The 61,830-nt window shown below is 51.1% G+C and overlaps 1 protein-coding gene across 1 annotated transcript; it reads left to right on the forward strand.

Annotated features, from left to right (window-relative positions):
• Positions 1 to 18,147: 18,147 nt before the first annotated feature.
• On the forward strand, positions 18,148 to 48,013 carry ALKBH5 (alkB homolog 5, RNA demethylase). The gene is made up of 4 exons (XM_060260864.1): positions 18,148 to 19,284; positions 41,261 to 41,341; positions 43,119 to 43,274; positions 47,401 to 48,013. Exons 1-4 carry the CDS (start codon positions 18,557 to 18,559, stop codon positions 47,582 to 47,584), a joined length of 1,149 nt encoding a protein of 382 aa, XP_060116847.1. The 5' UTR covers positions 18,148 to 18,556; the 3' UTR covers positions 47,585 to 48,013.
• The last annotated feature ends 13,817 nt before the right edge of the window (positions 48,014 to 61,830 follow it).

Raw genomic sequence — 61,830 nt, forward strand, 5'->3', positions numbered from 1 at the left:
GTCTCCTGGCTCCACCCCCAAAGTCCCCAGATATTTCTTGAATTGGACTTGGCAACCCTAGCCCCACATCTCTTCCAGCAATAAGAAGACATGTTAGGAACAGTTCTAAACTGTTCCAGGATGACTCCACGAAACATTGTGACAGGGAGTGACAAAAGGTTTTCTTTAAAAGAGCAGAGACAAGCAAATGTCGTCCTTAACATCAGGCATTCTCTGGCTGCTGACAAGGAGATTATTAGTCTGCCTGTAAATTGAAGTGGAGGAGGAATAAGCAGGAAAAGGAGATTGGCAGGGTTCAATTCAGGCCTCCAGTGTCAAGCATGCGATTTTCAAAAGGACAAGTCAAGTGGATACAAAACTACGTTAATCGTTAAATCGAGATGCTCTCTTGGTTCAGGACCTTGAGAGTGATACCAAAGTTACATTGATATGCTTCTTTTAAGACATACGTCAAAGGATTCTCACGGGAGGGGGTAAAGAGTGCCAGCTAGCGCATAAACTATCATAAATGTCTACTTTCCCACTATGTTATCAACATTTCGTCCTTGCTTTCCCAGATGGCCTACACTCCCATGCAGGAATGTATGGGAAGGTGTTACTTCTTCTCCTCTCACTACAAGTTTCGTTTCTCACTATTCTACTATCCCAAGCAATAAAGCAAGAGGGGGGAAGGGAAAGAATAACAGAACCAAGTCACACTGACTCTCCATGACGTTTCACAGACCAGTTTCAAAGAGAGCCATAAAACCATAGATCACCATTGAATTTTACTGTGCTTAACATCCAGGAAGATCCTAAAAAGTCACTTATTTCTGGCGTTTCCGTTTTTAAGGGCAAGGCACCAGCGGAAGCCAGGCAAGAGAGGGACAGTGGTTTCTTCCCCAGCATAGCTTTCTTCACTTAGAAATGTTTTCTCCCTTGAAATAAATTTTGTTTCTATACAGCAGGAGTGGCCAAACTGTAGTTTGGGAGCCACATGTGGCTCTTTCACACATATTTTGTGGCTTTTGAAGCCCCCCACTCTGTTGGCTGACTTGGAAAAGGCATTCCTCTCTTTAAATCACTTCGCCAAGCCAAGCCAGCTAGCAGCTTGGAGAATACATTTGAAGTTAAAGGTGCTTTCTTTCCACCTCTCTCTCTCTCTCCATCTTCCTTCCTTCTTTCCTTCTCTCAAATATCTGACGTTCATGTCTTGTGGCTCTCATACGTCTGACATTTATTCTATGTGGCCACCCTTGCTATCATCTCCAGACCACAGAGATCCGTTCTTCTGGAGAAAAGGGCAGATTCGGAGTGTGCTTTTCTCTTCACGCGTTTACTCCAACAATAGCCGACCATTGAAAAGATGTCAGCAATTGTTGGAGTAAATGTGATAAGAATTTAATATCAGCGTGAAGCGTAAAGCAAACTAGTGGCACAAAACTGTAGCTCGGACAGTGCTGGATTAAACCCTGTGGAGGCCCCTAGGCAGTGGAAATTTTGGGGGGCCCCTTGGAAATTAGCTCAGAGTGCCTGCCGCACCTCTCATGGCCCCTGCTGCAGCCTGCAGGCACCTTCTGAAAGTCCCTTTTGAAAAAGCTGCGGGGGAGAGGCAGAGAGAGGCAAACTTGGCGACAACGCCAGCAGCAGCCACACCAGGCAAGTCGGGCAAAGAGCGGCTCAGTTGCCGGCTGCGCGTGCAAGCTGGGAGGGCTGCAAGCAGAGGCAAACTGGGGGAAAATGCCTTCCAGGGGCCCAAAGGCGTGGGGGCCCATAGGCCAGCGCCTAATTGGCCTAATGGTTAATCCGGCTCTGAGCTGGGATAAAGCAGGAATGCGAAACAGGAATACAGACCGCTTATGCCTGTAAGCTGACGTTGGTACTTGAGAATGCGTTTTGAGTACCCTCCGCATACAATTGTGCAAATCCGGATGCGTCTAAGAAATTTCGCTACCAGTAAAGAAATTGGATTGTCTCTATTTTTGGAGAAGGCATTCTTTATTGCACTTTATTGAATTTCAAGAGGTGGGTAAGAGGTACTTTGTACACGGGGCCTTTGCTCTCCTTCCAGTCTCCTATCCGTGTGACTTTTTTCTGTTGCTTAGCCTCCAGATGGGGCCTGGAGATCTCCCACTTTGGCAACTGATCACCAGCTGGCAGAGATCAGCTCCCCTGGAGAAAATGGCCGCTTGGAAGGGTATTGGACCCTGCTGAAGCCCCTCCCCAAACCCCGCCCTCTCCTGGCTCCGCCCCCAAAGTCTCCAGGTATTTTCCAACACAGACCTAGCAACTCTTATCAAGGAGACAGAACAGTTCCTTGGGGTGTGAGCCCAAAACCCTGTAATTTTTTTTTGTTACTTTTGACACAGGTTAGTATGCAACATTTATGACCCCCTTTTTTCTCTCCAGTAAGAAGAAGAAGAAGATATTGGATTTATATCCCACCCTCCACTCCAAAGAGTCTCAGAGCGGCTCACAATCTCCTTTCCCTTCCTCCCCCACAACAGACACCCTGTGAGGTGGGTGGGGCTGAGAGGGCTCTCACAGCAGCTGCCCTTTCAAGGACAACCTCTGCCAGAGCTATGGCTGACCCAAGGCCATGCCAGCAGGTGCAAGTGGAGGAGTGGGGAATCAAACCCGGTTCTCCCAGATAAGAGTCCGCACGCTTAACCACTACACCAAACTGGCTCTCCGGCCCCCAAAGCAGCCTGTGAGATTCTTCCTTTCTCCATTTTGCTGTCACAACATCCCTGTAAGGTAGGACAAAGTTGAAATGCAGTGGAAGCTTTAAGACCAACGAAGTTTAATTCTAAGAGAGCCAGTTTGGTGTAGTGGTTAAGTGCACGGACTCTTATCTGGGAGAACCAGGTTTGATTCCTCACTCCTCCACTTGCAGCTGCTGGAATGGCCTTGGGTCAGTCATAGCTCTGGCAAAGTTGTCCTTGAAAGGGCAGCTGCTGTGAAAACCCTCTCAGCCCCACCCACCTCACAGGGTGTTTGTTGTGGGGGCAGAAGATATAGGAGATTGTAAGCCGCTCTGTGAGGAGGACCTAAAGAACCTCTTATTGAGGGTGAAAGAGGAGAGCACAAAAGTAGGCTTGAAACTCAACATCAAAAAAACTAAGATCTTGACATCCGGCCCCATCACACCATGGCAAATAGAAGGGGAAGACATGTAAGTAGTGATAGACTTCACATTTCTGAGACCCAAGATCACTGCAGATGGTGACTGTAGCCATGAAATTAAAAGATGTTTGCTCCTTGGGAGGACAGCTATGGCGAACCTGGGCAGTATAATAAAAAGTAGAGACATCAGCCTGCCAACAAAAATCTGTATAGGCAAAACGATGGTATTCCCAGTAGTAATGTATGGCTATGAGAGCTGGACCATAAGGAAGGCCGAGCGCAGAAGAATAGATGCTTTTGAGCTGTGGTGCTGGAGAAGAATCTTGAGAGTCCCTTGAACTGCAAGAAGATCAAATCAGTCAGTCCAAAGGGAAATCAACCCAGACTGTTCCCTGAAAGGTCAGATGCTGAAGCTGAAGTTCAAATACTTTGGCCACCCAAATGAGAAGGGAGCACTCACTGAAGATCTTGATGCTGGGAAAGACAGAAGGCAAAAGAAGAAGGGGACGGCAAAAGATAAGATGGCTGGACAGCGTTACTGATGTAACGAACACAAATTTGAGCAGACTTCAGAGGATGGTGGAAGACAGGAGGACCTGGCGTGACTTTGTCCATGGAGTCGCAAAGAGGCGGTCTCGACTGTTGGACTGAACAACAAGCAGCTCTGAGTCTCTGATTCAGAGAGAAGAGCGGGGTATAAGTCTGCAATCTTCTTCTTCTAATTATAAGCTTTCGCTTGCAAGCCCACTTCATCAGATGTACATGAAAGCTTATACCCAGAATTAAAACTGGACTAATACTTTGTTTCATTGCATCAGACCAACACAGCTACCCCTCCTGCATCTACCTGTAAGGCAGGTTAGGCTGAGAGTGTGGGACACCCAGTGAGCTTCCATGGCAGCATGAAGATTCCAACCTAGACCTCCCAGGTCCTAGTCTAATGCTCTAACCACCTGAGGTGCCACTCTCCAGGTGAGACCTGGGGCTCCCCTGGAATTACAGCTCATCTCCAGACTACAGAAATCACCTCCCCTGGAGAAAATTTGATGCTTTGGAAAGGGGACTCTATGGCTTTGGACCCAGCTGATGTCTCTGACCTCCCCAGGCTACGTCCCCAAATCTCCCAAGAGTTTCCCAACCTGGATAAGGCAACCTTACCATATAACCAGGGAGAACCTGACAACCTTATAACCACCACAGCTCTCTATTTGCCTTAAGTGCACAGTTTGTAAATCTAATGTAATGGTTAAGGTGTGCAATTCTAATGTTGTGATGAGGGCTGCCAGCTCCAGCTTGGGGAATCCGTGAAGACTTGTGGATGGAGCCTAGGGAGGAAACACAACAAAGTAGGCCGGAGGTTGCCAAATCCAATTCAAGAAATATCTGGGGACTCGGGGGGTGGAGCCAGGAGACTTTGGGGGCGGAGCCAGGAACAAGGTTGTGACAAGCATAACTGAATTCCAAAGGGAGTTCTGGCCACCACATTTAAAGGGACCGCACACCTTTTAAATGCCTTCCCTCCATTGAAAAGAATGAAGGATAGGGGCACCTTCTTTGGGGGCTCATAGAATTGGACCCCCTAGTCCAATCTTTTTGAAACTTCGGGGGTGTTCTGAAGAGAGGCGCCGGATGCTATGCTGAAAATCTGATGCCTCTATCTCAAAAAAAAACCCAGTTTCCCCCCACCCCAAATATGCAAGGCTAAATTTTCCATTATACCCTATGGGACTCGGTCTTCCTACGCAATAATGGAGTGCCCAGCATATATTTCCCTCCCCCCACTTTCTGATGACCCTGAAGCGGGGGGAGGGCCTCCAAACCAGGGGAATCCCCTGCCCCCACCTGGAGATTGGCAACCCTAGGCCAGAGCCCTCCTTCCTCTGCAGCCATTTCCTCCAGGGGAACAGATCTCTGTAGACTGAGGAAACGAGCTGGCCTGTAGGCTCCACCAGTTGATTGGCAATCAACACCGTACATCGCATAAAACCCCAGAGTGCATTTTCATGTTCAGAATGGTTTTGTGGGTTTTATCCCATGATGCATCAGTGTTGACCATGGTTATGTCAAGAGGGCTCACAGGAACTACCTTCCAGGGACCAAACTTCTCTTCTTTACATTAACTTTCACTTATAAATTAAAACAAACTACAGGTGGGAAGCCATTTATGACGACTAAAAGGCGACGGGCATTTAAGCCCCCGGTCAGGCACCTGAATAGCCACCCTTCTAACCTTCCGGAAAGGCTTATTTCGCTTCCTCTAATCAGCGTCAAGCGTTTTCATTTAGGCCCGCCTTCTGCGGACGGTCCGGCCAATCCACGCTAAGGTGGGCGGGGAGCGTAGGGTGGGTGGGAGCCCAGTTTCTTTTAGCCACGCCTTTTTTCCGTTTGTCAGTTGGCGACGTCCCACAAGGGTAAAGGAGAGACGTCTGCATAAGCTCCGCCCCCGCGCTCGCAAGACGTCGCCGTTGCGATCAACAGCGTGGTTGTGTTGACGGAGCTTCAGAGGAACTTCGCTTCGCTCGCACGCACGCGTCGGCTGGCTGGAGCATGCGCAGTGAGCCTCCCCCAGCCTCATAAAGAGTGCCATGCGTACTTCTCACTTCCGATATCTAGTTCAATGTCGCCATATGCGGGGCAAGGCACTAAGTAGTGAGTTGACTGTCGTATTTTTGCCCCACCCCCTTCAACTCTTGGTCCTTTATTTTTTAATTGTTTGCCGTGTCTTCTGTCATTGCTTTTAGAGTTTTTGTGCCTTATTATCTCTTTGCTCTGGCTTTCTTTTAGTCATCATCATAATCATCATTATTAGAACAAATTAGGAGTCATTTTGCACCTTTAAGACCAACAAAGTTTTATTCAGAATGAACAAAGCAGGAGTCAAGGCACTCCTTTAAGACCAACAAAGTTTTATTCAGAATGAACAAAGCAGGAGTCAAGGCATCCCTTTAAGACCAACAAAGTTTTATTCAGAATGAACAAAGCAGGAGTCAAGGAACTCCTTTAAGACCAACAAAGTTTTATTCAGAATGAACAAAGCAGGAGTCAAGGCACTCCTTTAAGACCAACAAAGTTTTATTCAGAATGAACAAAGCAGGAGTCAAGGCACTCCTTTAAGACCAACAAAGTTTTAATCAGAATGAACAAAGCAGGAGTCAAGTACCCCATATATATTAGACAAGTGGAGTCTATATATAATAGACAAGCTGAGGTTTTTCACACCTATTTGCCTGGACCCTTTTTAGTTGGAGATGCCGGGGCCTGAACCTGGGACCTTCTGCTTCCCAAGCAGATGCTCTACCACTGAGCCACCGTCCCTCCCCAAGGAACCCTTTAAGACCAACAAAGTTTTAATCAGAATGAACAAAGCAGGAGTCAAGTGACACCTTTAGGACCAACCATTTTTTTTTAATTTAGAATGTAAGCTTTCGTGTGCTCTTAAGCACACTTCATCAGATGAGGAATCAGTTACAGTGAGCAGAGCTGCATGTAGCTGGTAGGCGGTGGTTTAGAATGCAAAACGGTACAAAGTTAAAATCCAGTGACAGAATAGTAAAATTAACAAACTGAGCAAACCTTTGATCTGGGTAGCAGGAGCGTGAGAAACCAATAAAACAATAACACGTCAAAATGTGAGCATGTCTGTTCATATTGATAATAGTGTTGCTTATAACAATAGAGTGATTAACAGACATGCTCACATTTTGTTGCGAGGATATAATAGACAAGGGGAGAATGTACCCCACTTTGTGTTCTCCAAACATATGAAGCTGCCTTATACTGAATCAGACCTTTTGGTCCATCAAAGTCAGTCTTGTCTTCTCAGACTGGCAGCGGCTCTCCAGGGTCTCAAGCTGAGGCTTTTCACACCTCTTTGCCTGGACCCTTTTTTGGAGATGCCGGGGATTGAACCTGGGACCTTCTGCTTCCCAAGCAGATGCTCTACCACTGAGCCACCGGTGCCTCTACCCCATAAAACAGCCCCCCCCCAGCCCCAGATACCCATGGATCAATTCTCCATGGTTTTCTATGGGAATAAATCTCCATAGGGATTAAGAGTTCCCAGCAGACATTTCCCTCCCCTCCCCCCGCTTTCTGACCCTGAAGCAGAGGGGAGGGTCTCCAAACTGGGGGATCCCCTGCCCCCACCTGGGGATTGGCAACCCTAATATGTAATGAGGTAAAAAAACAATACCCCTGTTCAGGGATATCCCCGATATTCCTGAGGAGGTGTTTGTTCCAAGTTTCATAATAATTTGTAATTCAGCAGTTTCTCTCTCCATTCTGTTCTTGAAGTTCCTTCGCAGTAAAACAGCTACTTTGAGGACACCCATTGAATGCTTTGGAAAGTTAAAGTGTTCCCCCACAGGTTTCTCCGTTCTGTCATTCCTGATGTCAGATTTGTGTCCATTTCTCCTTTGGCGGAGGGTTTGTCCTGTTTGCCCTATGTAGAGAACTGGAGGGCATTTAATGGCATATATAATGTTGGAAGATGAGCAAGTGAATGAGTCTGAGACGGTGTAGTTAATGCTGTTATGGCCAGCGATTGTGTTGTCTGGGTGTATGTGGCAGCAAAGTTGGCACTTACTGCAAGCTCTGGTACCAGCGTCCATGCTCAGATGAGATGTTGTATTGTTGTGGGTGAGGAGTTGCTTGAGATTAGGGGGCTGTCTGTGTGCAAGAAAAGGTTTACCCCCCCCCCCCCGTACTTTTGAAAGAGAGCTGTCACTATTCAATAGAGGTTGTAAGTTGTTGATGATAACGTTGAACTGTTTTCAGTTGAGAGTTGTGTGTGACCCCTAGCGGTGTTCTGTTATTGACTGTTTGGGGTTTATCTCCTAACAGGTTTCCTCTGGGTATCATTCTGGCTTTGTTAATCTGTTTCCTGATTTCATCAGGTCGGTGCTTTAGTTCTAAAAAGGGTTTGTTGTAGATCCCTCTACCCTTTAACCTTCCAAAGTATTCAGTGGGTGACCTCAAAGTAGCTGTTTTACTGCAAAGGAACTTCAAGAACAGAATGGAGAAATGGCTGAATTACAAATTATTATGAAACTTGGAACAAACACCTCCCCAGGACTGAACAGGGATATTGGTTTTTTATCTCATTACAGATGCTAAACCCACTCTCAGAACTTCAATAACAGAATGGAGAGGGGAATTGCTGAATTACAAACTATTATGAAACTTGGAGCAAACACCTTCCCAGAACTGAACAGAGATGTTATTTTTTTTTAATCTCATTACATATGCCAAACCCACTTTCACCAAGTAGCGTGATGTAGCCACAGTATTCAAATGCATTTCTCTTTTAGGATAGTGTATCAGAATAATGCTTTTGTATTGACATACTCAAACTAGGGATATTGGCCGTTTATCTCATTACATACATCAAACCCATCTTCTACTATATTTTAATGTATTTTTCCTAATGGCAAACTAGAATGATGTATATATTTATATTACATGTTAAAAGGTAATTTAGTCGAGCAGGAAAAACTAATGGGAAAGAAAAGTCTTCTTTTTGACCCAGGTTTATTAGCAATAGAATAATTAACAGGCATGCTCACATTCTGACAGGTTACTGTTTTATGGTTTCCCACGCTAATGCAACCCAGATCAAAGGTTTTCTGCATTTGTTAATTTTACTGTTCTGCTATTGGTTTTTAACTTTGTACCACGTTGCATTCCAAACCCACCAGCTATGTGTGGTTCTGCTTACTATACCTCATTCGTCGCCTGAAGAAGCGTGCATGCACACGAAAGCTCACGTTCTGAATAAAACGAAGTTGGTCTTAAAGGTGCACTTGACTCCTATTTTATTGCACTTTTTGTTATTAATATTTATATCATAAAGCTCTGGCGGTTTGCCTTGGGGGGAAAGCCTGGATAGAAACCCTCGCCAAAGACACTCCGCTTTCGACGGGGAGCCGGACGTGCCTACGCGCTTTCCCGGCGCCTGCTCCGCTTCCCTGCGTCGGAGGGGGAAGAAGAGCAGAGCGTCGCGATGACGTCGCAGAGCGTCGCCGTCGCCGCGCGCCCGCCCTTCCTCCGAGGGCCGCGGGCGGGCGGGCGCGCCTGCGCACTTGGCGGCGGTCCAGGGCGGGCGCCTGCGCAGTCGGCGTCGGCTGGCGCTCTGAGGCGGAGGCTGCCCCTGAAGTTATTTATAATGTCGGGCCGGCCGCTGGTGACGTAGCGAGGAGTTCGGGCAGCGGCGGCAGGAACGGCGCCCCTCAGCCCCGGCACCTCTTCCCCCCCCGCCTCCTCTCGGGCCTGCGACGCCGCGGAGGGAGCCCGGCCGGCGGTGAGTGCGGAGAGAGGGTCCGGGCGCCGCTGCCCCGAAGGAAGAGGGTCGGGGGCGGGAGGCCTCCGCTTGGGCGGCTGGGAGGAAAGAGGGGCGGGGGCTCCCTGCCCTTCTCAGCCCGGGGGAAAAGGTTGGGGGGCGGACAGCCTCCTGCAGCTTGGGGGAAGAGGTTCGGGGGCTGATGCTCTTTCTGTCTGGGCTGCTGGGAGGAAAGAGGTTCAGGGGCTGATGCTCCTTCTTCAGCCTGGGCTGCTGGGAGGAAAGAGGTTCGGGGGCACCCTGCCCTTCTCAGCCTGGGGAAGAAGGTTTGGGGGCAGACAGCCTCCTGCAGCTTGGGGGAAGAGGTTCGGGGGCTGATGCCCTTCTTCTGCCTGGGCTGCTGAAGGGAAAGAGGTTCGGGGGCTCCCTGCCCTTCTCAGCCTGGGGAAGAAGGTTCGGGGACAGACAGCCTCTTACAGCTTGGGGAAAGAGGTTCGGGGGCTGATGTTCCTTCTTCAGCCTGGGCTGCTGAAGGGAAAGAGGTTCAGGGGCAGCTTGCCTTTCCCAGCCTGGGGGAAAAGGTTTGGGGGCAGACAGCCTCCTGCAGCTTGGGGGAAGAGGTTCGGGGGCTGATGCTCCTTCTTCAGCCTGGGCTGCTGAAGGGAAAGAGGTTCAGGGGCAGCTTGACGTTCCCAGCCTGGGGAAGAAGGTTAAGGGGCAGGCAGCCTCCTATCTCATGGGGAAAGAAGTTCGGGGGCTGATGCCCTTCTTCTGCCTGGGCTGCTGAAGGGAAAGAGGTTCAGGGGCAGCTTGCCTTTCCCAGCCTGGGGAAGAATGTTAAGGGGCAGACAGCCTCCTATCTCATGGGGAAAGAGGTTCGGGGGCTGATGCCCTTCTTCTTTCTGGGCTGCTGAAGGGAAAGAGGTTCAGGGGCAGCTTGCCTTTCCCAGCCTGGGGAAGAAGGTTAAGGGGCAGACAGCCTCCAACAGCTTGGGGAAAGAGGTTCGGGGGCTGATGCCCTTCTTCTTTCTGGGCTGCTGAAGCGAAAGAGGTTCAGGGGCAGCTTGCCTTTCCCAGCCTGGGGAAGAAGGTTGGGGGGCAGACAGCCTCCTGCAGCTTGGGGGAAGAGGTTCGGGGGCTGATGCTCCTTCTTCTGTCTGGGCTGCTGAAGGGAAAGAGGTTCAGGGGCAGCTTGCCTTTCCCAGCCTGGGGAAGAAGGTTGGGGGGCAGACAGCCTCCTGCAGCTTGGGGGAAGAGGTTCGGGGGCTGATGCGCCTTCTTCAGCCTGGGCTGCTGAAGGGAAAGAGGTTCAGGGGCAGCTTGCCTTTCCCAGCCTGGGGAAGAAGGTTGGGGGGCAGACAGCCTCCTGCAGCTTGGGGGAAGAGGTTCGGGGGCTGATGCTCCTTCTTCAGCCTGGGCTGCTGAAGGGAAAGAGGTTCAGGGGCAGCTTGCCTTTCCCAGCCTGGGGAAGAAGGTTGGGGGGCAGACAGCCTCCTGCAGCTTGGGGGAAGAGGTTCGGGGGCTGATGCTCCTTCTTCTGTCTGGGCTGCTGAAGGGAAAGAGGTTCAGGGGCAGCTTGCCTTTCCCAGCCTGGGGAAGAAGGTTGGGGGGCAGACAGCCTCCTGCAGCTTGGGGGAAGAGGTTCGGGGGCTGATGCTCCTTCTTCAGCCTGGGCTGCTGAAGGGAAAGAGGTTCAGGGGCAGCTTGCCTTTCCCAGCCTGGGGAAGAAGGTTGGGGGGCAGACAGCCTCCTGCAGCTTGGGGGAAGAGGTTCGGGGGCTGATGCTCCTTCTTCTGTCTGGGCTGCTGAAGGGAAAGAGGTTCAGGGGCAGCTTGCCTTTCCCAGCCTGGGGAAGAAGGTTGGGGGGCAGACAGCCTCCTGCAGCTTGGGGGAAGAGGTTCGGGGGCTGATGCTCCTTCTTCAGCCTGGGCTGCTGAAGGGAAAGAGGTTCAGGGGCAGCTTGCCTTTCCCAGCCTGGGGAAGAAGGTTGGGGGGCAGACAGCCTCCTGCAGCTTGGGGGAAGAGGTTCGGGGGCTGATGCTCCTTCTTCAGCCTGGGCTGCTGAAGGGAAAGAGGTTCAGGGGCAGCTTGCCTTTCCCAGCCTGGGGAAGAAGGTTGGGGGGCAGACAGCCTCCTGCAGCTTGGGGGAAGAGGTTCGGGGGCTGATGCTCCTTCTTCTGTCTGGGCTGCTGAAGGGAAAGAGGTTCAGGGGCAGCTTGCCTTTCCCAGCCTGGGGAAGAAGGTTGGGGGGCAGACAGCCTCCTGCAGCTTGGGGGAAGAGGTTCGGGGGCTGATGCGCCTTCTTCAGCCTGGGCTGCTGAAGGGAAAGAGGTTCAGGGGCAGCTTGCCTTTCCCAGCCTGGGGAAGAAGGTTGGGGGGCAGACAGCCTCCTGCAGCTTGGGGGAAGAGGTTCGGGGGCTGATGCTCCTTCTTCAGCCTGGGCTGCTGAAGGGAAAGAGGTTCAGGGGCAGCTTGCCTTTCCCAGCCTGGGGAAGAAGGTTGGGGGGCAGACAGCCTCCTGCAGCTTGGGGGAAGAGGTTCGGGGGCTGATGCTCCTTCTTCTGTCTGGGCTGCTGAAGGGAAAGAGGTTCAGGGGCAGCTTGCCTTTCCCAGCCTGGGGAAGAAGGTTGGGGGGCAGACAGCCTCCTGCAGCTTGGGGGAAGAGGTTCGGGGGCTGATGCGCCTTCTTCAGCCTGGGCTGCTGAAGGGAAAGAGGTTCAGGGGCAGCTTGACGTTCCCAGCCTGGGGAAGGCGTTGGGGGGCAGACAGCCTCCTGCAGCTTGGGGGAAGAGGTTCGGGGGCTGATGCTCCTTCTTCAGCCTGGGCTGCTGAAGGGAAAGAGGTTCAGGGGCAGCTTGACGTTCCCAGCCTGGGGAAGAAGGTTAAGGGGCAGGCAGCCTCCTATCTCATGGGGAAAGAGGTTCGGGGGCTGATGCCCTTCTTCTTTCTGGGCTGCTGAAGCGAAAGAGGTTCAGGGGCAGCTTGCCTTTCCCAGCCTGGGGAAGAATGTTAAGGGGCAGACAGCCTCCTATCTCATGGGGAAAGAGGTTCGGGGGCTGATGCCCTTCTTCTTTCTGGGCTGCTGAAGGGAAAGAGGTTCAGGGGCAGCTTGCCTTTCCCAGCCTGGGGAAGAAGGTTAAGGGGCAGACAGCCTCCAACAGCTTGGGGAAAGAGGTTCGGGGCTGATGCCCTTCTTCTTTCAGGGCTGCTGAAGCGAAAGAGGTTCAGGGGCAGCTTGCCTTTCCCAGCCTGGGGAAGAATGTTAAGGGGCAGACAGCCTCCTATCTCATGGGGAAAGAGGTTCGGGGGCTGATGCCCTTCTTCTTTCTGGGTTGCTGAAGCGGAAGAGGTTCAGGGGCAGCTTGCCTTTCCCAGCCTGGGGAAGAAGGTTAAGGGGCAGGCAGCTTCCTCCAGCTTTGGGAAAGAGGTTCGGGGGCTGATGCCCTTCTTCTTTCTGGGCTGCTGAAGCGAAAGAGGTTCAGGGGCAGCTTGCCTTTCCCAGCCTGGGGAAGAAGGTTAAGGGGCAGACAGCCTCCTATCTCATGGGGAAAGAGGTTCGGGGGCTGATGCCCTTCTTCTTTCTGGGCTGCTGAAGAGAAAGAGGTTCAGGGTCAGCTTGCCTTTCCCAGCCTGGGGAAGAAGGTTTGGGGCAGGCAGCTTCCTCCAGCTTTGGGAAAGAGGTTCAAGGGCTGATGCCCTTCTTCTGTCTGGGCTGCTGAGGGGAAGGAGGTTTGGGGGCAGACAGCCTCCTACAGTGTGGGGGAAGAGGTTCGGGGGCTGATGCTCCTTCTTCAGCCTGGGCTGCTGAAGGGAAAGAGGTTCAGGGGCAGCTTGCCATTCTCAGCCTGGGGAAGAAGGTTTGGGGCAGACAGCCTCCTCCAGCTTGGGGAAAGAGGTTCAGGGGCTGATGCCCTTCTTCTGTCTGGGCTGCTGAGGGGAAGGAGGTTTGGGGCACCCTGCCTTTCTCAGCCTGCAGAAGAAGGTTGGGAGGCGGACAGCCTCCTACAGCTTGGGGGAAGAGGTTTGGGGGCAGATGCTCTTCTTCAGCTTGGTCTGCTGAGGGGAAAGAGGTTCAGGGGCACCCTCCCTTCCCCAGCATGGAGAATAAGGCTAGGGGGCAGGCAGCCTCCTACAGTTTGGGGAAAGAGGTTTGAAGACAGATGCTCCTTCTTCAGCCTGGGCTGCTGAAGAGAAAGAGGTTCAGGGGCATCTTGCCATTCCCAGCCTGGGGAATAAGATTTGGGGGCAGACAGCCTCCTCCAGCTTGGGGAAGAGGTTCAGGGGCTGATGCCTTTCTTCAGCCTGGGCTGCTGAAGGGAAAGAAGTTTGGGGGTGCTTCTCTAGGTCTGGGGAAGGAGGTTTAGGGGCGGATGCTCTTCTTCAGCCTGGGCTGCTGAAGGGAAGAAGGTTCATGGGTGCTTTTCCTGGCCTGGGGAAAAAGGTTTTGGGCGGAGAGCCTCCTACAGCTTGGGGGGAAAAGGTTCAGGGGCAGATGTTCTTCTTCAGCCTAGGCTGCAGAGGGAAAAGAGGTTTGGGGGCACCCTGCCCTTCTCAGCCTGGGGAAGAAGGTTTGGGGCGGACAGCCTCCTACAGCTTGGGGAAAGACGTTCAGGGGATGATGCCCTTCTTCAGCCTGGGCTGCTGAAGGGAAGGAGGTTTGGGGGCACCCTGTCCTTCTCAGCCTGGGATAGATGGTTTGGGGGCAGGTGCCCTTCCTGAAGAAAAGGTTTGGGGACAGACTGCATCCCTGTGCCTGGTCTGCTGAGGAGAAAGAGGTTTGGGGGCGCACTGCTTCTCCAGGTTAGAGGGAAAAGGTTCGGAATCAGACGCATTTCCTGAGGGAAAGGTTTGGGGGTTGACAGCCTCCCACAGCTTTTGAGAAGAGGTTCAGGGTCAGAGGCCCTTTTTTAGCCTGGGCTGTTGAAGGGAAAGAGGTTTGGGGACATACTGTTTCCTTCAGCCTGGATTAAAAGATCTGGGGGTGGATTCCCATCCTGAGGAATCGGTTTGGGGGCAGACTGCGCTCCTCTCCTGCAGCAAGAGGTATGGGGGCACCATCCTCTTTCTCTTGGGTCCCTTCAATAAGCCCTTCCTGAAGCGGAGGAAAAAGAGTTTATTTCACCTATAACATTTTTAAGGAAACATTTTTGCTCTTAAAGAGCCCCGCGTGGTGTGTGTGAGAGGTAAGAGTCTCCTCTGTTTTATTCTTCCAACAGCCTTGCAAGGTAGACCAGGCAGAGAGAGGGACTGGCTCCCAGCTGCACAGTTAAGGCTCGCGGCTCTTCTCTGCTTCGTTTTACCCTCACAACGGCCTTGCACAGTAGGACAGGTCGATGGGCCTGAGGCCAGCCAGGAAGCTTTGTGCTCAGTGTTCTTTTTATTTTATTTTCACGACAGCCCTGCGAGGACGTCTGTGAGGACCTCCTAACCTTAACCCTAACCCACCCCAACTTGGAAGGGTCTTGCTTCGTTTTATCCTCACAATAACCCTGTGAGGTAGGTTAAGGTGAGCCACAGTGATAGACCCAGGTGCCCCCCCCCCTTTTTAAAAATGCTTGTCATTATCATATACATATGAAGCTGCCTTATACTGAATCGGGTAATTTTGTCTGTGAAGGACAGCATTTCCTACTTGGGACTGGCAGCGGCTCTCCGGGGTCCTAGGTTGGGCCCTTTCCCCTTCCTGCCTGCCTGTTCCTTTTTTCCTGGAGATGCTTGGGGTTGAATCTGGGACCTTCCGTCCACCTCAGAGATGCTTTAATTTCAGCTGTTCTTCCAACAGCCTCGTGAGGTAGGCTAGGGTGAGATGAAGCGCCGGCCTCCCCTGGAAGGTCTGCGATGTGAGGATGAAATAAGGTACAGGAACAACTTCCCTGTTGAAGTAGGTGAGGACAAGAAGGACTGATAGTCCTAAAGCCAGCCAGGAATCCTTCCCCGTTTTAGCCTAGGTTAGGCTGAGAGTTGTGGGGAGGGAGGGGGGGTTGGACCCCAGGCTACCCAGTTTGGTGTCGTGGTTAAGTGTGCGGACTTTTATCTGGGAGAACCGGGTTTGATTCCCCACCCCTCCACTCGCAGCTGCTGGAATGGCCTTGGGTCAGCCAAAGCTCTCTTATATGGGAGAACTGGGTTTGATTCCCCACTCCTCCACTCGCAGCTGCTGGAATGGCCTTGGGTTACTCATAGCTATCACAGAAGAAGAAGAACTGCAGATTTATACCCCGCCCTTCTCTCTGAGTCAGAGACTCAGCAGCTTACAATCTCCTATATCTTCTCTCCCCACAACAGACCCCCTGTGAGGTGGGGGCAGGGCTGAGAGGGCTCTCACAGCAGCTGCCCTTTCAAGGACAACTCTTTCAAGAGCCATGGCTCTTGGGGAGGGACGGTGGCTCAGTGGTAGAGCATCTGCTTGGGGAGCAGAAGGTCCCAGGTTCAATCCCTGGCATCTCCAAAAAAGGGTACAGGCAAATAGGTGTGAAAAACCTCATCTTGAGACCCTGGAGAGCCACTGCCAGTCTGAGAAGACAATACTGACTTCGATGGACCAAGGGTCTGATTCAGTATAAGGCAGCTTCATATGTTAATGGCTAACCCAAGGCCATTCCAGCAGGTGCAATTGGAGAAGTGGGGAATCAAACCCGGTTCTCCCAAATAAGAGCCCATACGCTTAACCGCTACACCAGACTGGCTCTCCAAGGAGTTGTCCTTGAAAGGGCAGCTGCTGTGAGAGCACTCTCAGCCCCACCCACCTCACAGGGTGTCTGTTGTGGGGGGAGAAGATATAGGAGATTGTAAGCCGCTCTGAGCCTCTGATTCAGAGAGAAGGGCGGGGTATAAATCTGCAGTCGTCTTCTTCTTCAGTAAGGTATGTGTCGGAGCAGGGGGCTGAACCTTTGCTTTCCATGCTCCAAGTGACACTACACAACTTTGGGGTTTCTCTTTGTGCTCCCTTCCTTCGTGACGCATGTGTGGGGTGTGAGTAGACAGTTTCTCCTCTTTTTTAGGTATGGCAGGGGGGATTTGATCCTTGGGGGGGGGGGCAGAAGAGTGGGCTTGTATATTGCATCCCCCCCTACAATTAGCGTGAGTAGGTTCTTCTTCTCCTTCTTGAAAATAAATGGCTGGGACTTCCCACCAGGAACAAGCGGTATGCGTGGAGTAGGATTGACGGCCTTTTGTTATCCCTGAAGCAGGAACTTTGCTTTTGCGGGGTTTTTTTTGTTATGCTTCCTTTTATCCATTTCTCGCCAGACTGGGAGGGAAGAACCCGGAGTTCTCCTTGAGAGGGTAGCTACAGGGCTGAAGACGGCAAGGTTCTTATTCCGACACACATTCTGCAAAGCTAGCCCCGAGGGCCTCTGTTCGTTCCTGTTCCGGAGAAGTTGGGCAGTTCTCTGCCGCTGTCCTGTTTCTTTTCTTCCTTTCTCAAGTGATTTTTTTTTAAAAAAGACATTTACTCTGCTTTCAGTTAGCAGGGTGCTTCTCTTCTTTGTTTCCCAACTGGGGGGCGGTTGAGAGCGGATTGTTAAATGGGAACTCGTCTGGAAGTTGACGGAAGGGAGGAGGGGAGATTTCTTCTGTGGCACAGCCTGGATTGTAGGAGAGAAATTGGTTGGGTAGAGGGCTTCAGAGGGTAGCCGTGTCGGCCTGCATTGCTTTCAAGAGTTCAAGCTAGCAGCCAGGGTAACTGAGAGGAACCTCTACATTCAGAGGCACTAAACCTCAATCCTAGAGCCGGGAGGCAACATCAGGGGAAGGCCTCAGCCTCTCTGCCCTGTGGTTGGCCCTCCAGAGGAACTGGTTGGCCATTCTGAGCCCTGTGAACTCAGGGAAGGGCAGTGTATAAACTGAAATTATATTTAAATAAATAAAATAGGATGCTAGACTAGATGACCCTGGGAACATACGAACAAGTGAAGCTGCCTTATACTGAATCAGACCCTCGGTCCATCCAAGTCAGTATTGTCTACTCAGACTGGCAGCGGCTCTCCAGGGTCTCAAGCTGAGGTTTTTCACGCCTGCTTGCCTGGACCCTTTTTAGTTGGAGATGCCGGGGATTGAACCTGGGGCCTTCTGCTTACCAAGCAGATGCTCGACCACTGAGCCACCGTCCCTCCCCCAACTCTATAATTCTATGGACCACTGGTCAAAATCCAGCATTCTTCTTACATTCTTTTTAGGAGAAGGCCTTGGCCTCTGTGCCCTGTTGCTGGACCTCCAGAGAAACTGTTTGGCCACTGTGTGAGAGAGGAGGCTGGACTAGGTGGACCCTCACTGGTCTAATCCAGCAGGGCTGTTCTGAGGTTCTTCTCAGGGGAAGGCCTCAGCCTCTCTGCCCTGTTGTTGGCCCTCCAGAGGAACTGGTTGGCCACTGTGTGAGACAGGATGCTGGACTAGGTGGACCCTCACTGGTCTAATCCATCAGCACTTTTCTTATATTCTTAAAGTTTTCTTCATCAAATATTGGGGGGGGGGCCTTCTAGTGTCCTGGCCCCACTAGTGGACCTCCTGATGCCACATGGTTTCTCTGTGTGACAGAGTGTTGGACTGGATGGGCCATTGGCCTGATCCAACATGACTTCTCTTATGTTCTTACGAAGGGAGAGGGTTATGGATGCTTAGTTACACAAGGTGGGTCAGTTTCATCCCCACAATTGGGCTTTCTGTTAATCGAAGGGAGGGGGTCATATCAAGGTCTGAGTTTCAGCTTCATCCCTTCTCCAAGTTGATCCGCTTCATCCAACGTTGTAACTCTTTTTGCAGGTGAAATGCACTTTGTCGTCCTTGTATACGTCCGGGGAGTGAATTTGGAGCCGCCGCGTATCGAGACCACGGGCTAAGCCGTCTGCTTCTCAGGCACCTGGAAGACACCTGTAATATTTTCCGTGGGTCTCCCGAAGGCCTAAAACCCCTTGCCCCTACTCCAGGGGTGGGGGGTGAGGCATATCTCAGAAGAGTGGAGCATTTTACCCGTCGGGAAAGGCAGCTGCATTGGCTTTTTCCCAGCCCTGGGAAGTTCAGGTCTAGGATTTCCTCTGTTTCTTATTTCCACCTCGGAGACGATTTCGCCGGGACAGACAATGCCATGAACGGCAGCGGCGCTTCTTGCTCACCAGCCGAACGCCCCGTGCGCCGTGGAGTTCGGTAGAGGAGGCCAAGGCAACCCGCAACCTCGCCATGGCTGGGAGCGGTTACACTGACCTGCGAGAGAAGCTGAAATCGATGATGCCTTACCGGGACAACTACAAAAGCGGCAGCCAGCGGGACCTCGCTGAGCCCCCCTACGGCGCCACCGGCGGCTCCGCCAAGCGCAAGTACCGCAAGGACTCTGACTCAGAGCCCAGCGACTGCGAGGAGCGCCGGCGGGAGGAGGAGGAGGCCCAGAAAGTGAAGAGCGGCATTCGGCAGTTCCGCCTCTTCAGCCCCGAGGAGTGCGCCAAGATCGAAGCCCGCATCGACGAGGTGGTCTCCCGGGCCGAGAAGGGGCTTTACAAAGAGCACACGGTGGACAGGGCCCCTCTCCGGAACAAGTACTTCTTCGGGGAGGGCTACACGTACGGGTCTCAGCTGCAGCGGCGGGGACCCGGCCAGGAGCGGCTGTACCCCCGAGGGGAGGTGGACGTCATCCCCGAGTGGGTTCACGACCTCGTCATCCAGCGGCTGGTGGAGCACCAGGTCATCCCCGAGGGCTTTGTGAATAGCGCCGTGATCAATGACTACCAGCCGGGGGGCTGCATCGTCTCCCACGTGGACCCCATCCACATCTTCGAGCGGCCCATCGTCTCCGTGTCTTTCTTCAGCGACTCGGCCCTCTGCTTCGGCTGCAAGTTCCAGTTTAAGCCCATCCGGGTCTCCGAGCCGGTCTTCTTCCTGCCCGTGAGGAGAGGGAGCGTCACCGTGCTCAGGTAACCGAGCTACCTTTGCGGCTCTGACCCTTTGCGGGTGTTTCAAGAGGAACAGGCGGGCTGTGTGATTCCCTCTGGCAAATGCCTGATTTTGGGTAGTCTTTGCGGCTAGGTTCATGTCCAGTAGCAGCTAAAGAAACCAGCAAGATTTTCATGGTATAATCTTTCCTTTTTTCCCTTTTATTTGTTAACTCTTGGGTGTTGAACTCATTTGTTATGAGGGACAGATCTGATATAAATGAGACCTTGTTGGGCTGGGCCGGGCCATGTGTGTGCCTGTTTAAGAGCCCCGTGGCACAGAGTGGTAAAGCTGCAGTACCTCAGTCAGAGCTCTCTGCTCATGACCTGAGTTCGATCCCGACGGAAGCTGGGCTCAGGTAGTCGGCTCCAGGTTGACTCAGCCTTTCGTTCCTCCAAGGTCGGTCAAATGAGTACCCAGCTGAGGGGAAAGTGGAGATGACTGGGGAAGGCAATGGCAAACCACCCCGTAAAAAGTCTGCCTTGAGAACTTTGTGAAAACAACGTCACCCCAGAGTCAGAAACGACTGGTGCCTGCACGGGGACTACCTTTACCTTTTTATTTAAGATTAGGTAGCAGAGATATAAATTTTATGAAGAACACAGACAAAAATATATTTTTTTAAAAAACCTAAAACATGCTTAAAATGTTAGCAGTGGTCTTAAAGATGCTTTCTTTGTATCTCTTCCATGGGATCCAGGAAACTGGGGGAAGGAAGCTCTGGCTCTTTCCTTCCTTCCCTAGGAGGCTGGGAGGGAGGAGCCACAGCCAAGAGAGGCTTGGTGCAGTAACTCTGCTGTGTGATTGAGAGAACCTGGCAAAGCAAGCTATTCCTTCCCCCTTCCTCCCCAAGGGAGGAGCCTCAGCCAATGGAGAAAAGAGAGGCTTTGCTCTGTAGCTCCTGTGCAATTGAGCAAGCCTTGCAAAGCAAGCTGTGATGCAGAAGGAAGTGGATGACAGCCAGTTTCTCGGGGGCCTGATAGGAGCCCTCCAGGGACCTCATTCGGCCCCCAAAGTGCATGATTGACACCCGTGTATTAGCTTCTTTGACCAATGGTCTTAAGCTCAAGATAAAACAAGACAGTAAATACAATATAATCTTTCAAGAGTTAACGCTCTCTTCATCCATGTTAGCGTTTATCCTCAGGTCTCCCAAATAGCATTGACTCGTGCAATGAGTTTGGAGATCTTTTAGGAACCGGTTGCTTTCATGGTCCACACCGCCTTATGCAACTACAGAAGTACTTCCCAGCTGACCAGTCCAGCTGCTTTCCCAAACAGAATTCTGGGAACTCCTGGAGTGCCTCGGAACCTAATCAGGGCACCTCCGCCAGGAGACATGTAATTATAGCTAGCTTTCCCTCAAAAGGCAGCGCCAATCTTCTGCGCGGTTGAAGCGGGATCTGGAATCCCTTCTAGATTTCGTTCCAGCAGGAGCCAAGACGCAGGTGCGTCAGAATCCTCAGCCGCGCTCACAGGTTTCCCAGCAGATAAGGTTTCACGTAGGAAGGCTTCCCCAGGGGCAGGAAGTTTCAAAACCAGAGTAGTGGGGTTGAAACGGCCCATAAACAAGAACAATAAGTTTAGAGTTCAGCTTGCCGTGAACGAAAGTTCTGCATGTTTCATGGACGGGAACTCTCTGTAGCTTTATGAACCATACAGGTCCTTGCCAGTTTGGTGTAGCCGTTAAGTGTGCGGACTCTTATGTGGGAGAACCGGGTTTGATTCTCCGCTCCTCCGCTTGCAGCTGCTGGAATGTGCTTTGGGTCAGCCATAGCTCTCGTAGGAGTTGTCCTTGAAAGGGCAGTCTCTGGGAGAGCTCTCTCAGCCCCACCTACCTCACAAGGTATCTGTTGCGGGGGGGGGGGGAGGAAGATAAAGGAGGTTGTAGGCCGCTCTGAGACTCTGATTCAGAGAGAAGGGCAGAGTATAAATCTGTAGTCGTCATCTTCTCCTCCTCCTCCTTTTCCTGCTCCTTGGTAGAACTGCTGTGGAACCAAATAAGCATGCAGATTTGGTTAACCCTTGACAAAAATTTATAGTTTTAATTGATTAAATATAATAAAGGAATAGCAGCCTGCATAGGGGTCGGGGAAGTCTGTTCTCAAAGCCTTAAACCAGGGGGTGTCAAACATGTGGCCCGGGGGCTGAATCAAGCCCCCAGAGGGCTCCTATCAAACCCCCGAGCAACTGGCTCTTGTCTGCTTCCTTCTCCCTCTCTCTTGCTTCCTTCTGCATCACAGCTTGCTTTGCAAGGCTTGCTCAATTGCACAGGAGCTACAGAACAAAACCTCTCCTTTCTCCATTGATCAAGGCCCCTCTCCCTCCTGGTCCTCCGGGGAGGAAGGAAAGAGCCAGAGCTTCCTTTGCCCAGTTCCCAGGATCCCATGGAAGAGATGCAAAGAAAGCTGCTTTTAAGACCGACAAGTGCTAATGTTTTAAGCATGATTTAAGGGGTTTTTTTTAAAAAAAACTTTAATTTTGTATATCTGTGTCCTTTATAAAGTTTAAATGATGATGATATTGGATTTATATCCCGCCCTCTGTTCCGAATCTCAGAGTGGCTCACAATCTCCTTTATCTTCCTCTCCCACAACAGACACCCAGTGAGGTGAGTGGGGATGAGAGGGCTCTCCCAGCAGCTGCCCTTTCAAGGACAACCTCTGCCAGAGCTCTGGCTGACCCAAGGCCATTGCAGCAGGTGCAAGTGGAGGAGTGGGGAATCTAACCCGGTTCTCCCAGATAAGAGATCTGTGGCTGACCCAAGGACATTCTAGCAGCTGCAAGTGGAGGAGTGGGGAATCAAACCAGGTTCTCCCAGATAAGAGAGCTCTGGCTGACCCAAGGCCATTCCAGCAGCTGCAAGTGGAGGAGTGGGGAATCAAACCCTGTTCTCCCAGATAAGAGAGCTATGGCTGACCCAAGGCCATTCCAGCAGCTGCAAGTGCAGGAGTGGGGAATCAAACCCGGTTCTCCCAGATAAAAGAGCTATGGCTGACCCAAGGCCATTCTAGCAGCTGCAAGTGGAGGAGTGGGGAATCAAACCAGGTTCTCCCAGATAAGAGACCTCTGGGTGACCCAAGGCCATTCCAGCAGCTGCAAGTGGAGGAGTGGGGAATCAAACCCTGTTCTCCCAGATAAGAGAGCTCTGGCTGACCCAAGGCCATTCCAGCAGCTGCAAGTGGAGGAGTGGGGAATCGAACCCGGTTCTCCCAGATAAGAGAGCTATGGCTGACGCCAGGCCATCCCAGCAGGTGCAAGTGGAGGAGGGGGGAATCAAACCCGGTTCTCCCAGATAAGAGAGCTCTGGCTGACCCAAGGCCATTCCAGCAGCTGCAAGTGGAGGAGTGGGGAATCAAACCAGGTTCTCCCAGATAAGAGAGCTCTGGCTGACCCAAGGCCATTCCAGCAGCTGCAAGTGGAGGAGTGGGGAATCAAACCCTGTTCTCCCAAATAAGAGAGCTCTGGCTGACCCAAGGCCATTCCAGCAGCTACAAGTGGAGGAGTGGGGAATCAAACCTGGTTCTCCCAGATAAGAGAGCTCTGGCTGACCCAAGGCCATTCTAGCAGCTGCAAGTGGAGGAGTGGGGAATCAAACCAGGTTCTCCCAGATAAGAGAGCTCTGGCTGACCCAAGGCCATTCCAGCAGCTGCAAGTGGAGGAGTGGGGAATCAAACCCTGTTCTCCCAGATAAGAGAGCTATGGCTGACCCAAGGCCATTCCAGCAGCTGCAAGTGGAGGAGTGGGGAATCGAACCTGGTTCTCCCAGATAAGAGAGCTATGGCTGACGCCAGGCCATCCCAGCAGGTGCAAGTGGAGGAGTGGGGAATCAAACCCGATTCTCCCAGATAAGAGAGCTCTTGCTGGCCCAAGGCCATTCCAGCAGCTGCAAGTGGAGGAGTGGGGAATCAAACCAGGTTCTCCCAGATAAGAGAGCTCTGGCTGACCCAAGGCCATTCCAGCAGCTGCAAGTGGAGGAGTGGGGAATCAAACCCTGTTCTCCCAGATAAGAGAGCTCTGGCTGACCCAAGGCCATTCCAGCAGCTGCAAGTGGAGGAGTGGGGAATCGAACCCGGTTCTCCCAGATAAGAGAGCTCTGGCTGACACAAGGCCATTCCAGCAGCTGCAAGTGGAGGAATGGGGAATCAAACCCTGTTCTCCCAGATAAGAGAGCTCTGGCTGACCCAAGGCCATTCCAGCAGCTGCAAGTGGAGGAGTGGGGAATCGAACCCGGTTCTCCCAGATAAGAGAGCTCTGGCTGACCCAAGGCCATTCCAGCAGCTGCAAGTGGAGGAGTGGGGAATCAAACCCGGTTCTCCCAGATAAGAGAGCTCTGGCTGACCCAAGGCCATTCCAGCAGCTGCAAGTGGAGGAGTGGGGAATCGAACCCGGTTCTCCCAGATAAGAGAGCTATGGCTGACGCCAGGCCATCCCAGCAGGTGCAAGTGGAGGATGGGGGAATCAAACCCGGTTCTCCCAGATAAGAGAGCTCTGGCTGACCCAAGGCCATTCCAGCAGGTGCGAGTGGAGGAGTGGGGAATCAAACCTGGTTCTCCCAGATAAGAGAGCTCTGGCTGACCCAAGGCCATTCCAGCAGGTGCGAGTGGAGGAGTGGGGAATCAAACCTGGTTCTCCCAGATAAGAGAGCTATGGCTGACGCAAGGCCATTCCAGCAGCTGCAAGTGGAGGAGTGGGGAATCAAACCCGGTTCTCCCAAATAAGAGTCTGCACACTTCACCACTGCACGAAACTGGCTCTCTGCTATCTAATCTTAAATAGGAGCACTCGTGGCCTGGCTCGACACAGCCCGGCCTGACAAGGTCTCATTAATGTCCGATTCGGCCCTCATAACAAATGAGTTCGACACCCCTGCCTTAAACCGTTTGGGCTTTTTTTTTTACTCCACCAGGTGACCTGTGAGGTTTCTCATGCGCCCAGGTGTGGAGGCCTCTTTTCGCAAGCTGTGGGCGGCGGGTGGCTTATTTTTTCTGTTTTCGACTTGATGTGCGGCATCTTTTAGAACATTTTTTTCTTTTAAGCCCTCTCCGGTAATGCCTTAGGGTGGAATATTCCATGAGTTCTTGGCACACTGAGTAATTTGGAAAGACCTCTGGAAGGTAGCTCCCATGAGCACCAAGGCTAAAGCTGGCGTTCTGGAATGCAACGTACTACAGTTTTCTGAAAGCCCCCCCTCCCCTTTCTCCCAGTTTTGGAGCACCTGTTTCTCCCCCCCACCAAACTCAAATTATAAAGGCGCACCCACATTGCTAGCGGCTACTCGTGCTTCTGGGGCCACACCCTTTTCCAGGAGCCCCGGGTCTGAAAGGGCATGAGATGTGGGCTCAGGGTAAGCTCATGACTGGGCCATATTTATAGTCTCTTAAGCCAAAATCCGGTTCTCAGCCAGGATGAGTCAAACGTCCCTGAGGTGTTCGGCGTTGCCGTGGCAAAGGGGAGGGCGAGCAACTTGTCTCCCCCCCCCCCCCCGGCCGGAGGAGCGAACGCCTCTGCCAGTCCGAAAGGCCGTTTGAGGGTAACGCGATCCCCGGCTTCAGTGTGTAAGGCGATCACCCCGCCAGCCCTGGAAGGCATCTCTCTCTCTCTTTCGTTCTCGGGGCTGGTGCAGCTGCACACCAGAGTACGAGCGCATGAATAATAAAGCACAGCGAGAGCTAAAACGTTACCGCCAAAGTTCCTTACGTGCGTTACGTTACTCCACCAGGTGACCTGTGAGGTTTCTCATGCGCCCAGGTGTGGAGGCCTCTTTCTCTTCGCATTTGTTATGAGGGCTGAATCTGACATAAATGAGACCTTGTCGGGCCGGGGCACGTCAGAGTGGGCCAAGCCGTGTTGGGCTGAGCCAGATGTGTACCTATTTAAGATTAGGTAGCAGAGATAAATATTGTACAGAACACAGACTAACATAAATATATATATTTTTAAAAAACAAGCTTAAAATGTTGGCAATCATTGGTCTTAAAGATGCTTTCTTTGTATTTCTCCCGTGGGATCCAGGGAACTGGGCAAAGGAAGCTCTGGCTCTTTCCTTCCTTCCCCAGGGGACTGCAGAGGGGAGGAGCCTCAGCCAGTAGAAGGAAGAGAGGCTTGGCTCAGTAGCTCTGCTGTGCAATTGAGAGAGCCTGGCAAAGCAAGCTGTTCCTCGCCCCTTCTTCCCCAAGGGAGGAGCTTCAGCCAATGGAGAAAACAGAAGTTTTGAGCACTGCTGTGCAATTGAGAGAGCCTGGCAAAGCAAGCTGTTCCTCGCCCCTTCTTCCCCAAGGGAGGTGCTTCAGCCAATGGAGAAAACAGAAGTTTTGCTCTGTAGCTCCTGTGCAATTGAGCAAGCCTTACAAAGCAAGCTGTTATGCAGAAGGAAGCAAGAGAGAGGGAGAAGGGAGCAAGATATAGGGAGAAGGAAGCGGATGGCAGAAAGAAAGCTCAGGGGCCTGATAGGAGCCCTCCGGGGGCCTGATTCGGCCCTCAAACTGCATGCTTGACACCCCTGAACTAAATGCTTCCGCAGACACAAGGGTGCCGAGAGAACTCCCGGGGAGCCGCTGCTCTTGAAATGAAATCACGTCTGACGCGTTGTGCTAGCAAAGTGGGTTGAGTCTGGCTGATAAGAGAAAACTGCGGCTGCCCCAAACCCACATGCAATGTTTGCCTTACACAAACCAGGTTACTCCCATCATGCAGCGGCGTGTATGAGCCATAGGGGGCGGGCAGAGCTTAGCTGGCACGGAGCCCGTTCTGTGGCCCAGGGTCATTTCTGCCTCGTAACGCGGACAGCCGCTCACTAGGCTCCGTTGTTTCCCCTCCTCCAACTCCCCTGACTTTCCCGGTACAGTTGACTGTAGGGACACGACATCACCAGTTCTGGAGAGGGAGAGCTGCTCGGTTCAAGTCTTGGAGAGCCTTAGAGGCCAACGAAGTTTCCAGGATGTGAGCTAAAGTTCCCAGAGCAGATATCTGAGGAAGGGAGCTATGCCTCTTAGTAGCCCATACCCAGAAAAATCTCAATTTCAGGGCTCCTTTTTTTGGAACAAGAACTCCTCTGCACACACCCTGATGTAGCCAATCCTCTTGGAGCTTAGAGTAGGCCCAGTACAAAGAGCCCTGTAAGAAGAAGAAGGTATTGGATGTATATCCTGCCCTATACTCTGAATCTCAGAGTGGTCACAATCTCCTTTACCTCTCCCCCAGAACAGACACCCTGTGAGTTAGGTGAGGCTGAGAGGGCTCTCACAGAAGCTGCCCTTTCAAAGGCAACTCTTGCAAGAGTTATGGCTGACCCAAGGCCATTCCAGCAACTGCAGGTGGAGGAGTGGGAAATCAAACCCGGTTCTCCCAGATAAGAGTCCACGCACTGCACCAAACTGGCTCTCTTAAGCTCTTGGAGGGTTGGCTACATCGGGAAGGTGTGACCTAATATGCAAATGAGTTCCTGCTACAAACCCTCCTCCCCCCCCAGCTCATTGGTCTCTAAGGCACTTCTGGGCTCAAGTCTGGCTGTTTTCCTGCTGTTCAGAGGAGCTTCCCAGCTGCTGGCAGCAGAACAGCAGCTGGAAGCTCTTAGGCGCGAACCTGACCGAAGTCCCCTGCCCAAGTGGGGTGGGCCCCGGGGGCAAAGGGAGTCAGGGCGGCCAGTGGAGGGAGTGAGCGTCCAGCATGTCCCAGGCGAGCTTGACTCGTTGATGCCTTCCCAGCACGCGGATGGCGAAACTGGAAACCTCGTCAGGGAGGGGGGAGTGGCAGCGGCGGAAAGAGCTGTCAAGGCCCAGCCAGATTACGGTGACCCCCAGCATCGGCCCTAGGGTGCATCCCAGGCAGGCTCCCTACCTGGCACTGCCTCCCACCCTCCCTCTGCCGTCACACGCGCCTCCCCTCCATGACGAGCCGGGCGTTCTTTGGAGCCAGCATGGGAAGAGCCTTCTCCCCCCTCTGTTTCGGAACCAGAAGTGAGGGGGAGCGAAGCCTCCTCCCACACTGGCTTCAAAAAATGTGCAGCTGCCTCGAAGCTGGTAGGACCCATCCTTGTCGTGGCGAGCTTTTTTTTTGGGGGGGGGAAGTGTGGCGGAAGGGAAGGGGGCTTGTGGGGGGGGGGAAGAGGCAAAGCAAACTAGGTGGTTGTCTTGGACACCGGGGGGGGGGGGAAGCCCAATTTGGCATCCCCCTCCCAGCGCCCTAGGCAACCACCTAGTTCAGGGGTGGCCAACGGTAGCTCTCCAGGTGTTTTTTTTTTTGCCTACAACTCCCATCAGCCCCAGCCAGCATGGCCGATGGCTGGGGCTGATGGGAGTTGTAGGCAAAAAAAAAAAACATCCGGAGAGCTACCGTTAGCCGCCCTTGTCCTAGTTTGGGTGAGCCGACCGTGGTGACCCCGTAAGTTTTCCGAGCCGAGAGATGAGCCGAGGCGGTTGGCCATCGCTTGCATCTGTGTGGCAATCCTGGACTTTCTCGGCGGTCTCCTGTCCACGTGCCCTACTTAGCTTCCGAAACCTGCCGAGGTCGGGGCAGATAAACGGAGGCGGTTTTCCATTGCCTGCCTCCGCAGAGCGACTGTGGACTTCCTCGGCAGCCTCCCTTCTGAGTAGCAGCCCGGGCTGATCCTGCTTAGCTTCTGAAACGAGACGTGACCGAGCTAGCCTGGGCCGCCCAGGGCAGGGCTGGAACGAGCGGGTGGTTCGTCGTCGCCTGCCTCTGTGTAGCAATCCTGGACTTCCTGGGCGGTTTCCCCGTGCAAGCGCTAAACCGGAGCTGATCCCGTTTCGCTTCTGAGATCGAACCTGACCGGGCTGGCGTAGGCCGTGCAGCTCAGGGCAGAGACGAACAGGGGCGGTTCGCTATCGCCGGCCTCTGCAGAGCGACCCTGGATTTCCCGGAGGCCCTCCCGTTCACGCACTAGCCAGCATCGATCCTGTTGTCGCTTCCGAGAGGCAGAAAACTGGGCCAGCCTGGGCCATCCAGGTCAAGAGTAAGCGGGGCGTAGGGAGGTCTAAATGCAGCTCCTGATGAGGGGGCTGGAGGGGGAAGAGGGCCTGGAATAGCTGCGGCCGTGTCGCTTACAGCCCCGCGGCACCTAATACCGCTGGGTCAGTGATTCTCGTCCGCGCAGCTCTGTTCCACAGAAGCTGTCAGGGGTCGGCTTGCCGACGGCGCTGCTGCAGAGAAGACGGTTGTGCCGCTGACGGCTCCCTGATTCCTTTCCCTCGGTTCTTGAGCGCACGGCTCCCGTGCTGCTCTTGCCGCCCGGAGGGAACATTTGCGTGCTCCGGTGTGGTTTCTGCATACATAGTCTACACGTTTCACGCAGCGCAGGGCTGCAGTGAGGAGGGCAAAAAAGAGCGATTTGTGGGACCGCAAGAAATTAGTTTTGCTTTCTGTTCCCACCCTGCTGTGGGTCTTCCAGCGCATCCGAGCTCTAGAGCAGGGGTGTCAAACTTGCAGCCTGGGGGCCAAATCAGTCCCTCGGAGGGCTCCTATCAGGCTCCTGAGCAATCGGCTGTCCTCTGCTTCCTTCTCCCTCTCTTTTGCTTCCTTCTGCATCGCAGCTTGCTTTGCAAGGCTTGCTCAATTGCACAGGAGCTACAGAGCAAAGCCTCTCTCCCTTCTATTGGCTGAGGATCCTCCTCCCCCTGGGGAAGGAAGGAAAGAGCCAGAGCTTCCTTTACCCAGTTCCCTGGATTGCATGGGAGAGATACAAAGAAAGCACCTTTAAGACCAACAAGTGCTGTTTAAGCATGTTTTAAGTTTTTTTTAAAAAATAATTGTGTTTTCTGTGTCCTTTATAAAGTTTGTATGTCTGCTACCTGGCATTACATTTTATGACACACATTTATGTCAGATCCGGCCCTCATAACAAATGAGGGTTCTAGCGGGTTTGAAAGCTTTGAACATGGCAGTGGAACCTTCTGTAACCAGCATCCCCTCGCTGAGGACAGTTTTAGACAGTTTGGGTTCCAAGGCAAGTGTTTAGTGCAAGGGTGTCAAACATTAAGTTTGAGGGGCCAAATCAGGCCCCCAGAGGGCTCCTAGGAGGCCCCCGAGCAATCTGGCTGCCATCTGCTTCTTTCTCCCTCTCTCTTGCTTCCTTCTGCATCACAGCTTGCTTTGCCAGGCTTGCTCAATCGCACAGGAGCTACAGAACAAAACCTCTATTTTCTCCATTGGCTGAGCCTCCTCCCTTAGGGAAGAAGGGGGGGAATAGCTTGTTTTGACAGGCTCTCTCAATACACAGCAGAGCTACTGAGCCAAACCTCTATTCTATTGGCTGAGGCTCCTCCCCCCTCCCCCGGCACCCTGGGGAAGGAAGGAAAGAGCCAGAGCTTCCTTTGCCCAGTTCCCTGGATCCCACGGGAGAAATACAAAGAAAGCATCTAAAACAAACAAGTGCTTACATTTTAAGCATGTTTTATGTTTTTTAAAAATGTGTATTTTTGTATTTGTTTCTTTAGAAAATTTCTATTTCTGCTAAATAGGTACACACATGGCCCGGTCCAACCTGACATGGCTCGGCCCAACAAGGTATCATTTAAGTCAGATCCGGCCCTCATTGCAAATGATTTTGACACCCCTGGTGAAGAGTTCACGGTTCCTAGGAATCGTCAGTTCCCAGAATTCCCAGTATAAATGCCTACAGAGAGACTTGCCTTTATGCTTTCACTCAGAGGACTACAAGCAGAATGCTCTATTTTGGGGTGGGGGGTTGTTTTTAAGCATAAATGAGGAAGCCTTTCAGGCTCTGCTGTTTATATTTGTCGTGCCCTTCAGACAGAAACTTGATTGTCGGGCAGCTAACCACGTGCTAAAGCAATTAAATTAGGTTGCAAAGCATAAATGACATTTAAAACCCGGAACAGCCGAATAAAAAGAGGGGCAACGCGGTGCAGTGGTTAGAATGTCAGGAAACCCGGGCTCAGCCTCCAGCTCCACCATGGAAGTTCACACCCTCCGAACCGCAGCTCCCTCACCCAGGTTGTCATAAGGTTAGAGAAACCTTATGACAACTTGGGAAAGTAGTTTGAAAAAGGAAGAGAAGAGTATGACCTGAACCGGAGAGAAAGGCAGGGTCTAAATAAAGGCAATAAATAAAACAGTACAGCAAGAACGATTGAAATTAACAAGCAGAGAGCCAGTTTGGTGTATCGGTTCAGTGCGCGGACTCTTGTTTGGGAGAGTCGGGGTTGATTCCCCACTCCTCCACTCGCACCTGCTGGAATGGCCTTGGGTCAGCCAGAGCTCTCTTATCTGGGAGAACCAGGTTCGATTCCCCACTCCTCCACTCGCACCTGCTGGAATGGCCTTGGGTTAGCCATGGCTCTCTTATCTGGTAGAACCAGGTTCGATTCCCCACTCCTCCACTCGCACCTGCTGGAATGGCCTTGGGTCAGCCAGAGCTCTCTTATCTGGGAGAACCAGGTTTGATTCCCCACTCCTCCACTTGCAGCTGCTGGAATGGCTTGGGTCAGCCAGAGCTCTCTTATCTGGGAGAACCGGGTTGGATTCCCCCCTCCTCCACTTGCAGCTGCTGGAATGGCCTTGGGTCAGCCAGAGCTCTCTTATCTGGGAGAACCAGGTTTGATTCCCCACTCCTCCACTCACACCTGCTGGAATGGCCTTGGGTCAGCCAGAGTTCTCTTACCTGGGAGAACCAGGTTTGATTCCCCACTCCTCCACTCGCACCTGCTGGAATGGCCTTGGGTTAGCCATAGCTCTCATAGGAGTTGTCCTTGAAAGGGCAGCTGCTGTAAGAACCCTCTCAGCCCCACCTGCCACACAGGGTGTCCGTTGTGGGGGAGGGGGAAGGTAGAGGAGATTGTAAGCCACTCTGATATTCAGAGTATAGGGTGGGATATAAATCCAATATCTTCTTCTTGAGTTAAGCAGTAGGGAAACGAAACAAAAACAGCCAGTATTCTCTGTTACATCCCAGAACTACTTGGAGAATTAATGGGTCTTTTCACCCAGGGGACAGAGCTGGGGCAGATCCGATGCTTCCAAAGAGAGGACATTCCAAGCAAGCTGCAACAGCGGAATAAATTTTTTTCAAATTAATCACTGGTGTGCAGCGTCTCTCTAGAGTTTCAGGAAGTCCATCTGTGACCTCTAAAAAAACCAAAACAAAACAGCGCTTCTATATCACTTGCAAGCTTCACTAGCAAAAGGCAAAAGGAGAGCCAGTTTGGTGTAGTGGTGAAGTGTGCGGACTCTTATCTGGGAGAACCGGGTTTGATTCTCCACTCCTCCACTTGCAGCTGCTGGAATGGCCTTGGGTCAGCCATAGCTCGGAAGCGGTTGTCCTTGAAAGGGCAGCTGCTGTGAGAGTGCTCTCAGCCCCACCCACCTCACAGGGTGTCTGTTGTGGGGGAGGAAGGTAAAGGAGATTGTGAGCTGCTCTGAGACTCTTCGGAGTGGAGGGCGGCATATAAATCCCAACATCATCTGGGGACAAAGAAAGCTTGCGAGATAGTTCCTTGCGGAGATTATGATATATGGAACAATCAAGCAATGTATGATGAAGCGAGTCGGGAATATTCACTCCACAAGTACAAAGTCTATCGCATAAAGGTACTCGACGATATCTCCCCCTGTAAGACTTTGGAGGGGAACGCGTTTAAGATTCCAGGAATCTCTTCTCCCTGCCGTGTGCCAAACCGTGCGTCCGACGATACCCAGACTCCCGCAACAAGCCGCAGTGGTTAAACCGGGTTTCGTTAATAGAGGAAACCTGAGTTGCTGCTATTTGATCTCGCTAGCGCTGCCTTGGAGACTCCCGCGTCAGTCTTTCTTTTTTGGCTTGCCAAAGAACGTGCCATCCGGTCACAATTGACTCAAAGCATACGCTTCCACAGCATAAGCTGAACAAAGGTGGTTTGCTCTCACCTCCCTTCCGCACCCACACTTAAGGAGCAGGGCACAAATCACCTGTCGTGGACCAGGACATGGCTCAGAGCAGCCGGGCCTCATCAGATCCCAGAAGCTAAGCAGGGTCGGCCCCAGTTAATATTTGGCTTGGAGAAGTTCAAGGTTGCTTTGAGGAGGCAGGCAACGGCCAGTTTGGTGTAGTGGTGAAGTGTGCGGATTCTTATCTGGCAGAACCAGGTTTGATTCCCCACTCCTTCGCTTGCAGCTGCTGGAATGGCCTTGGGTCAGCCAGAGCTCTCTTATCTGGGAGAACCAGGTTTGATTCCCCACTCCTCCACTTGCACCTGCTGGGATGGCCTTGGGTCAGCCAGAGCTCTCTTATCTGGGAGAACCGGGTTTGATTCCCCACTCCTCCACTTGCAGCTGCTGGAATGGCCTTGGGTCAGCCAGAGCTCTCTTATCTGGGAGAACCGGGGTTGATTCCCCACTCCTCCACTTGCAGCTGCTGGAATGGCCTTGGGTCAGCCAGAGCTCTCTTATCTGGGAGAACTGGGTTTGATTCCCCACTCCTCCACTTGCATCTGCTGGAATGGCCTTGGGTCAGCCAGAGCTCTCTTATCTGGGAGAACCAGGTTTGATTCCCCACTCCTCCACTTGCACCTGCTGGGATGGCCTTGGGTCAGCCATAGCTCTCTTATCTGGGAGAACCAGGTTTGATTCCCCCCTCCTCCACCTGCACCTGCTGGAATGGTCTTGGGTCAGCCAGAGCTCTCTTATCTGGGAGAACCAGGTTTGATTCCCCACTCCTCCACCTGCACCTGCTGGAATGGTCTTGGGTCAGCCAGAGCTCTCTTATCTGGGAGAACCAGGTTTGATTCCCCACTCCTCCACTTGCAGCTGCTCGAATGGCCTTGGGTCAGCCAGAGCTCTCTTATCTGGGAGAACCAGGTTTGATTCCCCCCTCCTCCACCTGCACCTGCTGGAATGGTCTTGGGTCAGCCAGAGCTCTCTTATCTGGGAGAACCAGGTTTGATTCCCCACTCCTCCACTTGCAGCTGCTCGAATGGCCTTGGGTCAGCCAGAGCTCTCTTATCTGGGAGAACCGGGTTTGATTCCCCACTCCTCCACTTGCACCTGCTGGAATGGCCTTGGGTCAGCCAGAGCTCTCTTATCTGGGAGAACCGGGTTTGATTCCCCACTCCTCCACTTGCACCTGCTGGAATGGCCTTGCGTCAGCCATAGCTCTCTTATCTGGGAGAACTGGGTTTGATTCCCCACTCCTCCACTTGCACCTGCTGGGATGGCCTTGGGTCAGCCAGAGCTCTCTTATCTGGGAGAACCGGGTTTGATTCCCCACTCCTCCACTTGCAGCTGCTGGAATGGCCTTGGGTCAGCCAGAGCTCTCTTATCTGGGAGAACCGGGTTTGATTCCCCACTCCTCCACTTGCAGCTGCTGGAATGGCCTTGGGTCAGCCAGAGCTCTCTTATCTGGGAGAACTGGGTTTGATTCCCCACTCCTCCACTTGCATCTGCTGGAATGGCCTTGGGTCAGCCAGAGCTCTCTTATCTGGGAGAACCAGGTTTGATTCCCCACTCCTCCACTTGCACCTGCTGGGATGGCCTTGGGTCAGCCATAGCTCTCTTATCTGGGAGAACCAGGTTTGATTCCCCCCTCCTCCACCTGCACCTGCTGGAATGGTCTTGGGTCAGCCAGAGCTCTCTTATCTGGGAGAACCAGGTTTGATTCCCCACTCCTCCACTTGCAGCTGCTCGAATGGCCTTGGGTCAGCCAGAGCTCTCTTATCTGGGAGAACCAGGTTTGATTCCCCCCTCCTCCACCTGCACCTGCTGGAATGGTCTTGGGTCAGCCAGAGCTCTCTTATCTGGGAGAACCAGGTTTGATTCCCCACTCCTCCACTTGCAGCTGCTCGAATGGCCTTGGGTCAGCCAGAGCTCTCTTATCTGGGAGAACCGGGTTTGATTCCCCACTCCTCCACTTGCACCTGCTGGAATGGCCTTGGGTCAGCCAGAGCTCTCTTTTCTGGGAGAACCGGGTTTGATTCCCCACTCCTCCACTTGCACCTGCTGGAATGGCCTTGCGTCAGCCATAGCTCTCTTATCTGGGAGAACCAGGTTGGATTCCCCACTCCTCCACTTGCACCTGCTGGAATGGCCTTGCGTCAGCCATAGCTCTCTTATCTGGGAGAATCGGGTTTGATTCCCCACTCCTCCACTTGCAGCTGCTGGAATGGCCTTGGGTCAGCCAGAGCTCTCTTATCTGGGAGAACCAGGTTTGATTCCCCACTCCTCCACTTGCAGCTGCTGGAATGGCCTTGGGTCAGCCAGAGCTCTCTTATCTGGGAGAACAGGGTTTGATTCCCCACTCCTCCACTTGCACCTGCTGGAGTGGCCTTGGGTCAGCCAGAGCTCTCTTATCTGGGAGAACCGGGTTTGATTCCCCACTCCTCCACCTGCAGCTGCTGGAATGGCCTTGGGTCAGCCAGAGCTCTCTTATCTGGGAGAACCGGGTTTGATTCCCCACTCCTCCACCTGCAGCTGCTGGAATGGCCTTGGGTCAGCCAGAGCTCTCTTATATGGGAGAACCGGATTTGATTCCCCACTCCTCCACCTGCAGCTGCTGGAATGGCCTTGGGTCAGCCAGAGCTCTCTTATCTGGGAGAACCGGGTTTGATTCCCCACTCCTCCACTTGCAGCTGCTGGGATGGCCTTGGGTCAGCCAGAGCTCTCTTATCTGGGAGAACCGGGTTTGATTCCCCACTCCTCCGCTTGCACCTGCAGGAATGGCCTTGGGTCAGCCATAGCTCTTGCAGAGTTGTCCTTGAAAGGGCAGCTGCTGTGAGAGCCCTCTCAGCCCACCCACCTCACAGGGTGTCTGTTGTCAGCGGAGAAGATATAGGAGACTGTAAGCTGCTCTGAGACTCTCAGAGTGGAGGGCAGGATATAAATCCTATATCTTCTTCTCCGAATGTCTCTTTTCTTGAAAACCCTATGGCAGGTGTGTCAAACTCATTTTGCTACAAGGGCCAAATCGGATATAAATGAGACCTTGTCAGGCCAGGCCACGTGTATACCTAAGATTAGGTAGTAGAGATATAAACTTTATAAAGAACTCAGACAAACATGACTAAAGACCCTTTTTTAAAAAAAAAAAACCCAAACCTTAAAACATGTTTAAAACATTAGCATTCATTGGTCTTAAAGTGCTTTTTTGTATTTCTCCCAAGGGATCCAGGGAACTGGGCAAAGGAAGCTCTGGCTCTTTCCTTCCTTCCCCAGGGGACCAGGAGGGGAAGGTGCTTCAGCCAATAGAAGGAAGACAGCCTTGGCTCAGTAGCTCTACTGTGCGACTGAGAGAGCCTGGCAAAGCAAGCTGTGGTACAGAAGGAAGCAAGAGAGAGGGAGAAGGAAGCAGATGACAGCCAGTTGCTCAGGGGCCTGATAGGAGTCCTCCGGGGGCCTGATTTGGCCCCCGGGCTGCATGCTTTGACACCCCTGCCCTACAGGGTCACCATGACTCAGCTGCAGCGCAATGCACTCTACACGCCAGAAATTGCCTACACGTCAGAATTGAGAGCGCCAGCGTGGTTTGTAGTGGTTAGCATCAAACTAGGATCTGGGAGGCCCAGGTTCGAATCCCCACTCTGCCGCGGGAGCTGGCTAGGTGACTTGGGGCCTGCCACTCACTCTCAGCCTAACCTACCTCCCAGGGCCGTCGTGAGGCTTAAATGAAAGGGACTGACGTAAGCCACCTCGGGGTACTCACAGGGGAGAAAGGCAGGGAGTAAACGAAGCAAATAAACAGAACGGTGGGAGAAGCGGCTTCTGACTCATGGCCGTCCTATGAATCACTGCCCTCCAAGGCATCCTGCCGTCAACAGCCTGGCTTAGGTCTTGCAAACGGAGCACTGTGGCTTCCTTTATAACAGGGGTGGCCCAACTAGCTTAACGTAAGAGGCACACAGAATAAACGTCAGACGTTGGAGAGCCGCAAGGAAGGAAGGAAAATAGATGGGGGGAGAGAGTGGTGGAAAGAAAGCAACTTTAACTTTAAATGCGTTCTCCAAGCTGCCCGGCTGGCTTGGCTTGGAGAAGAAGAACTGCAGGTTTATACCTCGCCCTTCTCTCTGAGTCAGAGACTCAGAGCGGCTTACAATCTCCTACATCTTCTCCCCCAACAGCAGACACCCTGTGAGGTGGGTGGGGCTGAGAGTGTTCTCCCAGAATCTTCCCTTTCAAGGACAACTCTGCGAGAGCTATGGCTGACCCAAGGCCATTCCAGCAGCTGCAAGTGGAAGAGTGAGGATTCAAACCCGGTTCTCTCCAGATAAGAGTCCACACACTTCACCCCTACACCAAACCGGCTCTCGTGAGAAATAATCTAAAGAAACAAATGCCTTCTCCTAGCTGGCTGATGGGGCAGTGGGGGCTTTGAGAGCCACACAGTATGTGTGAAAGAGCCACGTGTGGCTCCCAAGCCACAGTTTGGCCAGCTCTGCTTTATAGAGTTGCTCCAACTCAAAATGAATAGCATTAAGCCAGTCTTGCGTTGAGTGCTCGCTTGCCTAAGACGTGATTGCCCTCAGACTGACGCTCTTTCTTGACGTGCGTCTCTTGGCTGAAGATGAGAGCGTGCCTGTTCAGAGGGTTCCACGCCCAGCCCCTGAGCGCTTGAGATGTTGGGGATAAGCTCCAGAAGCACACGTCCTCGGAGCCGAACCCTTTATTAAGCCCTGCGCTGCTCTTCCAGCAGTTGAGGGCTCTGTTTTTTTTTTTTTAAATTAATCGCTGGTGTTTTACCCCCGAGGGACCCCATGAAGCCAAAGGTATTTGGTGTTTACTGGCAGATGTAGAGTACCTCTCTGTCTCCCTTCCTCATTCTTCCCACGACAACACCTTGCCCGCTTATCTGAGCTGCTGCTCTCTGCCGTCAGAGAAGGAGGAACGTGGAGTCTGGCGGCTATCAGGAAATTGGAACTAGAAATAAATCGTCAAATGTCGGCGTGAGTTGAAACGTGGCAAGACGGCTGGGAACAACATCGCCGCGGGGCTGCGTTTGGGGCTGGCAAAGGAGGTTGCAGGGGGAACGCTGTGATCCGAGCCTAGCAGATATTTCCGGGTGGGTCTTGCCGGAGGAGAGCTCTGGGGACAGCACAGTAATAAGAACATAAGAGAAGCCATGTTGGATCAGGCCAGTGGCCCCTCCAGTCCAACACTCTGTGTCACAGAAGAACATAAGAGAAGCCCTGTTGGATCAGGCCAGTGGCCCCTCCAGTCCAACACTCTGTGTCCCATAAGAACATAAGAGAAGCCATGTTGGATCAGGCCAGTGGCCCATCCAGTCCAACACTCTGTGTCCCATAAGAACATAAGAGAAGCCATGTTGGATCAGGCCAATGGCCCATCCAGTCCAACACTCTGTGTCACATAAGAACATAAGAGAAGCCATGTTGGATCAGGCCAATGGCCCATCCAGTCCAACACTCTGTGTCACATAAGAACATAAGAGAAGCCATGTTGGATCAGGCCAATGGCCCATCCAGTCCAACACTCTGTGTCACATAAGAACATAAGAGAAGCCCTGTTGGATCAGGCCAATGGCCCCTCCAGTCCAACACTCTGTGTCACATAAGAGAAGCCATGTTGGATCAGGCCAATGGCCCATCCAGTCCAACACTCTGTGTCACATAAGAACATAAGAGAAACCATGTTGGATCAGGCCAATGGCCAATCCAGTCCAACACTCTGTGTCTCATAAGAACATACGAGAAGCCCTGTTGGATCAGGCCAATGGCCCATCCAGTCCAACACTCTGTGTCACGTAAGAACATAAGAGAAGCCCTGTTGGATCAGGCCAATGGCCCATCCAGTCCAACACTCTGTGTCCCGTAAGAACATAAGAGAAGCCCTGTGGGATCAGGCCAATGGCCCATCCAGTCCAACACTCTGTGTCACATAAGAGAAGCCACGTTGGATCAGACTAATGGCCCCTCCAGTCCAACACTCTGTGTCACACAGTGGCAAAAACCCAAGTGCCATCAGGAGGTCCACCAGTGGGGCCAGGACACTAGAAGCCCTCCCACTGTGCCCCCCTCCATGCACCAAGAATACAGAGCATCACTGCCCCAGACATAAGAAAATCACAGGCTTCTTTGTAATCGTGGAGGAAGTTTATTTATTTTTTGCTTGTTTTATTTATTTCATTTATATGCTGCCTTTCTCAGCGACAGGGACCCAAAGCGGCTCTCCTCCCTTTTTATCCTCACAACGACCCTGTGAGGTAGGTCAGGCCGAGAATGGCTGGGCCTGAGGTCACCCAGTGAGCTCCCATGACTCAAGTCGGGAGTTGAACCTGGGTTTCCCAGATACTAGCCCGACACTCTTAACCACTACACCACGCTGTTTGGTACGTGGCAGAAGTCGTAGTACCTTGGAACTAATGTTCCCTCTGAGCTGCAGAGTCTTGTGAGCAAAAATTCTACTTTGTGAGCTCCTGGCATGAAAGTTGTGAGCTACTGCATCAATTACCGTGGTCTGGAGTCCTCCTTCCTGAGCGAAGACAAATATGTGTGAGCTGGAGGCTACAAATCTATGAGCTAGCTCACGCTAACTCAGCTTAGAGGGAACACTGCTTGCAACCAGGGCTTTTGTTGTAGCAGGAACTCCTTTGCATATTAGGGCAGACGCCCCTGATGCAGCCAATCCTACTGGAGCTTACAGTACACCCTGTAAGCTCTTAGAGGATTGGCTGCATCAGGGGCGTGTGGCCTAATATGCAAAGGAGTTCCTGCTACAAAAAAAGCCCTGCTTGGAACAATTGTCTTTTGGGAAAGGTCATGACCAGTAACCACAGCTGTATCATATATTCAGTCTAACAGCTGACTTTGAATCCAGTAGCTTTTGAGGGTATGAGCTTTCTGAGCCAGGGGTGTCGAACTCATTTGTTACGAGGGCTGGATCTCACATAAATGAACATATGAAGCTGCCTTATACTGAATCAGACCCTCGGTCCATCAAAGTCAGTATTGTCTTCTCAGACCGGCAGCGGCTCTCCAGGGTCTCAAGCTCACACCTATTTGCCTGGACCAAATTCACACCTATTTGCCTGGACCCTTTTTTGGAGATGCCGGGGATTGAACCTGGGACCTTCTGCTTCCCAAGCAGATGCTCTACCAGTGAGCCACCGTCCCTCCCATGAATGAGACCTTGTCGGCCGGGCTGGGCTGTCAGGCCGGGCCATGTGTGTACCTATTTAAGATTAGGTGGCAGAGATAGAAACTTTTTAAAGGACACACACAAACACGACTAAAGACTCTTTTTTAAAAAACTTAAAACATGCTTAAAACATTAGCCCTTGTTGGTCTTAAGGGGTGCTTTCTTTGTATTTCTCCCATGGGATCCAGGGAACTGGGCAAAGGAAGCTCTGGCTCTTTCCTTCCTTCCCCAGGGGACCAGGAGGGGAAGGCGCCTCAACCAATGGAGAAAATAGAGATTTTGCTCCTGTGCGATTTTGCTCCTGTGCGATTTTGCTCCAAGCCTTGCAAAGCGTAGATGACTGGGGGAGGCGATGGCAAACCACCCCGTAAAAGGTCTGCCATGAAAATGTCGTGATGCGACGTCACCCCAGAGTCAGAAAAGGATTGGTGCTTGCTCAGGGGGACTACCTTTACCTTTTATCTTTATGAAATCCAGTGTCTATCCAACTCAATGATTTTTAAGGACTCAAATCTAGCCCGCTAAGGAGAAATTGGGTCGCTTCTGGCTCATAGATGCTGTTCTCGAATCAGGGCGAGTCGCAATGTCAAGACCGATTTCCGGGGAGGTAGAACACTCAGGTCTGCATAGCCGTATTCAGCTGCAGAAGATTTGAGTCCAGCACAACAGAAAACCTCTCTCTGTGCAAAAATTACAAAGCAACTAGGCTAGCATATGTCAGCATTCTGTGTTCAGTATCAAAGTCAAAATTCAATCTAAATAGTATGCCCATGCAAATCACGAGAAACCATACAAAAAATCACCATCCCCCACAAACCGCTCTTATTCCTACTGACTCTTTGGTGAACAACGTCCGCAGCAATTGATAGTCTTAGCTGAAATCCGACGCTCATAAAAACCGGTCAAGCCATTTCAAGGCTTAAAACTCTTCTTCCTGGGACTTTCTGTTGCCAATGTACTGTACAATAGGTAAGTAGTGTCAAGACACACCTTCAGATATTCTGTATGTCTCAGTTCGTTTTGCCTTTCTCATTCATTCATGATGCATTATGCAGAAATATCTCCACTAATTTCATTCACATCTGTTCTCCAAATTGTAGTCCGTAGGAATGAGGGTGGTCTGTGGTGGATGGTGATTTTTTTGTATGGTTTCTCGTGATTTGAATGGACATACTATTTATACATTATATTGAATTTAATACTGAGTACAGCGTGTTGGCATCTACTGAAAGAAAGTAGAGAAAGAAAGTAGAGAAAGAAGTACTTTTCTCCCTTTCTCACAATACAAGAACTCGTGGGCATTCGATGAAATTGCTGAGCAGACAGGTTAAAACGGATAAAAGGAAGTACTTCTTCACCCAAAGGGTGATTAACATGTGGAATTCACTGCCACAGGAGGTGGTGGCGGCCACAAGCATGGCCACCTTCAAGAGGGGGTTAGATAAAAATATGGAGCAGAGGTCCATCAGTGGCTATTAGCCACAGTGTATGTGTGTATATAACATTTTTTGCCACTGTGTGACACAGAGTGTTGGACTTGATGGGCCGTTGGCCTGATCCAACATGGCTTCTCTTATGTTCTTACTGGTCTAGTTGCTTTGGAATTTTTGCATGGAGAGGTTTTCTGTTGTGCTAATAATGGTCCCTCTGTGGTCCCGATAGCCCGTCATGTGAAGATTTGAGTCCAGCAGCCCCTTCGAGACCGACCGGATGAGCTTTCGAGAGTCAGACCTCCCTCCGTCAGATACATTCAGTGCAATTCTAGGAACCGGCAGAGGGAAGGCCTTCTGAAAAAAACCAACTGGCCGGCTCCGAAATCCCTCTTGACTCATTGCTTCTCGTCTCTCTCTCTCTCCCCAGCGGCTACGCAGCTGATGAAATTACGCACTGCATTCGACCACAAGACATCAAGGAGAGGCGAGCAGTCATCATCCTTAGGAAGTAAGTGCCGAACGAAGCCTTCCCAAGAAGAGAAACCGCTTTGCATTCTTCATCGCTGCCCGTGTTAAACCGGAGGCGATGGATTGTCGAAAAGCGATTTCCCTTTTGCAAGGCAAAATCATGTTATGGGGCTGGAGTCACATGCCGTGAGCCTGGCCATTCGTCGCTGCTGAAAGTTTTGGGTTTTTCGTTGGGGGTGGGGAGTGCATGTTTTCACTTTGGCCAAACTGACTCTTAATGGCTTGGAGACACACACACACTCACCCCAGGAAGAGCTGAAATGAAGACTGTTCATCTCTCTACAGTTGTTCTTGGTCTGCTTGGGACCAATGGGGATCGCCCTTCCTTTTCTGCTGACCTAAAACTCCTTCCAGAATGACCTGAAGCAAGTTAGAGCCATCGGAGAGGTTCCGAGTCCAATTCCCGACTTCTCCGGGGCCAGCTTCAGGAAGGCTTTGAAAAGACAGGGTGGGATGGGAAAGGCATCTTGACCCTGGGGTGTTCTCCATGGTCCTACAACATGGGGGGGCTTTTGTCTTCTTCAGAGTGAACCTCCAGCATTCGCCTCTGGAGGTCATATTGTTGCCATTTTTGCCAAGAGAAGCTGGTTGGGACCAATGTTCCAAATGTACACAGCCATGCATTCCTATACATGATCTCCACGCAACATCAGGGGAAGGCCTCTCTGCCCTGTTGTTGGCCTTCCAGAGGAACTGGGTGGCCACTGTGTGGGACGGGATGCTGGACTAGATGGACCCTCCCTGGTCTGATCCAGCAGGGCTCTTCTGATGTTCTTATCATGGGAAGGTCTTGACTCCCTGTGCCCTGATGTTGGCCTTCCAGAGGAATTGGTCGGCCACTGTGTGAGGCAGGATGCTGGACTAGATGGGACCCTCACTGGTCTGATCCAGCAGGGCTCATCTGATGTTTTTATGAAGGCCTCTCTGCCCTGTTGTTGGCCCTTCAAAGGGATTGGTTGGCCGCTGTGTGGGACAGGAGGCTGGACTAGGTAGACCTTCAGTGGTCTGATCCAGCAGGGCTCTTCTGGTGTTCTTATCATGGGAAGGTCTTGACCCCCTGTGCCCTGATGTTGGCCATCCAGAGGAACTGGTCGGCCACTGTGTGAGGCAGGATTTCTGGACTAGATGGACCCTTGCTGGTCTGATCCAGCAAGGTTCTTCTTACATTTTTTGTCAGGGGAAGGCCTCGGTCTCTCTGCCCTGTTGTTGGCCCTCCAGAGGACCTGGTCATCCATTGAACTTCCTGACTGTTAGAGCGGTTCCTCAGTGGAACAGGCTTCTTTGGGAGGTGGTGGGCTCTCCTTCCTTGGAGGTTTTTAAACAGAGGCTAGATGGCCATCTGACAGCAATGAAGAACCTGTGAATTTAGAGGGAAGTATTTATGAGTTTCTTGAATTGTTGGGTTGGACTAGATGACCCTGGAGGTCCCAACTTTATGTTTCTATGATTGTGTGAGACAGGATGCTGGACTAGATGGACCTCTGGTCTGATCCAGCAGGACTCTTCTTATGTCCTTATTAGGGGAAGGCCTTTGTCTCTATAACCTGTTTTTTGGCCCTCCAGAGGAACTGGCTGGCCTCTGTGTGAGACAGGATACTGGAACCAGATCACTGGTCTGATCTGGCAGGGTTCTTCTGATGTTCTTCCCTGAAAATTAACTGCACGTCCACTAGGCAAGAAATCTCCCTGGACCCAACACGGAGCATCATTCAGCCAGCATAACCCCCTTTGTCTCTCTCTCTCTCTCCCTCTTTCAGAACCAGACTCGACGCTCCCCGGCTGGAGACGCGATCCTTGAGCAGCTCCGTGCTGATGCCCGGCTACACCTCAGACCGCCTGTCAGGAAGCAACAGGGACCCTGCCCTGAAACCAAAGAGGTCCCATCGCAAAGCCGATCCAGACGCTGCTCACCGGTGAGAGAATCCAGGCAGGGAAAGTGATGGGGGAGGCCAGGGGGAGGAGAGCCGCTGGGGGAGTTCCTGAGTCAGTGAAGAGCCATGAACGGTTTTGGGTTAGCAGCTCTTGGCAGTTTCAGGGGAGTAACCATGTTGATCTACAGCAGGGGTGGCCAAACTTAAGAACATAAGAGAAGCCATGTTGGATCAGGCCAATGGCCCCTCCAGTCCAACACTCTGTGTCACAGAAGAACATAAGAGAAGCCATGTTGGATCAGGCCAATGGCCCCTCCAGTCCAACACTCTGTGTCACATAAGAACATAAGAGAAGCCATGTTGGATCAGGCCAGTGGCCCCTCCAGTCCAACACTCTGTGTCACATAAGAACATAAGAGAAGCCATGTTGGATCAGGCCAATGGCCCATCCAGTCCAACACTCTGTGTCACATAAGAACATAAGAGAAGCCATGTTGGATCAGGCCAATGGCCCCTCCAGTCCAACACTCTGTGTCACATAAGAACATAAGAGAAGCCATGTTGGATCAGGCCAATGGCCCATCCAGTCCAACACTCTGGGTCACATAAGAACATAAGAGAAGCCATGTTGGATCAGGCCAATGGCCCCTCCAGTCCAACACTCTGTGTCACATAAGAACATAAGAGAAGCCATGTTGGATCAGGCCAATGGCCCATCCAGTCCAACACTCTGGGTCACATAAGAACATAAGAGAAGCCATGTTGGATCAGGCCAATGGCCCATCCAGTCCAACACTCTGTGTCACATAAGAACATAAGAGAAGCCATGTTGGATCAGGCCAATGGCCCATCCAGTCCAACACTCTGGGTCACATAAGAACATAAGAGAAGCCATGTTGGATCAGGCCAATGGCCCCTCCAGTCCAACACTCTGTGTCACATAAGAACATAAGAGAAGCCATGTTGGATCAGGCCAATGGCCCCTCCAGTCCAACACTCTGTGTCACATAAGAACATAAGAGAAGCCATGTTGGATCAGGCCAGTGGCCCCTCCAGTCCAACACTCTGTGTCACTCAGTGGCCAAAAAGCCAGGCGCCATCAGGAGGTCCACCAGTGGGGCCAGGGCACTAGAAGCCCTCCCATCATGCCCCCCCAAAGCACCAAGAATACAGAGCATCACTGCCCCAGATATAAGAACATCTGAGAAGCCATGCTGGATTAGGCCAATGACCCATCCAGCGCAACCCTTTGCTTCAAACAGTAGCCAAAACCCAGGGACCATCAGGAGGTTCATTGGTGGGGCCAGAACTCCAGAAGATCTCCCCTTCTTGCCCCCCCAAGCACCCAGAATATAGAGCATCACTGCCCCAGACATAAAAACATAAGAGAAGCCATGTTGGATCAGGCCAGTGACCCATCCAGTCCAGCGCTCTGTGTCACACAGTGGCCAAAACCCAGGGACCATCAGGAAGCCCACCAGCAGGGCCAGAACTCCAGAACCCCTCCCACTGTCTGCCCCCAAGCACCAAGAATACAGAGCATCACTGCCCCAGACATAGCAACATAAGAGAAGCCATGTTGGATCAGGCCAGTGGCCCATCCAGTCCAACACTGTGTCACACAGTGGCCAGAAAACCCAGGCGCCATCAGGAGGTCCACCAGTGGGGCCAGGACACTAGGAGCCCTCCCACGGCTTAATGTAAGAGCCACATAGAGAGCCACAAGTCATCATGTTTGAGAGCCACATGTCACGAACATCAGGTGTTTTAGAGCCGCAAAACATGAAAGGAGGCAGGCAGGCAAATAGATTGGGAGGCAGGGAGAGGTGGAAAGAAAGCAACTTTAACTTTAAATGCCTTCTCCAAGGTGCCGGCTGGCTTAACTTGGAGAAGCGATTTAGAGAAAGAAGTGCCTTCTCCAAGTTGGCCAACAGGGTGGTGGGGGCTTCAAGAACCGCACAATAGTTGTGAAAGAGCCACGTGTGGCCCCCGAGCCGCAGTTTGACCATCCCTGGTCTACAGTAAAAGAGGAAAATTCGAGTCTAGCAGCTGCTTGAGACCCCCAAGATTTTCGGGATGTGAGCTGCTGAGAGTCAAAGATCCCTGAGAAAAGGGAGCGTTGGCTCTCGAAAGCTACAGCCAGAAAATCCTGCTGTTCTCTAAGGCGCTACCAGGCTCTTATCGAGCTCTTGACAGGATTTGTTGACATGAGAGCTAGGGAGGAGTCCCGGTTTGGGGAGGGCCATAAAATATGGCTGTGGACAATTTTACTTGGCATGAAATGGTCACAGCTGGCTTATTAAAAAATATAGTGTATCCAAACAATTACTACAAACGGAATTTACTTTTGAAAATAATATTTATTTGTAATTGTAACGAACGGAGCAGCAATCTCCTGAACTGTTTGCTAGTTTACGTGGAACAGACAAAAAAAACCTCCACGAAACATTTTTTTTAAAAAAAATCCAGAAGTAACAATGATCTCCACAGTATGGAATAAAAATAAAAACCTCATTCTCATAAGAAGAATTGAAGGGGGGGGAAGTCTATAGAAGGGAGCGCAGGACTACGTTTCAATGAATGGGCCTGACCTAGGACTCGCTTGTCCTCAGTGCACAGAGATTAGAATAATCTGATACCAGACATATATTTTAGAAATGATTTGGAAAACATTTGAACACCTTGTCTTGAAATATTTTATGCATCATGTTAAAATAAAACGTTCCGTAATCAATTGCTTTTCTTTTCTTTTTTCAATTTTTTTGGGAAAAAAAGGTTTCAGGGGGAAAAAAACGGGGGGGGGGGGGGGAAATGGGGCTTTTCCGAAATTTTCCGGGTTTTAACCAGGCCTTCCCATCTCTAGTGACTTGCCAAGGTCATCCAACAAGCTTCCATGGGATTCGAACCTGGGTTTCCCAGATCCTAGCCTGACGCTGTAACCGCTACACCACACTGGTGTTTTACTGCAATAATAAAACGGCTCTTAGGGTCACCTGGGCTGTCATCCCCTGCCTTTGGGCTCTGAGACTGGGCATGGCGAGAGTCCAAGCAATCAACATATCACATCCCTGGCGTATCTGTATGCGGTGGAACAGGACGGCTAGGAAAGGGTTAGAAATGCGGGGCGATGGGGGTTGTACAATTCCAGTTACTGCACTTCAAAAAAGATATGATAGCGTTGGAAAAAGAGCAGAAAAGTGCAACTAGAATGATTGAAGAGTTGGAACCCTTTCCCTATGAAGAAAGGTTAAAACGCCTGGGGCTCTTTAGCTTGGAGAAACGTCTACTGCGGGGTGACATGAGAGAGGTTTACAGGATTATGCATGGGATAGAGAAGACAGAGAAAGAAGGACTTTTCTCCCTTTCTCACAATACGAAAACTCGTGGACATTCAATGAAATTGCTGAGTAGTCGAGTTAGAATGGATAAAAGGAAGTCCTTCTTCACCCAAAGGGAGATTAACACATGGAATTCACTGCCACAGGAGGTGGTGGCAGCTACAAGTACAGCCAGCTTCAAGAGGGGATTGGATCAACATATGGAGCAGAGGTCCATCAGTGGCTATTAGCCACACTGTATTGTTGGAACTCTCTGTATTCTTGGTGCTTGGAGGAGGGGCGGCACAGTGGAAGGGCTTCCAGCCGCACTGGTGGACCTCCTGATGGCACTTGGGGTTTTTTGGCCACTGTGTGACACAGAGTGTTGGACTGGATGGGCCATTGGCCTGATCCAACATGGCTTCTCTTATATTCTTATGTCTGGGGCAGTGATGCTCTGTATTCTTGGTGCTCGGGGGGGCACAGTGGGAGGGCTTCTAGTGTCCTGGCCCCACTGGTGGACCTCTTGATGGCACTTGGTTTTTTGGCCACTGTTGGACTGGATGGACCATTGGCCTGATCCAACATGGCTTCTCCTGTGTTCTTGTATCTGGGGCAGTGATGCTCTGTATTCTTGGTGCTTTGGGGAAGGGGGGGCACAGTGGGAGGGCTTCTAGTGTCCTGGCCCTACTGGTGGACCTCCTGATGGCACCTGGTATTTTTGGCCACTGTGTGATACAGAGTGTTGGACTGGATGGGCCATTGGCCTGACCCAACATGGCTTCTCTGATGTTCTTCTGTCCAGCCTCCCACTTACCTAGGTGCCCTTTTCTCTCCCCTGTCCTCCGTAGGCCTCGGATTTTAGAAATGGATAAAGAAGAGAACAGGCGCTCGGTCCTCTTGCCAAAACACAGGAGGCGGAGCCACTTCAGTTCGGAGAACTATTGGCGAAAGTCTTACGAGTACACGGAGGACTTAGACGAAGAAGAGGAAGAAGGGAGCCCGGCCCGGAAAGTGAAGATGAGGCGGCATTGAGAGAGAGAGAGAGCGAGGGAGGGTGTGGTCTTCCTCTTCAGCGCCTCCCCTTCTTCCCTCCCCGGATCTCGGAGCTGAGAAGATTGTCATTCAGGCTGTGAAATGTTATCCCCCTCCCCGCCCTCTTCCTTGCCTTCCCCTCCCCTCCCACCTGCTATTTTTCATCCAGCTTCATGTTTGTATCTCTTCTCCCTCCCCGGCCCTTTTCTTTCTTTCTTTTTTAAGGAATAGCCAGAATGGATATCTGGCTTGCTTTGTTTCGTTTCGTTTTTACCACGAAGGTCCTCCAGGTGCTGCCTGTTCTCTGCTCTCCTCCCCCCCCCCCCCAAAAAAAAGTAGAAGCATCTTCTTCTCTTTCTCCTCCACTGGTCAAAAGCTGCGTTCCGCGAGGCTTCGGAGTGGATTTAGAAGATGCCAAAAAAAAAAAAATCCCTACTTGTTTTGAGTTTGCTTGAAGGGTTATCAGATTTTTGGGGGGCTCCGGCGCCGCTGCTTAAACCTTCGGAATACAGCGCTCGATCCCCATCTTTCCGACCCCTGCGCTGCATGCTGTCTCCAGGGGACGTCCTCGCTCCACCCTGCACCAAAGGGCTCTCGCTCTCTTAAGCTAGCTACCGTGTTTAAATTTTACTCCTCTCCCCCCCTTCCCCGTGGCTCAAAGCATCTCTCCACAGAGCGAGCAGAAATCTAAAGCTTTCGCAAACAGCACCTCACCCCCCCCCCCTTTTTCTTTTACGGCACACCTGGGGACAAAAAAGCGTTTAGGACGTATTGCACTTTAGCGTTAGGGTTTTTATTACCCCTTCTCCCCTCCTTTTTTGATTCTGTCAAATGCCATAGAATCGTTCCCACTCCCTTTCCATCCTTTTGACCTGCCCCCCCCAGCTACCGAGCACCTGTTTTGGGTTGTTGTTTGGTTTTTTTGCGCTGCTAACAGGAAAAAAGGATACAGTCTCTGTGAAGGATTCTCGAATGGCGTCAGCAGCCATTCGAGGGCTTGTGGGGGGGGGGCGGGAGCAAGGAGCAAAGTGCGGGGGGGGGTGTGCGGGCAGGAAACCTCGGCTCTTCCGGAGCCCTTCACACTAACAGCACAGGGCCCGATCCAGCCTCATAGCGAAGGGGACGAGTTCAACAGAACTTGCATTGGTTTCTCCGAGGCTTGTGCCGGAGACGTCGCTCGTGGATCACGCCCATAACTTTTTTTTTAAAGGGTATGTTTGGTTTTGTTTGGGATTTTGTCCCCCCCCCCCCCCAAGGCCGTCGCTGATCCCATTGCACCTTTTGACACACAAGGCTCAGGCGTCTCTCGAAGCAGAGTGGCACGAAGGGATCTCAGCTTTTAGGAGCCGGCGTTGGGCAAGAGCTGCGTCTGCTGGGGGCTGCGTCCACTACCGAGCAGCACTTCGGATCGCTGCTTTTTCGGAGAGTCACCTGCCTTCCACCGGACTTGGGAGAACTTGTGCCGGTCTGGGCAACCGATCTGGGAAGACGGCAGGGACAGACGCGGGCGGTTACGATTTAGGTCAGCGCCTGAACACGATCTGGTCTTGCACGGCAAATTCCTTCCTTCGTCCACGGCGTCTCATGGACCTGCCACCTTACTCTGGGTCACGAACGTTGAATTCCTTTTGCTTCTCCTCTTTTGGTCTCTGTTTACTACCAGCGTCTAAGTTTTTTGAAACGTCCATTCGCCTCCCAGCCGCTCTTAATTTTTGCCTGCTTTATTTTTCCCACCTGGCTGACGGGAGGTGTCAGAGAACCAGGTTCGATGTTTGAAACCTCAATTTTAATTCTTTCAAAATCCTTCCTCCCCCCGCTGAGTTTCCTCTTTAACCCCTCTCAGTTCTCCATATCCCAGTGTTTCGGCACAGAGTTACAGTAAGTCGGATTTTAAATTTCTAGTTTTTTCTCAGCCCCAGACTTTTTTTCCCCCTTGCCCTCTTAGCTCTCTGCGCCTTCTTACAAATCAGTATGCGTATCCAGTCTGTTCAGAAGGCCTTTTCCAGATTGCCAGGGCAGGAAAGCAAAACACCCCCAAGTGTGTGGTTCCGCAAACCCCAAACGGGTATTATTTTCTTCGGAGGGGGGGGGAAAGGGAGAGGGCAGTCCTGGGACATCTCAGCCTCCCCGCCCCATTGCTGCCCTTTTGTTTTTAGATTTTGCTTCTCGTCGAGTCCAGCGAGCGAAGGGCAAGGCGGATGCTCTTTAGCCGAAAGGCGCCCCAGGTCTTCCGCACTCCAGCGGAACCGACCGCTTTCTCTTTTTTTGCACCCGCACACTAACTGCTGGCAGAAATCAGCACAAGGTGTTGTCTGTTAGCAGAGGGGCTGTTAACCTCATCTGGCTGTTTCACTTGAAGCCATTTTGTTGGTGTAAATAAATCACCGCCTCAGGGAAGATGCTTGCTGTACATGGGGCGGCTCTGGTTTTTCCAAGAGGAAGGAGAGGAATTTTCCTCTCTTTCTCTTCCCATTTCAAACAACCATTCCCGCTGCAATAAAATGGACCCCAGGCACGAATCACAAGCCGGCAATTCTGAAGATGGGAAATGTTGACGGATGACTTGGATTTTCTCATTTTTAAAGGCTGTTAGTGTGAGGTTTGGTAGGGGCTGCGGAAGGATTGAGCCTGTTCGAACTGCCTTGAAATTTCCAATTTTTTTTTTTCCATTGCTTGGATCTATCTCACAATCGACTTTATTTTTGAAGCGCCAAATACAATTTTAACACGTCAGGAGGCAGAATCCCCACTTGCTCCGGAATGTTCCCCGTGTTTTCCACTCCTTGCTCCCCTCCCCGCCCCCCCCCCAGCACACACTTAAAAAAATAAAAGTTCTGGCTGATGTTTGTGTTTTTTAAAAAAAAAATCTAATTTTTTTGTTACAAATAAGAACGTGGCAATATTTTTTTCTGTAACTTTTCATAGGACAAAGTGTGATTTGTAAACAAATTGTACAGTTCTGAAGTTTGAGATACGTGAAATTAAAACAGAAATAACCGTACTGCGTGGGGCACGCTGTAAATGGGGGTGGGGTGGGGGGGAGGGAAGAGATTATTTTCCGTATTTGGGGAGAAATCTTTTAATTCTGGTTGATTTAGGAAGAGCTATAGTTCCCTGTCAGGGTTTGAAATCTTTTTTTTTTCCTTGTATAGAATGCTGCATTTAAGTAAATAAAAATCAAAGCATCACTTGATCAAAAGGAGCGTTTACGTGTGTTTAATTCTTTTCTCTGTTTTTGGCGCCTTTAAATCTCATCCGTCGTAGAAGAAGAAGATGATATTGGATTTGTATCCCGCCCTCCACTGCGAAGAGTCTCAGAGCGGCTTTCCCTTCCTCCCCCTCAACAGACACCCTGTGAGGTGGGTGGGGCTGAGAGAGCTCTCACAGCAGCTGCCCTTTCAAGGCAACCTCTGGCAGAGCTATGGCTGACCCAAGGCCATGCTAGCAGGTGCAAGTGGAGGAGTGGAGAATCAAACCCGGTTCTCCCAGATAGGAGTTCGCGCACTTAACCACTATGGCTGACCCAAGGCCATTCCAGCAGCTGCAAGTGGAGGAGTGGGGAATGAAACCCAGTTCTCCCAGATAAGAGAGCTATGGCTGACCCAAGGCCATTCCAGCAGGTGCAAGGGGAGGAGTGGGGAATCAAACCCGGTTCTCCCAGATAAGAGTCCGCACACTTAACCACTGCACCAAACTGGCTCTCTTACAGCAACCCCTTAGGGTTTTTAAGGCTAGAGACAAATGGAGGTGAAGAAGACGACTAGATTTATACCCTGCCTTTCTCTCTGAATCAGAGTCGCAGAGCGGCCTACGATCTCCCTTATCTCCTCCCCCACCCCCCAAACAAACACTCTGTAAAGTGGGTGGGGCTGAGAGAACTCTCCCAGAAGCTGCTCTTTCAAGGACAACTCTGAGAGAGCTATGGCTGCCCCAAGGCCATTCCAGCAGCTGCAAGTGAAGGAGTGGGGAATCAAACCCGGTTCTCCCAGATAAGAGTGCACACTTAACTAGAGATGTAAAATTTCCGGGAATTTTGAAGCTCAGAAAAAACCATTTTTTTCCTGGTTTTTTTTTGGGGGGGGGGGGTGATGGAAATCTTTGGAAAAATTGAAAAAAACACGACATTAGCATTTCTTTTTCCTTTTCCAGATTGAACGGAACATAAAATATGACTATGGACAATTTTACTTGGCAGGAAATTATCACAACTAGCGTATTAAAAATAGCGTGCATCCAAACAATTACTACAAACAGAATTTACTTTTAAAATAATGTTTATTTGTAATTGTAACAAATGGAGCAGCAATCTCCAGAACTGTTTACTAGTTTATGTGGCACAGACCAAAAAACCTCCACAAAACAATTTTTAAAAATCCAGAAGTAACAATTATTCATATTTCCTCTCTACAGTATTAAATAAAAATAAAAAACTCATTCTCCTAAAAAGAATTGAACAGGGAGGAAGTCTGTAGAAGGGAGTGCAGGACTACGTTTCAATGAATGGGCCTGACCTACGACTCGCTGGTCCTCAGTGCACAGAAATTAGAATAATCTGATACCAGACATATTTTTTTAGAAATGATTTGGAAAATATTTGAACACCTTGTCTTGAAATATTTTATTCATGTTAAAACAAAACATTCCATAATCAATTTTTTTTCTTTTGTTTTCTTTTTTTCAATTTCAGCAAAGAAAGAAAACGGAAAAATTGGTTTTTTTTTCCGGGCCTTCGCATCTCTACACTTAACCACTACACCAAACTGGCTCTCTGATAGTTTCCCATTGCCCCCCCCTCTACATGACAGCCTTGGACTTCCTTGGAGTAGCTCACGATCTCCTTGCCCTCCTTTCCCCACAACAGACCACCCTGTGAGGTCGGTGGGGCTGAGAGAGCTCTGAGAGAACTGCTCCAGAGAGTAGGGCCCCTTCCACACTAGGCCTTCAATCCTGGGAGAGCCAGTTTGGTGTAGTGGTTAAGTGCATGGACTCTTATCTGGGAGAACCGGGTTTGATTCCCCCACTCCTTCACTTGCACCTGCTGGAATGGCCTTGGGTCAGCCAGAGCTCTGGCAGAGGTTGTCCTTGAAAGGGCAGCTGCTGTGAGAGCCCTCTCCAGCCCCACCCACCTCACAGGGTGTCTGTTGTGGGGGAGGAAGGGAAAGGAGATTGTGAGCCGCTCTGAGACTCTTCGGAGTGGAGGGCGGGATATAAATCCAATATCTTCATCTACCTCACAGGGTGTCTGTTGTGGGGGAGGAAGGGAAAGGAGATTGTGAGCCGCTCTGAGACTCTTCGGAGTGGAGGGCGGGATATAAATCCAATATCTTCATCTACCTCACAGGGTGTCTGTTGTGGGGGAGGAAGGGAAAGGAGATTGTGAGCCGCTCTGAGACTCTTCGGAGTGGAGGGCGGGATATAAATCCAATATCTTCATCTACCTCACAGGGTGTCTGTTGTGGGGGAGGAAGGGAAAGGAGATTGTGTGCCGCTCTGAGACTCTTCGGAGTGGAGGGCGGGATATAAATCCAATATCTTCATCTCCCTCACAGGGTGTCTGTTGTGGGGGAGGAAGGGAAAGGAGATTGTGAGCCGCTCTGAGACTCTTCGGAGTGGAGGGCGGGATATAAATCCAATATCTTCTTCTTCTGGTTCAGGCCTGTCCCCAAACCGTTATTCTACACTTGAATAATGGAGTCATAAAAACCAACTCTACGAGTTTATGCTGCTTCTGTAGAAAATCAGCTTGGGGACAGGACTGAACCAGAATTAAAGGTCTAGTGCAGAATTGCCCAAGAGTTCCTTCAAGAACCATGACTGGCCCAAGGTCACTCCAGCAGGCGCATGCGAAGGGGGTTGAGATCAGGGTTCCCGCTAAGCAGAGTTAGTGAGAACTAAAAAGGTAAAGGAAATCCCCTGTGCAAGCACCAGTCATTTCCGACTCTGGGGTGCTGTTGCTTTTCACGGCATTGTCACGGCAGACTTTTTATGGGGTGGTTTGCCGTTGCCTTCCCCAGTCATTTACGCTCCCCCCCCTAGCAAGCTGGATAAAGCCAGTTTTGGTGTAGTGGTTAAGTGTGTGGACTTCTATCAGGGAGAGCCAGGTTTGATTCCCCACTCCTCCACTTGAAGCTGCTGGAATTGCCTTGGGTCAGCCAGAGCTCTCTTATCTGGGAGGACCGGGTTTGATTCCCCACTCCTCCACTTGCACCTGCTGGGATGGCCTTGGGTCAGCCAGAGCTCTCTTATCTGGGAGAACCGGATTTGATTCCCCACTCCTCCACTTGCAGCTGCTCGAATAGCCTTGGGTCAGCTATAGCTCTCTTATCTGGGAGAACCGGGTTCGATTCCCCACTCCTCCGCTTGCAGCTGCTGGAATGGCCTTGGGTTAGCCATAGCTCTCGCAGGACTTGTCCTTGAAAGGGCAGCTGCTGTAAGAGCTCTCTCACGAGGGTTTTCTCTTACTAGGGTTTTCACCATAGTAATGTGCATAGTGTGCCATTGTACATAGTGAAAATTGAGCAGAGCAAAAGAAGTACCAAAAGAGGTACCAAAAGAAGGACAAGGGGAACGTAATTAATTGAGCTGGTCAGCGCATTGAGATACGGTCGGCAAGACAGAGGATGCCAATAAAGACACCGCATTCTCAAAGAATTCGCATTCCTTTGAGAAAGAACTGAAATGGACTGATCAGACTTTCAAATACAACCAGCAAATTCCACAGAACAATCAGCACAGTCAACAACCATCTTCCTTATCTTCAAACCCCTTCCAACCCTCCCAGCAATTAACACAGAACAATGGTCACATTCAACAGCCAGTTTCTTATCACTACCCTTCCAGGAAGCCCCACCAAACAATGGGCACATCCACAAACCAATTGCCCTTTCATCACACCCCCTCCAGCCTAGAAATAGCAGCTCTCCAGCAGCCCTGGCCCCACTCAAGGCACAGCAGCCAAGAAGGTCAGAGCGCCTGCTCCGGCTGCAACGCCACTGAGGATGTTCTCCGCAGCTGAGAACGAAACGTCTGGAAGGAAAACTTTCTCCAGTAGAACACGGCACTTGAGCCCGAAAGATTCTACAAACCCCCTCATTCAAATACAGTCGGGACAAATACGGAGAGAATTTTTGCAAACACTGCAACCCTATTGGAATCACATGCTCATATCGCATTGTCCCAGCTTTTTTGGGAAATTGTTTGTTACCACCGTTACGTGTCTGTTACGCTGGTGTCAACAAAAAGCTGTTGTGTAAAACGTTGAAGGGTTTCTAAAACTGTAAAGAATCGTATGCTGTTTAATAGGCCTAATAGTTTGCTAGCACGGAGAGTTTGGTTGTTCTCATCCTGACAGTGAAGGTCCAAAGGGCAGCGAGTTCCAGTTGCCTGTTCTCTGCTTCCCTCTCTTGGGAGTTTCTGGTTCGCAAAAGGAAGGTCCAAGTCTGCCGAACAACTTCCGAGGTTGTGGCTTTGCAACGTCGTGTTGCATTACCTCATGGGCCCACAAGGTGGCGGAGGAGGCAAAGGCAAAACTCGAGCGAAAACCCGAAAACGCATATTATGGTTGAGGCTGAAATGCAAACCTGTATTTAAAAGAGGTATAGGAGACTTCTGCGCTAAGACTGAGAAAGTGTTCAATAGCAAAAAGATGGACATGAGGCTAAGGACAGTTTTGTGTCCATTTCACATAAACACCAACATTAACTGGGTGCAGAGCTTATTTGTTTTCTTAATTTGCACCCTAGCTTTCTCCTCCAATGGACACCCAAGGTGGCCAGTTTGCTGTAGCAGTTAAGTGTATGGACTCGTATCTGGGAGAACCGGGTTTGATTCCCCACTCCTCCACTTGCACCTGCGGGAATGGCCTTGGGTCAGCCATAGCTCTCGTATGAGTTGTCCTTGAAAGGGCAGCTGCTGTAAGAGCTCTCTCAGCCCCACCCACCTCACAGGGTGTCTGTTGTGTGGGGAGAAGATATAGGAGTTTGTAAGCCACTCTGAGTCTCTGATTCAGAGAGAAGGGTGGGGTATCTGCAATTCTTCTCATGTCGTTCTCTATTTAACCTCACAACAACCTTGCGAGGTAGGTTCGGCGGAGAGTCTGACCAGCCTGAGGTCACCCAGCAAACGTCCGTGGCAGAGCAGGAATTTGAACCCGGTTCTCCTCGATCCAAGTCCAACCACACCACGTCGAGCATCCGGGCGGCCTTATTTTGTCTTAAGGACTAGAAACTTTGTTTTTTTTAATTTATTTTTCGCATTTATATCCCGCCCTCCCCGCCGAAGCAGGCTTTAAAAAGGTTCAAAGTAGGAGGTGAATGCTCACTTGGCCTGAAAAGCAGCATGAGGGGGGCAAGTAGGATTTGTGTTTCTTTCGGGGGGAGGGGAGTTTCTTTTCCCTGGGACCAGTAAAGGTAGCTCCTGTGCAAACACCAGTCGTTTCCGACTCTGGGGTGACGGCACATCACAGCGTTTTCACGGCAGACGTTTTGCAGGGTGGTTAGATCCAGCCGTGTTGGTCTGAAGCAGTAGAACAAAGCAGGAGTCAAGTACCTTTAAGACCAACCAAGTTTTATTCAGATCTAGCATACAAAAGCTTACATTCTGAATAAAACTTTGTTGGTCTTAAAGGTGCGACTTGACTCCTGCTTGGTTTTTACAGGGGGGTTTGCCATTGCCTTCCCCAGTCATCTACACTTTCCCCCCAGCAAGCTGGGGACTCATTTTACCGACTTCGAAAGGATGGAAGGCTGAGTCAAGCTTGAGCTGGCTACCTGAACCCAGCTTCCGCCGGGATTGAACTCAGGTCATGAGCAGAGAGCTCGGACTGCAGTACTGCAGCTTTGCCACTCTGCGCAACGGGGCTGCTAGAATATGAGATACCCAGTGCCAATAATGCAATTGTGTTTCCCTGCACTGGAACAATTAACAGACACTTCAATGTTTATTTTAAAAGTGCCCATGATTTTGACCCTCTGTGCATTTAGCACCGACAGCCGGGGTGGGAGGGGGGCGGCTTGGATGATTGATGGGCACCCTGGGAAAGGGAGATGACGGCTCTTTACTTAGCTGTTCTATACAGTAATTTTTTTTTAAAAGGCATCTGGATATTCTCTCTGGCCAGAGCACGGCTGTATGTGAATGGCATTCCAACCTGTGACTTTATAGCAATGCCTGGAAAGTTCGGAAAGCCTAGTCCGGTTGGGAGTACGGCTACTTGGTTTTGGTTGGTCAAAGAACTTAACAGATCAGGATTTGGGGGGGGGGTGTATGAAAACTTTTCTTTAAAAACCCTCCCATGAAGATTTGAGCAGGACACAAAGAAGTTCCATAACTGGAGTTCTTCTTGATCTTTTTCACAGAGTGGAATACCAAATGGAGCAGGCCGCTCCATAATAAATACTCAAGCCAATCGTAAAAACCTGCTCAGGCCAAATTCAGTTTTCTTCTAACCAGCTCCTCCTTTCATAGGTTACCTATCAGCAGCTGGCAATCCTATCCGGAATGGTAAAAAACTGAAGCTGTGGCTCTTTGCGAGCAGTGCCTTGTCATGATTGGAGCGTAGAGAAAACCTGGAAGGAGAAAACGGGTTCTGAATTTCCAGATACCTCGTTTAGCTCTTGTGCAATAGAAATAGAAAATTTCTGCATATCTAAGAATCTGCATTGACCAGCCGACGTTCACGCGTCCCCCTCGGCGTTCCTAAGGCAGTCCTTCTTTCTGTTTGCTTCACAGAAGACTGAGCCTGCGCCTTCTAGGAAATTGACTTAAGAAAAAGGAAATTGCCTCTGGGAACCTTTAATATATATATATATTTATATATATATACACACACAGACACACACACATCCTGAGGCGTTTGGCTCTTCTGCTGATGTTTCATTTGCTATATATATATTATATTATATTATAGATACAGAATGTTTCATTTGCTATATAGAATTTGCTATATAGAATTTCATTTGCTATATAGAATGTTTCATTTGCTATATATATATATTATATTATAGATACAGTTATATTTTTGTGTTAGAGTCACTTCATTTGCGTTAGCTTTCAGAAGCACAATTGAGACTAATTCACACACGGAAGCGTTGTTTTATATCTCTGCCACCCTGGCGTAGTGGTTATGTGTGCAGACTCTTATCTGGGAGAACCGGGTTTGATTCCCCACTCCTCCACTTGCACCTGCTGGAATGGCCTTGGGTCAGCCAGAGCTCTCGCAAGAGTTGTCCTTGAAAGGGCAGCTTCTGTCAGAGCTCTCTCAACCCCACCCACCTCACAGGGTGTCTGTTGTGGGGGGAGAAGATATAGGAGATTGTGAGCCGCTCTGAGTCTCTGATTCAGAGAGACGGGCGGGGTATTAAATCTGCAGTCGTCGTCGTCGTCTTCTTTGTTTCATTTTGGTTGCTTCCTTAGCCTTCAGGTGGAAGCTGGGGATCCCTTAAACTTACAGCTCATCTCCAGACTGCAGAGATCAGTTCCCCTGGAGGATATAGATGCTTTGGTGGGCGGACTCTGGCATTCTGTCCCAGTGAGATTCTGTCCTCCTCAGGAGAAAGAAAGGTCCCCTGTGCAAACACCAGTCATTTCCGACTCTGGGCTGATGTTGCTTTCACAGCGTTTTCATGGCAGACTTTTTACGGGGTGGTTTGCCCTTGCCTTCCCCAGTCATCTCCACTTCCCCCACCCCCAGCAAGCTGGGGACTCATTTGACCGACCTCGGAAGGATGGAAGGCTGAGTCAACCTCGAGCCGGCTACCTGAAAACCCAGCTTCCGCCGGGGATCGAACTCAGGTCGTGAGTACTGCAGCTTTAACACTCTGCGCCACGGGGCTCTTAGTCCTCCCCAGCCACCCCCCACCCCCCTGCAAATCTCCAGGAGCTTCCCAACCTGGAGATGGCAGTCCTTCCTCTAGCCAAGTGCCACCATGGCGTTGTTGTCGCAGACTCCAGGGCCAAAGAAATTGTCAAGACAGAAGGAGGATTATCATTCAGCTGCTCCTAGTTGGGGCAGGGGGGGGGCAGAAATAGCTGCGATGGTTTGCAGCTGCGGGTCGATTCCAGGCAGCCTGGGAGACGGGGTGGCTTTCCTACTTCTTGAGAGACAGCGTGGTGCAGTGGTTAGAGCAGGGGGGGGACGGCCAAGCTTGCTTAATGTAAGAGCCGCATAGAATAAAGAGCCACATTGAATAAACATCAGATGTTTGTAAGGTTGGGATTCTAGCAGGAGCTCCTTTGCATATTAGACCACACACCCCTGATGTAGCCTATCCTTCAAGCCACACACCCCTGATGTAGCCTATCCTTCAAGCCACACACCCCTGATGTTGCCTATCCTCCAAGAGCTTCTTCACCCAAAGGGTGATAATGTAGAGCAGGGGTGGCCAACGGTAGCTCTCCAGATGTTTTTTGCCTACAACTCCCATGCTGGCTGGGGCTGATGGGAGTTGTAGGCAAAAAACATCTGGAGAGCTACCGTTGGCCACCCCTGATGTAGAGGATTGGTTCCATCCAGGGGGTGGGGCCTAATATGCAAAAGAGCTCCTGCTAGAATTCCACCTCTGGCTGTTTGAGAGCAGTAAGACGCCTTTTGCCTGATCGCAGTTCTCGTGATGTGGCCGGATCATGGGCCTTTGTGACGCACATCAACCAAGGCCATCCCCCCACCCCTGCTGTGACTCTGAGTAAGAACCTGTTGTCTTTGACTGTTGCTTCACCCGAGTGGTGTGATGGTGAATCAGTTCAGACACAAACACCGAGTTTCGGGAGAAGGGGGGGGGGGGTTGAATTACCAGGAACGGCAGAAACTGGAGTAAACAGAGCAGTGAGGAGGCTGAAGGTAGCGAGTGGATCCGTCTTGCTGGCAAAGCAGGAAAGTCAAGGCCGAGGCACTGGTGAATTCCACCAGTTTGGTGTAGTGGTTCAGTGCACGGACTCTTATCTGGGAGCTAAGGGGGTGTGGCCTAATATGCAAACAGACTCTTATCTGGGAGATAAGGGGTGTGGCCTAATATGCAAACAGACTTATCTGGGAGATCAGGGGTGTGTGGCCTAATATGCAAATACTCTTATCGGGGAGATAAGGGGTGTGGCCTAATATGCAAACAGACTTATCTGGAAGATAAGGGGTGTGTGGCCTAATATTCAAATACTCTTATCTGGGAGATAAGGGGGTGTGGCCTGATATGCAAACGGACTCTTATCTGGGAGATAAGGGGTGTGGCCTAATATGCAAACAGACTCATGTGGGAGATAAGGGGTGTGGCTTAGTATGCAAATAGACTTATCTGAGCGATCAGGGGGTATAGCCTAATATGCAAACACAGACTCTTATCGGGGAGATAAGGGGTGTGGCCTAATATGCAAAGAGACTTATCTGGAAGATAAGGGGTGTGTGGCCTAATATGCAAATACTCTTATCTGGGAGATAAGGGGGTGTGGCCTGATAGGCAAATAGACTCTTATCTGGGAGATAAGGGGTGTGGCCTAATATGCAAACAGACTCATGTGGGAGATAAGGGGTGTGGCTTAGTATGCAAATAGACTTATCTGGGAGATAAGGGGTGTGGCCTAACATGCAAATGAGTTCCTGCTGGGCTTTTTCTACCAAAAAAGCCCTGCGGACCTGGCAATCCAGCAAGCAGATCAACTATTCGAACCCAGGTTCTCGCAGGTCCTAATCCAACCTACATTAGGCTGACTGTTGTTATTATTATTTTATGATAATATTGGATAGGTCTAATTAGGGTGCTGAAAAGAGCTAGCTTTCCTCCTCCAGAACTACAGCTCCCAGAGTTCCTTGGGGCCAAAAGGGCAAACACATGAAATTCTGTTTAATTTCGGGGTGCAGCTCGGCGCCCAAGGCAGGCCTCTTTTCCATACTGGGTGGAATTAATTGCTTCCCCTTCTTGTCGGCAGCACCTCGCTCGTTCCTTTGAGGCAGGGAGTTGGCCCCTTTCCCTCGGTGATGCAAGCCCTGGGTTCGAGATGTGCAACATCTGGCTCCCAGCTGGCCCAGGCCTAAACAAGTTTGTTGTCAAACGGGTTGCTCCATAAATCCACAGGCGGGTGACTCATCTACCCCTTCCTGTCGCTGCCTCAGCTCCGCGTGACTCTGCACTGGCTAAACTAGCTGCGCTAATTGTAGCCAGCATTTGGCTATCAGTCTTGGGGATGCCAACGTCCAGCCGGGGCCTGGAGATCTCCTGGTATACCGACAGATCTTCAGACTACAGAGACCAGTTCCCCTGGAGAAAATGATCAAAACAACTGGAACCAGTGACATCAATGGAAATAACAGAAAAACCGCTGGAAGCAATGAAATTTACACAGAAATGTGTATCAATAGTTTTAGGGGAAGCTTAAATGAAACCTAAACAAAACAAAACTAAGGAACTCGGAGCTTTCAACATATGAATTTCCCCTCACAATCTTTCAGCAGCCCTGTGAATCGGCTTCCTTCAAGTAGACTCAGTTGTGGGTGAATGCTTTTTTTCTCAGTGCCCGACTCCTAACGATGTGGAGAAAGTAAGGAAGGAACTGCTTATGAAAGGACTCCTCACGGTTTCGATCACTTCGTCAGCCTCCTTCCCTCCCCCCCCCCCCCCCGCGACGTTACATGGAGCCTCAGCTCAATTTTTTTCAACATGGGTCTATGCATGCTCTCATCAGTTGCTGCCGAGAGAAGGAGGCTGGCGAAGGGATCGAAACCGTGAGGAGTCCTTTCGTAAGCGGTTCCTTCCTTACTCTTTCCACATCGTTAGGAATCGGACACTGAGGAAAAAAATATTCACCCACAACAGAGTCTACTCGAAGGAAGCCGATTCACAGGGCTGCTGAAAGATTGTGAGGGAAAAGTCATATGTTGAAAGCTCCGAGTTCCTTAGTTTTGTTTAGGTTTCATTTAAGCTTGCGCTAAAAACTATTGATACACATTTCTGTGTAAATGTCATACGGCATTATACCCCGCCGAGACCCCACCCCTCTCCAAATAGGGTTGCCAACCCCCCAGGTGGGGGCAGGATAAAGGCACACGGGTCTCTGCGAAAAAAACCAGCCTCAATAATAACAAAACATTTATCAATACTTTATTGAAATGGGAGTGTATTTACACATGGAAAATGAAATAAATCATATTCAAAGTGAAAGAACGCTGGCCACGCCCGCGCCCACAGTCTTAGCAGCCGATGCCAATTCTCTCCACAAGTAAGGATCTGGCCTGTGTTATAGAGGTCGTTTCTCAAACCTAG

Source organism: Heteronotia binoei, chromosome 20, assembly GCF_032191835.1.
Source record: "Heteronotia binoei isolate CCM8104 ecotype False Entrance Well chromosome 20, APGP_CSIRO_Hbin_v1, whole genome shotgun sequence".
In the NCBI taxonomy this organism is placed as follows: domain Eukaryota; kingdom Metazoa; phylum Chordata; class Lepidosauria; order Squamata; family Gekkonidae; genus Heteronotia; species Heteronotia binoei.

Bases quoted from the DNA above. Each gene is read 5' to 3' on its own strand.
- ALKBH5 (XM_060260864.1), top strand. From the start codon at position 18,557: ATGGCTGGGAGCGGTTACACTGACCTGCGAGAGAAGCTGAAATCGATG. The intron at 19,285-41,260 runs GTAACCGAGCTA...CTCTCTCCCCAG, and splicing joins GGGAGCGTCACCGTGCTCAG to CGGCTACGCAGCTGATGAAA. The intron at 43,275-47,400 runs GTGAGAGAATCC...TGTCCTCCGTAG, and splicing joins GATCCAGACGCTGCTCACCG to GCCTCGGATTTTAGAAATGG.